This window comes from Anabrus simplex, chromosome X, assembly GCF_040414725.1.
Source record: "Anabrus simplex isolate iqAnaSimp1 chromosome X, ASM4041472v1, whole genome shotgun sequence".
In the NCBI taxonomy this organism is placed as follows: Eukaryota; Metazoa; Arthropoda; class Insecta; order Orthoptera; family Tettigoniidae; genus Anabrus; species Anabrus simplex.
This window is the reverse complement of record NC_090279.1, coordinates 207,998,596-208,070,684: the sequence shown is the minus strand read 5'-3', so window position 1 is coordinate 208,070,684 and position 72,089 is coordinate 207,998,596. Positions and strand designations below refer to the sequence as shown.

At 39.9% G+C, this 72,089-nt stretch overlaps 3 protein-coding genes across 3 annotated transcripts in view; all 3 read right to left on the bottom strand.

Annotated features, from left to right (window-relative positions):
• Nucleotides 1-22,506: 22,506 nt before the first annotated feature.
• LOC136886249 (uncharacterized) lies at nt 22,507-39,526 on the bottom strand. The gene is made up of 4 exons (XM_068230575.1): nt 39,420-39,526; nt 32,372-32,518; nt 26,409-26,564; nt 22,507-22,667 (listed from the first exon to the last, which is right to left on the bottom strand). Exons 1-4 carry the CDS (start codon nt 39,522-39,524, stop codon nt 22,515-22,517), a joined length of 561 nt encoding a protein of 186 aa, XP_068086676.1. The 5' UTR covers nt 39,525-39,526; the 3' UTR covers nt 22,507-22,514.
• A 7,567-nt stretch (nt 39,527-47,093) lies between these two features.
• On the bottom strand, nt 47,094-59,370 carry LOC136886785 (uncharacterized). The gene is made up of 3 exons (XM_067159591.2): nt 59,239-59,370; nt 55,371-55,517; nt 47,094-47,248 (listed from the first exon to the last, which is right to left on the bottom strand). The coding sequence occupies exons 1-3, from the start codon at nt 59,368-59,370 to the stop codon at nt 47,099-47,101; spliced, it is 429 nt and encodes a 142-aa protein (XP_067015692.2). The 3' UTR covers nt 47,094-47,098.
• A 3,668-nt stretch (nt 59,371-63,038) lies between these two features.
• Nucleotides 63,039-72,089, bottom strand: part of LOC137503377 (uncharacterized) — a 15,309-nt gene continuing 6,258 nt past the window's right edge. The window contains exons 3-4 of the mRNA XM_068230961.1: nt 65,540-65,695; nt 63,039-63,188 (exon numbers count right to left, since the gene is read on the bottom strand). Coding sequence (XP_068087062.1) covers nt 63,039-63,188; nt 65,540-65,695 — 306 coding nt within the window. The remainder of the gene's footprint in view (nt 63,189-65,539; nt 65,696-72,089) is intronic.

Below are 72,089 nucleotides of genomic sequence, written 5' to 3'. Positions count from 1 at the left end.
TCAGTCTCTTGGAGAAGGACTGCAGCTACCGCCGACGACGATGCGTCGGTTTGGACAATGAATTTCTTCGAGAAATCCGGCATAGCAAGTACAGGGGCATTACAAAGAGCTAATTTAAGATCTTCAAAAGCGGCTTGTTGAGAAGGTCCCCACTCGAATTTGATGCCTTTCCTACGAAGAAGGTTTAAGGGCGCCGCTCTATTAGCAAAGTTAGGAATGAACTTTCTGAAGAAATTCACCATACCAATGAACCTGGCGATACCTTTAATGTCCTTGGGAGGTTTAAAATCACGGATGGCCAGTGTTCTAGAATGATCGACTGCTACCCCATCAGGTGACACAATATGCCCTAGGAATGACATAGAGGGCTTAGCAAAGGCGACCTTGGACAACTTAACAGTTAACCCAGCCTTACGAAGGCGATCGAGAACTTCTCGCAGATGATCTAGATGTTCTTCAAAAGTTTCTGAAAATACGACGACATCGTCCAAGTAGTGATATAAGTACTCGAATTTGATGTCGGAGAAGACCCTATCTAGTAGCCTAGTGAGCACAGCTGCTCCGGTGGGGAGCCCGAAAGGCACGCGGTTGTATTCGTATAAATTCCAGTCCGTAGCAAACGCTGTAAGATGTTTAGACTCTTCGGCAAGGGGAATTTGATTATAGGCCTGATTCAAGTCCAAGATGGTGAAGAACTTGGCCTTACGAAACCATGAAAAACAAGAATGAAGGTCAGGAAGGGGCACAGATTGCAACACCACCTTCCGATTGAGAGCCCTGTAATCAATGACGGGCCTGAAGCCTCCTTGGTGTTTCGGGACTAGAAAAATAGGCGATGAATACGCCGACTTAGAGGGCCTAATAATACCATCCTTCAACATCTGATCGATAATTTCTTTCAGAGCCTTCATTTTAGGTGGAGATAGCCTATAAGGTGGAAAACGGACAGGAATCGAATCCGTGACCTCAATTTTGTATTCAATAAGGTCAGTAACACCAAGAGTATCAGAGAACACCTCGGGAAACGACTGACACAGTTTGTGAATACTATTAGCCTGCTCCTCAGGTAGATGTCTAAGGTCTAACAACATCTCATCCTGGGTAGGCGAAATAGAAGAACATGACACAGAATTACACTTTAATAGTGGTATTTTACAATTGGAAGCGAATTTGAATGTGCACGACCTAGACTGGAAATCGAGCACAAGACCAGTGTGAGAAATAAAGTCCGCTCCCAATATAATGGGGCTAGACAATTGCTTGGCCACAAACAATTTAACTTTCCATGTAAACTTAAAAACACGAATTTTGACCAGTAAGGAACCTAGAATTTCTAATGGAGATGAATTAGCCGAAACGTATTGAACAGGAGAAGAGACATAGTCAGGAAGTTTACAAACCGTTTTCAATTTAGAATACCATTCAGCCGAAATAATCGAACAAACACTGCCTGAATCTAAGAGAGCTGTTATAGGCTCGTTATTTAACTCAATCTTAAGAAAAGGAACAGGTGCGGGGGTATCCGCCGCAATCCTAAGACACTCTTTGGGACCTTCAAAAGATGAATTTGAAAATTGCACGTTCCCTGAATTTACAACCTGTTTACCCGGGGCTGAGTCTCGGGAAGATGGATTAGTCGACTCAGCCGAAGCCACTAGTCACTTTTTATTATTGGCATAGGTGGAATTTGCACCAGAAGCTGAGCAGGAGGGGGTGCTATTCGAGTTTGGGCAATTCTTGGCGATATGTGAGAAAGCCCCACATTTAAAACAGCCTTGTGCTGAACCAGCTCCATTATTTGCCCTACTAGACTTGATCAGTGGACACTTATTGCGCAGATGGTCAGGCGACCCACAAGCATAACATTTACGGGGTGTGACTGGTCGGCGAGGTGGAGGCCGAGTATTACTAAACGAAGGAGGGGGTTCTTTCGCGACACGCAAAGAATCGGCGTATCTAACTCCTTCCGCTGAGACGGCCAATGCTTCAAGTTCAGAAAAAGTTTGCGGGCACGCCGCGAAACACAAATATGACCTGTAGGGTGGTGAAATCCCTTCCACAATAGCTTGTACAATTTGATCCTCAGGGAAGTGAAGAGCAAACACCCTGGTATAAAACTTAATGTCTTGTATGAAATCAGCCAAGTTTTCATCCAAGCGCTGTACCCGATAATAGTACTTCTGAATAAGGGAGGACCTAGCCCTAGCAGGGATGAAGTTAGCTAGCAAATGGGCATGGAAATCCTCAATAGATGATTGCTCGGCAATGGCTCTTACGATTTTATCAGAAAGAATACCAATAGCATACGGATAGATAATCTGCAAAATTTGACATGGAGAAAGAGAAAACACAAGGGCATGATCCTGAAATTCAACTAGAAATCTTAAAAAAGAAATTACATCACTGGTGGTATTAACGGAAAACTTAGAGATCCCTCTGAGCAACATTGCCAATGGATGAGGCAAGCTGCTAAACCCGGGTGACATAGTAGGTAAAGGTTTCAATGGCAAAGAAGTTAATTCAGAGCGAATGTTACTCAACGATGCACGGCGTTCAGGCTCGTTGTCCAATGGGGCAGCGATAGTTTGAGCAGCAACGGTTATCCTATTAACTTCTCCCTTGGGAGGCGCTTCCTCACTACCTGCATTCACTATGGTGGGTTGATCAGATTTGGGAGGGACTTCCCCAGTCAACAATAAAGTGACCTTACTAGATAATTCGGAAATATTTTCCAGGAGCGTACTAGCTTCCTTCCTCTGAACGTCATTCAGTTTTAGAGACAACAGATCGTTAACCCTATTCGAAAAATGATATAGCCTGCCTTGCACACGCTTAATTTGATTAGGAGACGGATCATTTTCATCAAAAAAACTAACTACAGAAGCTAGCCCAGTAATATTCTCGACGATCGTGGAAAGAGAGTCATCAATTTCTTTCTCTCCCAAATTGGGGATGGAAATGGGCAAATCTAGGGACTCTCTAAGCTTCTTAGTGTCTACTGCAACCGTGCCTCCAGATTGTACATTTCTAATAGTCAATTCATATATCAACTCCTCCTTGCGCAAATAATTAAGATGGAGAACATCGCGAGGGCCTGGCATGATGACAAAACAATTTTGAAAAAGTCAAAAAATTCCAGCAACTGAGAAAATGGTTAGAGTTCGGATCAAAACAATGTGTAGCCGTCAAAAGGGGCTAAATTGAGACCCATTCAACCACGCTCTGCTACCACTTGTTACCGTGTTTTGGTGGTAGGTAGAGGTGAAAGAAGGTGCGGGCGTGAATGAGTCTCAAACTACGGAATCAAAGTTACTGTAAAATTTAACAAGGTTATATTTTCTTTTCAAAATTAAGTAATAACAAAGAACAGGTACTTAGTAGCCGAAACACAATTTGAAATGTACAATTACAGAGATTACAGAATTTGGGCTTCGAGCCCTGAGTTCACAATTCGTGAGCAACTAGCCCAACTTTCCGATATACAAATTTTAACCAAGGGGCAGAAGACCCCAATCAAACCCTGGAGCACTTGCTCCGAATTACACAGTAAAGCCTCCTCGAGGCATGCAAAAATTGAATTCCAAAAGCGCAATCCGCTCTCAAAGTGTAAGCCAATCACAGGCCACACCAAACTTCACCTTCACGCTGTCCTCTAAGGACATATACACAGGGGTAAAATACCCAACCTACTGAGGTCTATTAAATGAAAAAGAAGGTTAATTAAATGACCTCTAAAATAACAATTTGGGAGGAGGCAAACTTGCACTCCTAGTACACTTTGATTAAGACCTACTTGGCACTAGGCCGTTAACACAAGGGCTAATCCCATACTAAAGAGGTGACTTAAGAAGAGAACACTTGTTTTACGTTATCGAAGAATAGGTTGAGAAAACTAAGTTCACCTCACAACAATATGAGTGGGAGCTCGAGAGGGTTAGCACTCTCTATCCCAATATGAAGCTTTAAAAGAGAATATATAAAAGAGTAGTTACATTTAGGAAAAGGTTACATGGTAGAACGCTTAGAACCCGCCCCGAAAGTTAAACTGCTGAGCTAGCAAAGAAAGAAGTTATTAATCGGCCATTACCTTGTGTTGAACGGCTGGAGAAGAAAGAGGCGCTTCCCGCCCCCTGCTATGTACTTAACACACTGAAAGATGGAACAGAAGTGGCCCGGAGACCCAAAAATCAGCAGTTTATAACCTCTCGTGGAAGGTTCTAGGCGTTAGGGGAAAGAAAACACCCGCCCACGACGTTTTTATTGGATAGGACCCCGCAACAGATTCAAGTTGGGGGAAGATACCCCTGATTGGTCAGAAATTAATTAAAGAAATTCGGGATTGGTTACATTCATAACAAGGGGAAGAAAGGGGTAAATATTGCCAACTTAAACAATGACAGAAAGAAATTTAACAAAGAACAAACTCTTGAAATTACATTTTCTCCAACAAAATAGTTCTTTGACTCCGCACTAGGTTGCACTATTGTAGATCTTCAGTAGTGTCCTCTAGAAGAGAAAGTTCACATTTCTTACTTCAAGCGAAACAAAAACACATCAAAAATGACACAGTTCAAAAACTCAAATTTTTCCACATGGTGACATCTTTTGAGAAAGTAAAGAATTAACAGCGTAGATAAAGTTCAGCCCTCCTCCAGCAGAGGAGTTCCAACAGGCGCACATTTTAAATTAACGGAGTGGAGGTGTACCGCCCGGTACAATAATAATAATAATAATAATAATAATAATAATAATAATAATAATAATAATAATAATAATAATAATAATAATAATAATAATACACTCGCACACTCGTCGAACAGACTCTCTCAGACACCTCCTCCAAGGTAATATTCCGAGGAGAATCGTCTCGGAGTTTCAAGATCGCAACTGGTGTGAGACAAGATGATGGCCTCACGCCTATTCTGGTGCTCGACAAAATCATAAAGACCTGGGAACTTACACTGAGCAATCTCGGAATCATTGGATCCGGAACATGGAAGATCGAGATCAGGAGCCTGGCCTTCGCAGATGACATCGAGATCTTAACCAACAACTCTAAGGATGCTGCACCGAGCTTGATAGGTGCAGTCGCTTAAGTGCGGTTGGTATCCAGTGGCAGCCCTGGAGGTGGTTTTCCGTGATGTCCCATTTTCACATGACGCAAATGCTGGGGCTGTACGTTAATTAAGGTCGCGGCTGCTTCCTTCCCACTCCTAGCTCTTTCTTGTCCCATCGTCGCCGTAAGACCTATTTGTGTCGGTGCGACGTGAAGCAACTTGTGAAAAAGAAAAGCATGCTGCAGTTGCTGTTCAATCCCTGCACGAGAGAGCGGCGAAGACAGGACTATAAATATCATACGAAAAAGCCAGGTACTTCGAGAGTAAGCACTGCTGGAAAGCCCCTTTGACGACCATCTACGCGATGATTAGAAAAGTCAATCGATTCCGGTATCTTGGTGAATGGGTCCACCCCAATGGTAAAGACGGAACCTCCATCTTAGATGTGCAAAACTCAACGCAGCATACCAACTGTCGCAAAACCATTAGTACAAGAAGTGCATTTCAAAGAACGCCAAAATATGCCATTGCAAGTCTGTTGCCAGATCCGCTTCGGAGACTTTGCTGATAAATAGGAAAGGCACAACGCACAACATGGAGAGAGTCGAAAGACTTATTCTCCGGAAACTTCATGGTCCAAGGGTGCTCCCGGTTGGAACCTACCACCTGAAAGCGAACTCTGAACTGTACCAACAGTTTGAAACGGCTAACACTAGCATGCGAAATAGGCGGCTGAAGTTTTAGGGACACCTTGTGAGAACGGACAAGGCAGGCTTACGAAGATCTTCTCACTCATAAAATGCTACAAGAGTGGAATCATGTGACCCAATCAAGTGGAAAGAAAAAAGACTTCTCCTACACTAGGGCTTCTGATTCTGATTTCTCAGACCACCCCAAAATTTGTAAAATGGTAAACTCGTAGTCTCCTCTACCAAAGGTTGTTAAATCTCACAAACCTCTTTCAGAAGAAAGAAAGGAAGAACTAATAGCATGGCTCAAGAGGTATTCGGGACGAAAAGGAACATCCAAAAGAAGAATTATTCATAAGCTCCCTAGTGGGCTTAAGTCAATAATAACAATAATAATAATAATAATAATAATAATAATAATAATAATAATAATAATAATAATAATAATAATAATAATAAGAAGAAGAAGAAGAAGAAGAAGAAGAAGAAGAAGACGAGTAATATATCGTTTTAAATACAGGAAAACAGACGTAACGTCTCGGATGAGTGGTTCAATGAGGTCAAATTAGACGAAACCGAAAGAATTAAAGATACCAGAGAAATAACTTAAGATTACACACAGTAAATAAACAGAGCAGCGGATGGGAAGAGGAATGAAAACAGCCTTTCAGAGAACTAATATTGCGATTATGGGCTCCAGGAAAGAAATAGACTTCGTAAATGTATAATAATTCCGTAAAGTTGTCCCAATGAATCTTGAACGGTCATAATACTACTATCAATCAATCACTACTGATCTGCATTTAGGGCAGTCGCCCAGGTGGCAGATTCCCTATCTGTTGTTTTCCTAGCGTTTTCTTAAATGCTTGCAAAGAAATTGGAAATTTATTGAACATCACCCTTGGTAAGTTATTCCAATCCCTACCTCCCCTTCCTATAAACGAATATTTGCCCTAATTTGTCCACTTGAATTCCAACTTTATCTTCATATCTTGATCTTTCCTACTCTTAAAGACACCACTCAAACTTATTCGTCTACTGGTGTCCTCTCTCGCCATACCAATTAGTCGAGCAGCTCGTCTCCTTTCTCCCAAGTCTTCCCAGCCCAAACTTCGCAACATTTTTGTAACGCTACCCTTTTGTCGGAAATCACCCAGAACAAATAGAGCTGCTTTTCTTTGGATTCTTTCCAGTTCTTGGATCAAGTAATCCTGGCGAGGGTCCCATACACTGGAACCCTACTCAAGTTTGGGTATTACCAGAGACTTATATGCCCTCTCCTTTACATTGTTACTACAACCCCTAACTACCCTCATAACCACGTGCAGAGATCTGTACTACTAATAATATAATCGCTGCAGAGGCACACTAGCAACTATGGATGATATGTTGACCGAGATAAAGAAAGTTTCTCAGAAAGATTTTGGGTCCTAAATAACTGTCCGAGTCTTTTGTCTTCCAGCTGAGGTCAAACAAGGAACTGTGTGCGAGAGTCGCAAAAGCACCATCGTTATGAGAAATCGAATGTTAACGTTTTACGGTTATCTGAATGGAAGGAACACGAACAGATTGGCGCGCAAATTGCTCAATTTTCAGAAAAAATGGAAATTTCATCTACGCTGGCTGAGAGAGGTGTACAAAAACATGCGCGTAAATGATATAATACCAGAGGACATAATGGAGGGGAGCATCTTTAGGAAGATTGTTGAAGAGTTTAGGGATTATCCAGAGAAAGAACCTGCTAAACTGCAGAAGATCCCGGTGGAAGAATGGCCGAAAAGTAGCGAGAGATTTGATAAACCTTTGGGTACAATGTAAACCAAAATGTGTAAGCCTAAGAACGAGACGTATGTAGCTTGCGTAACCGTAGTCCACAGCCAGCTCAATCAATGTAAATAATTAAATACATAAACAATTAATAATAATAATAATGGAGATGTGTGTATTAGGAGGAATACAGAGTCCCAGAAGAATTCTATTTGCTATATGCTGCACCGATCCAGACAGATCATTTGACGACGATGGGACTGGAAAGGATGTGACAGTGACAGCCACAGCATTTGCATTCTATAAAAATGAGAAACCACTAAAAAATCTCCAGTATTTACGCCAATGAGATTCGAACCCATTTTATCTCGAATGCAAACCACGACCTACGTGATCCAAACCACGTACAGGACTTGAAGAAGCCGAGACCCTTTGAAATGGAGGCCTTAAGGTTGATCATCCAGGCTGGAGGATATTAGAACTGATTACGGTTTATGTACCAACGCCACGAAAACCTGAATCGCTTCAATATAAACAGTATTGGTAGACAAGCTGTGGTGAACTAGACTGCGACATGCACTACACCTCTGAGGTAACTCTCGCTGTCTTACAAGTGGAGACTTCAATGCGTGGTATGAAAAGGAAATATTCCAAATATCTCATCGCCTAAACCCAGTGTTCAGACCAACAGCCAGTCTTGCATATCCAACGACATATGTTCAAGTGACGTCAGGCAAGTTCAATAACATAGTTCTTGATTCGACTGAAAGGTCAGTCATGGATCACCCTAGAAAAATTCGACTTACTCTGTCACCTAGTGGAATGAAACAAAACGTAGAAAGTCCCAGGCAGGTAGACAACATGTGCCGCATTGTATATTCTTATTATTATTATTATTATTATTATTATTATTATTATTATTATTATTATTATTATTATTATTATTATTATTATTATATATAACGCTAACGTGTATGTATCACGAAACTCAAGATCTTAAACCAGAGGATTTTAAAAGGTACGATTTGTACCAAAATCTTCCAAACCTTGAAAAGTCAACGGGAATATATATATATAACTTTATGTAATTCATTTAATTACAAAGCCTCACCAAGTTTTGGATCGACATTGATGGATAGATTGTAACTAGGCGACAGTGGATTCCTCTGTATGAGGATAGTCCGGTAAGAAATGCTGTATATGGGAGGATGAGAACACGCCGCCATGTTTTATGAAGTACTTTTCTTGCTAGGAGGTTCATGACTGTGGTTGTATATAGGAGGATGGGAACTCGCCATCATATTTTATGAAGTATTTATCTTGGTAGGAGGTTCATGACCGTGGTTGTATATAGGAGGATGGGAACTCGCCATCATATTTTATGAAGTATTCATCTTGGTAGGAGGTTCATGACCGTGGCTGTATATAGGAGGATGGGAACATGCCGCCATGTTTTATGAAGTACTTTTCATGCTAGGAGGTTCATGACCGTGGCTGTATATAGGAGGATGGGAACTCGCCATCATATTTTATGAAGTATTTATCTTGGTAGGAGGTTCATGACCGTGGTTGTATATAGGAGGATGGGAACTCGCCATCATATTTTATGAAGTATTTATCTTGGTAGGAGGTTCATGACCGTGGCTGTATATAGGAGGATGGGAACTCGCCATCATATTTTATGAAGTATTTATCTTGGTAGGAGGTTCATGACCGTGGTTGTATATAGGAGGATGGGAACATGCCGCCATGTTTTATGAAGTATTTATCTTGGTAGGAGGTTCATGACCGTGGCTGTATATAGGAGGATGGGAACTCGCCATCATATTTTATGAAGTATTTATCTTGGTAGGAGGTTCATGACCGTGGTTGTATATAGGAGGATGGGAACATGCCGCCATATTTTATGAAGTATTTATCTTGGTAGGAGGTTCATGACCGTGGTTGTATATAGGAGGATGGGAACTCGCCATCATATTTTATGAAGTATTCATCTTGGTAGGAGGTTCATGACCGTGGCTGTATATAGGAGGATGGGAACATGCCGCCATGTTTTATGAAGTACTTTTCATGCTAGGAGGTTCATGACCGTGGCTGTATATAGGAGGATGGGAACTCGCCATCATATTTTATGAAGTATTTATCTTGGTAGGAGGTTCATGACCATGGCTGTATATAGGAGGATGGGAACATGCCGCCATGTTTTATGAAGTACTTTTCATGCTAGGAGGTTCATGACCGTGGCTGTATATAGGAGGATGGGAACTCGCCATCATATTTTATGAAGTATTTATCTTGGTAGGAGGTTCATGACCGTGGTTGTATATAGGAGGATGGGAACTCGCCATCATATTTTATGAAGTATTTATCTTGGTAGGAGGTTCATGACCGTGGCTGTATATAGGAGGATGGGAACTCGCCATCATATTTTATGAAGTATTTATCTTGGTAGGAGGTTCATGACCGTGGTTGTATATAGGAGGATGGGAACATGCCGCCATGTTTTATGAAGTATGTATCTTGGTAGGAGGTTCATGACCGTGGCTGTATATAGGAGGATGGGAACTCGCCATCATATTTTATGAAGTATTTATCTTGGTAGGAGGTTCATGACCGTGGTTGTATATAGGAGGATGGGAACAGGCCGCCATGTTTTATGAAGTACTTTTATTGCTAGGAGGTTCATGACCGTGGCTGTATATAGGAGGATGGGAACTCGCCATCATATTTTATGAAGTATTTATCTTGGTAGGAGGTTCATGACCGTGGTTGTATATAGGAGGATGGGAACAGGCCGCCATGTTTTATGAAGTACTTTTATTGCTAGGAGGTTCATGACCGTGGCTGTATATAGGAGGATGGGAACACGACGCCGTGTTTTATGAAGTACCTTTCTTGTTAGGAGGTTCAGGTAACTAGGCAACTCATTGCCGGGGAATCTGTTCATTTTCGCACCAGATAGGAAAACAAAGAATGCTATATATCCACTCGCATTGCAACGAACATCACATATCATGCAAATAATTCGGTATTTGTCTAAGCAAATAGAAATAGTTTGATCAAATTATAGACATAGGAATCTAAAAAATAGAACATATTTACAGTGTTACTTCTTTGTTTTATAAGTTAAACTACAAGTAATTGTGATGAGAAAAATATAAATAACAGAACAACCGAAAGTAATTAAGAAAAATGTTAATAAAACATTGCATCAAGTAGAATTAATTTAGGAAAACATCCTTTATTTATTGAGGCTTAGAAGCACACGCCGGATATCATATTATTATTATTATTATTATTATTATTATTATTATTATTATTATTATTATTATTATTATTATTATGCTGACGACTTGGTCTTATAGCAGATTGTGCCGAAAGCCTGCAGGCTAATATCTTGCAACATGAAAATAGATGTAATGAGCATGGTATAAAAATTAGCCTCTCGAAGAATAAATTGATATCAGTAGGTAAGAAATTCAACAGAATTGAATGTCAGATTGGTGATACAAAGCTAGAACAGGTCGAAAATTTCAAGAATTTAGGTTGTGTGTTCTCCCGGGATGGTAATATAGTAAGTGAGATTGAATCAACGTGTCGTAAAGCTAATGCGGTGAGCTCGCATTTACGATCAACAGTATTCTGTAAGAAGGAAGTCAGCTCCCAAACGAAAATGTCTTTACATCGGTCTGTTTTCAGACCAACTTTGCTTTACGGAAGCGACAGCGGGGTGGACTCAGAATATGTTATTCATAAGTCAGAAGTAACAGACATGAATGTAGCAAGAATGATTGCTGGTATAAAGAGGTGGGATCAATGGCAGGAGGGTACTCGGAATGACGAGATAAAGGCTAGTTTAGGAATGAAATCGATGGATGAAGCTGTACGCATAAACCGACTTCGGTAGTGGGGTCATATGAGGCAAATGGAGGAGGATAGGTTACCTAGGAGAATAATGGACTCTGCTATGGAGGGTAAAAGAAGTAGAGGTAGACCAAGGCGCCGATGTTATACTCAGTTTCTAACGATTTAAAGATAAGAGGTATAAAACTAAATGAGGCCACAACACTAGTTGTAAATCGAGGATTGTGGCGACGTATAGTAAATTGACAGAGGCTTGCAGACTGAACGCTGAAAGGCATAACAGTCTATTAATGTATTTATGTATGTTATGATATTATTATTATTATTATTATTATTATTATTATTATTATTATTATTATTATTATTATTATTATTATTATTATTATTATTATTATTATTATTATTATTATTAAAGCCTCCGTGGCTCAGGCGGCATCGCGTCGGCATCTCACCGCTGGGTTGCGTGGTTCAAATTCCGCTCACCCCATTTGAGATTTGTGCTGGACAAAGTGGTGGCTGGGCAGGTTTTTCTCCGGGTACTCCGGTTTTTCCTGTCAACATTCATTCAAGAAATACTCCCCAATATCATTATATTTCATCTGTTAGTTATGAATCATTGATCCAGAGGAGAGCCACAGACTTCGGCAGCCGGCACAATTCCCATCCTCGTCGCTAGATAGGGGCTCAATTTTTTACATTCCTGTCTCGGACGAATGACTAGAAACAGGCTGTGAATAATAATAATAATAATAATAATAATAATAATAATAATAATAATAATAATAATAATTATTATTATTATTATTATAATACTAATAATACTAATAATAATAATAATAATACCAATGGACTTGAACTTGTTAACTACCAAAATAATTTCGTCTTCTACAGTAAGATGAGGGGCTGCCTGGCCGAGGCGGTAAGGGCGTGCTCGGTTCGCCCGGAAGGACGTGGGTTTGAATCCCCATCAGGAAGTCGTAGAATTTACGAAACGAGATTTCCACTTCCGGAGGTGCATATGGCCGTGAGGTTCACTCAACCTACACCAAAAATGAGTACCAGGTTAATTCCTGGGGGCAAAGGTGGTCGGGCATAGAGCTAACTACTCTACCCCATCACGTGCCGAGGTTAACAATGGTGGAAGCCTTTACCTTCCACTCGTCCAAGGGCCTTGATGGCCTGTACGGAGGTGACTTTGCTTTTTTTTTTACAGTAAGATGGTTCTACCATCGATTTGTTTACTCTCTCTACCGGTACCGAATTGAAAATTAACTACTTGATAGAGTAATGTATATTTAGGTGTTTGTAGAACGTTTGCTGAGGATTGTATTTTTTAATGTACAGATTTTGTCAACACTTCAGCTGGTTCCTCCTCGATTGTAATATACCTTTAAGAGGCTTGTAAACACGTTTTCTAACCAATTAAAACCGGGTCGAGGCCTGCTTGAAGAACATCCATGGACACAAGGTATTGGCAGAACTTACCTAGACATGTGATAGCGCCTGCGGCTACTTTGAAGGGAAGTTTTCAACCGTTTTTCTTTTAATTTTGCAAACTGGTGGTTTCAATGTACGATTATCGGTGAAGTCTGAGGACTCTGTTTGTATTCCCAACTGGGAAATACGTAATGTAAGGGAACAAGGAGTGATGACCCTCTGTCGTTTCCCATTCAATCTCGCATTAGGTGACTAAAATTTTCGAGGTTTTTAGTAATTTCTGTAAGGAGTGCAGGCTTTTCGTCTCCTTGGCTTTTGTTTATGGCCGGTTATGTGCAAACCTTTCCTTTTTACTATTAAGGCCGTGTAGTATGGACAATCATGCCCCTGTTTATTCTGTAACTGTTTCTGAATTTTGGTTCCCTTTAGGAACAGTGCTTAATATTATTGTTATTATGGACCAACTGATGGGTTGCCTAGTGTAATTTTAAGATTATCAAAGGAAATTAATTGCCTTTCAGACTCAGACACCTGTGTACATACCTGCTAGGAGCAAATTTTGTTTTTGTACAATATTGTACCTCCCTAGCAATTATGCTCTTCTCTGTGTAACTTTAACTTTATTGCGAGTTTTTGTACCTGATTTGCGGACTTCTAAGTCCCCGATGTTGTTAGAGCTGAGGAGCTCGTTAATAACCTCTACTATTTTTTGTTGTTCATTCACATTTTCTATTTCTCAATTTAGAAAAAAGAAAGAAAGAAAGTAAATTTCCAATTTTGTTCTGTTAGATGCTGCTCTAAGTAATTCCTAGTCCAGCCACTCAACCCGGGTGCTTGCTATTCCTCTATGAGCATTAACAGTTATTATTATTATTATTATTATTATTATTATTATTATTATTATTATTTTCACCGCTGATATGCATTTAGGACAACAGCCCAAGTAGCAAATTACCCATCGACTGTCTATCTAGTCTTGAATTCCATCTTTATTGTATCGTCTTTATTACTTTACGAAACTCCATCCAAGTTTATTCGTCTACTAATGTCAATCCAAAGCTTTTTACTCTTGGTAAGAACTGTAGGATGTATAATACAGTCTTTCACTACGCATCTCTTGAAGGAATTGCCTAAATAGAAGGAGTCTGAAAAGAAATGCACCTACAACGCATGTACAAATTACGTAGTCCTGTGGGATGAACCTTATTTAAGTTTAGATTCTAAACTGCAATCACAACTCAGTTTTCCAACAGCTATTGTGTTTAAAATTTCTTGCTAATTCTAACTGGTGGGACTATACAAATATTTCATAATGGCTACTATACGTAATCGCATATTAAGAAACTTACGTCATGTATGCCAATATATCGTGCAGTTCATAATGTCATTGTTCTCATGCTAGAATTTCGAAATGACATTTCGCAATACAGGTTGTTGAAGAGGGAACTGCATCCTCTTTACATTTTTTTCCCTTGTAGTATTATGCAAAATGTTTAATGCACAATCTGGTAATATCTTTATTGAGATGCATGTAATTGCATGATATGTTGTTTGTGCCCGGCAAAGGGGAAAGGAGATAAGCAATATCTCTCTTTCCTAGCGTTTCCCCCATGAATTGCATCACTGTTCTGCTGCATTCTCGTTTTCGGCCTGGTTTAGGACGTTTTGAGGATCGAGGGCCACGATAGAGTCCATCCACCACTTCGGTTGTCTGAAGTCCTCCTGGGGCGGGCTGGAGGATCTTTTCTTTACATAAGAAAGTCATACAACCCGAGACAAACTTTCCTAGATTTCTCTACGACAGAGACAGCGTCAAATATTCATTTTCTACATGGTCCAAAAGGGTCAATTCCAGCAACTATCAAAACATCTCCATATGATTCGAAGATCTGTCCGTGATCCATCGCCAAAGTCGACGTTCTATTCCATAGAGAGCAAGTGGTTTTATTAACATTTTATCTTTCAGGTATTTGGACAACTTATGACGTGAAAAGTCTTTCAAGTGGTAACTGGAGGCAGGGTTCTCAAGCAAAACATGGATACAACTATTCAAAATACTATATCTCAAAACGTAATACTTGTATGGGCATAATATTCTCTGCTGGCCATAATTCTGGAAACTTTGTAGGAAATATGCTAATTTTCCTTCTCCGATCAGTCAATTAATTTTCAACTGTTTGAAATTGCACGAAAGACTTTCAAGCGTTAAATAATCAATTGCATAACTGAAATAACTCCACTTATTCAAACTTAGTGATTGCTCTGTTTAGCTTAGAAGGTGAACAGCCCTTACTTAGAGCCATTTCCAGACTATTTTAGCTGATAAAGTAGCATCAATTGAACCTGCAAGAAAGCTTAATCGAGAATGACAAAATGACATTACTCTGTAAAGTTTTCCAGTACCCTTCCTATGTATATTCCAGAAGATACTAAATTGCCAATCTTTAAAACTAAGCTTGTTAATTGGCTAAAAGTAAAACTGTCTAGCCTATAGAGTACTAATGTAGTATTTGGGTTCTATAACTATGATACTCTAATATTAGAATTCATTTTACAGTATAATTTTGTCCTAGAAACTCATGTTCTCAAATTTTGTCTCTGTTGCCAAATTTAATTAATTGTATTTATTATAGAACATTAACACAGGTACTGTGTGGCAACAATGTGAATTTTACAAAGGCACTAGTGGACGTAATGTTACAACTTGGAAAAAGTAAACTATTCGTATGCACGATACCAGTGAAATGTTTACGTCCAGAATTTGGAAATTGGGAAAGTAAACTTGTCACTTTAGTGGCTGTTATGTACAATTTACTATGTTAAATTAAATTTTTATTAATTTTTCACGCCGTCGTACTTAGCACCCATGTTTGAATCACGCATATTCGTATTTAATACGGAAAATATTTCATATCAGACAAATTAGGGCTCCCCATACTGCTCAAAACATTCAATTCAGGGATTTCGTCATTCATGCCGAATGTTGAACGGCTAAAGGGTCCTAAAAAATAAGTCTATCAAACTAAAAATACAAATTTGGAAAATCACTTCCGGACTAAATGCAGTTCCGGAAAAACCTACTAAAATCGCTTGCTTCTTTACTCGTTGACATTTTGATTTAAATCCTAGGCAAAGTAACTTATTTACATCATTCTTTCTGTAATGTGTTCCTTGGTTCAGCATCCTCAGGTGGTGTTTGATGTTTTCAAAAAGTATCTGTACCGAATGTAGTTATAAGAGCTTACGTGAAACTATGCATTGAATCACATTAGCGCTCGTAGTGGTGGAAAAGGACAAACTGCTAATTTAATCGAGCGGATAACGGTGATTAAGAAAAGGATTGTAATTTTTAGGAATAAATAATGAATATATTCTCATACTTTATTTTATTTACCTATATCGATTGATGCAATGTTTTGACCTATGAAGGTCTTAAATGGTAATTATTACTGCCATTGACATCACTAACATGAGAATAATTATAAGATAACTTTGTGCCAACGATGAACAATTTACCGCAGGTAATGCTACGTAACAGCTCATCATCAAGGACGTAAATTTCCACGAGAGAACAATGTTGTTTTATTAGCAACTCCACATGGGGCTAACATGTTAAATGTAATCGTAATGGAATCAAAGGTCAGCAGTACAACGAGCGCTCGGTGAATAGCTCAGTAAGTTCCAGTCTGATAACTTTCTGACATATATCAACGCAATTTATCAATCAAAAGGAAGTTACAAATTTGGGAAATAACACAGGGAGTATAGAAAGAAAAGCGGTAATACGTTTGAAATCGCATAAAAACCAATAAGTTATTCTGAAAATCAACCAATTCCTTTTTACCACCTTTTATTTTGAAGTAGAAAATAGCTAGGTTGGAGCAGTGAGCATTATATAAACGTGAACTTCTCTGAAAATCCAATTGGTAATGCTTTGAAATTTTCAGAGGTAGTAAATAAAGGGTAGGCAAATAGTTGTGTGAATAATTTGTATATTTATACAGATTTGCAATGGTTTTCTTTCCTTGTAGTATAAGAGTAGATATTTTCCCCTACTTCGTATTGGTTCTTAAAGTCATGATATATATTGTCCATAGGAAATAATCATTCCTAACTCCTTACACTAACATTAATGTTACAACCAGGGAAAAATATTCTTTTTCTAAATTAAATAATAACTTTCTCCTATCCTCACAGTGTTGTTGTTGTTTTTGTTAGAGTCATCAGTCCATAGACTGCTTTGAAGCAACCCTCGATTCCAACCTATCCTGTGCTAAACACTTAATTTCAACACTATTAACAAATCCTACATCTTCTCTAATCCGCTTGCCATATTCATACTTTAGTCCACCCCTACCGTTCCTACCACCTACACTTCCTGGAAAAGATTTTTTCTATCATTCCACTTCTTCTTCTCATCAAATTTAGCCGAATGGACCTCCTTTCACCGATTTAATTCCGTATCTTCTTGTGATTCGACCTACAAATCTTACCTTCATCATTCTTCTGTAACACCACATTTCAAAAGCTTCTATACACTTTCTTTCTGAACTAGTTATCGTCCATGTTTCCCTTCCATGCAATGCCACGCTCCAGAGAAGGCCTTCATAACAACTTTCTAATTCCTATATCGCTGTTCGAAGTGAGTAAATTTCTTTTCTTGTGTGCTAATCTGCATTTTTTCTCCTCGTTACTTCTACCCCCGTTAGTTATTTTACTACCAAAGTAAAAATATCCATCTACTTCCTTTAAGAGTTAATTTCCTACTGTAATATTTCCTTATTATCTGAGTTGCATTTTTCCATTACTTTCATTGTGGACTAATTTATTTTCATCTTTTTCACCTTCTTGAAGACTCTGATCGTACCATTCAGCCATCTTGCCAGATCTTCTGCAATCACAGATAAAATAACGATATCGCCGGAAAATCTCATAACTTACCTCAAAGGTGTGCGATGTTTGTTGAAGCCGATGGCTAATATTTTGAATAAACAACAAGTGAAATTCCCTTGAAAATAACGTGTTTATTACCACAAAAAACACCTGGTAATAAATACCTTTTCCAAATTCCTGTCTTATTTTATTCTGGTATAAGATTAGATATATTTCTCATTCCTGGTTCTGGCTAAAAGCAGTCATGATCATGACGTAGGAATTAACCATTTCTAACTCGGTCGTCTATGATTAAGTGTTGCACCCAAGGAAAAAATTTATTGTCCTAAATTATTTAAATAATCCCTTTCCTGTATTCTCGGAGTGTTAGCAAAATTAACTTGATTTCATCTCCTTGGAATGTTCCAGGTGTATGCATAAGTTATTTCCGGTTTCACTAAGAGATGGCGCCAGCGAACATTACGCAGCGTATGAATTTGACACATACGTCAGTTTGTTTGCCTGACATTAAGCTACCAACACACACAAGTTGATTCCGCCAGACACTAGCGTCTGTGTTGTATAGTTCAGTGATCATGTCGACGTTTGTGCCTGAAAAAGAACATTTGCAGTGCTTTGTGTCTGTTGGGACCAGAGTGGTATTGCGGTTTATGAACTCTTGAAGCCCGGTGAAAACATTAATGCACATTGCTACCGCCAACAAATGATTAATTTAAATGATGTATTTAATCAAAAGAAAAGGGATATGGAAAGTCTTCGTTTGCTGGTGGAAACATATGGTGAACACACTCCATCGATGAGAACATGTGAGACATGGTTTTGACGATTTAAACGTGGTGATTTCGATGTGAACGGCAGTGCTTTGTGTCTGTTGGGACCAGAGTGGTATTGCGGTTTATGAACTCTTGAAGCCCGGTGAAAACATTAATGCACATTGCTACCGCCAACAAATGATTAATTTAAATGATGTATTGATCGAAAGACGATCGGAATTGGCCAGAAGACGTGGCAAAGTGTTTTTATTACACGACAATGCGCCGTCTCACACACCAAAACCAGTGAAAGACACCTAGATATCGCTTGGATGGGACATCCTTCCGCACCCGCCGTACTGCCCCGACCTGGCGTCATCTGACTATCACCTCTTCGCATCAATGGGGCACGCGCTCGCAGAGCAGCACTTCAGCAGTTTCGAGGAAGTTTGACAACGGCTCGACGAATGGTTTGCCGCAAAAGACAAGCAGTTTTTTCTGGCGTGGTATTCATAACTTACCTGAAAGATGGGTGACGTTTGTAGAAGGCGATGGTCAATAATTTGAATTTAAAAAAAATTAAATTTCATCACCACAAAACCCGGCAAAAACTTATGCATACACCTGGTAATAGCCTTTCCAAATCCCCTCTCAATTTCTTCTCGTATAAATTAGACATTTTCCCCATACATGGTTCTGGCTAAAGAAAACCGTGATATAGATTGTGGACATAGGAATTAACTATTCTTAACTCGGTACTCTATTATTAAGTTTTGCACGCAAGGAAAATAATACTTGTTCTAAATGATTAAATCATCCCTTTCTTGTATTCTCTGATTGTTAGCAAAATTAAATATAATGGCTTGTGTACACATGAAGTAAAGTAATTTCTTGACTCGTAATAACATCTACCATAGAAAATTAACTATGCCGTATTACAATGTTACTATTATTAATAGGTTAGAATGCAAACTTACTAAAGCGAGTAACAAGTATAGTCTACCTTCACAACGGTTATGCTATGGGGTTTGCATAAACATTAGGGATACTGCCCATTAGAACCCCTATAATTTATGTTACTCTTGCTACATTATGGAAGAGTGGATGGCCGACAGTTCCTACTAGCCAAATTAGTTTGCAGTCTAACATGTTACTGCATAACAATCTAGGCGTTAAGTATTATATTATTATTTTACAATATTTGCTTTGCGGTTGCTCCGACACACACAGAGTTTATGGTGATGGTGGGAAAGGAAATGGCTAGGAGTGGGAAGGATTCGACTGTGGCTTTAATTAAGGTACAGCCCAGCATTTTCCCGGTGTGGAAATATGAAACCAGGGGAAACCGGCCGGGCTATCGAAACAAGGTTTCGAACCTACTATTTCCTGAATGCAAAATGACATCTAAGTGATCAAATCCGCTCATCCACTCACTCGGTTTTGTTATTATTCTTATTATTATTATTATTTTCTTGCGTTTATTCTAATTTCGTTTGATCCTGTAGGGTTTCCTTACCTTGCTGTGTCATCCGAGCACTTTGCACCACTTGTGCATTTCTTATCTCGGAAACTCCCCAAAGTCACGATGATTGTTCCAAAAAGTTCTCGTTGCTGCACGTTTTCTTACCATAAGCCTTTTATTCCAGGTTTTTCTTGACATTAACTTTCCGGGGACCATTGTCCTTTTCTTAGTAAAAATGGTTAAAAAACGTTTCGTCCATCGAGAGTCATCGTTAGGTGGCAGTAGAAGGGAGCTCCGCGTTTGTGCATTGTGTTCGCGATCCTCTTAGAATAATTTTCTTGTCTGGGATTTGTTATTAAGACAAGAATTTTATATTGTTCCTTATTGAAGTGAGTTCAATATTAAGTTAAAAGAAGGTATATAATGTTTCCACCTTTCAGTATTATTAAAATAAGAAATGTAAGTTTACATTCCTATTTAATTAAAATTGGTTGCGTCTTCGACCAGTATTCATGGTCATCATCAGCCAATTACAAATAAGTGTAAAACAATGCATAGAAAAGTTTAAATCATTCTGTTTGTTTACTGTCAGTAAAGCACTAAAATATTTAAGGAGCACTCTACGTTGAAATATAGGGAAAACACACAAATAAGATGCACAGGTAAAAAATGAAGTTTAGATGATGCTGTCAGATGCAGTTTATGGAGCACTGTGCATTGAGGGTTCGAAGTTATGTACACGTTTAAAGTCAAATGCGTATTTCTAGTTGTAGTTTATGAGGCACTGTATAATTTTAAGTATCAGTAATGCGTGTCCATGAAGAAGTCGTAGATCAAATACGTTATTAAGACATACATGTTGCAGAGCATTGTGTGTGAAGAAGAATCAAATATGCACTTAAATGTAGTACGGAGTAAGTACTTGAAGAGATCAGTTGCAGTTTATTTTAAAAGTATTGAAAGGTGGAACCATTATATACCTTCTTTTAACTTAATATTGGGTTATGTTATATAGACCCCGTTTTTGTAGATTTTTACTCTCATCGGTCGTGGTGGTCCGATTATGCGCAAACATATCAATTATCAAAAAGAACAGATTTGACAGAGAATGAACATAAACTGGTTGGACTGCATCTTTCATACGTGGTTGTAATATACAATACTGCTTCACAGAAACGTTTGGTGGCTTGCCTTCATAGTCGGGCGTCAGATTGAACTCGGAAGTGGTGAAGGGCGCGTTGCTTGGAGTTAACTCGGGAATGAGATGTAACAGGTTAAGGAAGGCACAAACCTACTGCCAATGAAAGTAAGTGTAACGAATGAGTTAAGTAAATGGAAGATGCCCAAAATATCTAAGCCAGTAGACAAGGAATTGGTGATGTTTCAGCGCCAGACTCGAGTACATCCAACACCATTTTAAGATCTATTCTTCACCTTTTCTCACAAGTCCAATTTTCAGCATTTTTATTAAGAAAAGTTGGAAACAATGAAAGAAGAGAATTAGTTTTTGTGCATGTTGTTGCGTTCTGTGCGTACGAGAATTATTCTCACAGCAAATATCTACCAAGGTTCTCAAATTCCTGCACTGACAGACTGATCGATTCACCTAGGAATTGAAGAAATTTGGCGTGACCTTCCATCTTAAGCGTTAGAGGGTCGGCCATACTGATAAATAATATGAAAACAATAATTTTATAACTAGCGGCGTTATCACTTTTTCATCTGCTGAATTTAGCCAATCTGATCGCTTCGCCGGCTAGTTGAAATGGGGTTTGCGGGACGTTATTGCCAAATCTGCACGTTGCTGAATACCAGCTTGAGAGACCTGCCGAGAAATGAGCGTCAAACACACCGTGGGTTTCATCCGGTGTCCCTATAGTGCGATCTTATCAGCTCGGAGGCCTGTGTTCAAGTCCTTCACCTGCCGAATGTTTGTTCTTCCATTGGTGCTCTGAAGCTCGCATTAAGCTACGTGCAAATTTAGAAACACCGGCTCGCAAACCCCATTGGTATTTGCCCCCGAAGCGATTTAATTTGCTAACTTCAGCAGCTTATAAAATGAAAATGGCGTGAGATATATATTTCTTCAAATTATTCATCAATATCACCAAGAATCTAACACTCATTTACCCGCCTCACGTTGTTCTTGACCACCCTGCACATACAACGGTGAAGAAGACAGAGACGAATCCTGCAGAACTCGAATGTTTGGGCATTTAATAGGTTAGAATGCAAACTCACACTTCTCCGGACAACATTTCCGTTATGAGATTTGCATAAGCATCAGGGGCCATGCCTGTTAGAACGCCTAGAGGATATGTTACTCTCGCTACATTTCGGATGAGCGATTTCGACAACACTTCTTACTCGCGAAATTAGTTTGCATTCTAACCTACTACTGTCTAAACATCCGGTCTCTACGAAGTCACAGCTAACCAAGAGAATGCTGCATCAATCCATGTTTTATAAAATTAATAAAATAATTCTTCAGGTGAGAAACAATTTGTATTCCTTTATTGGTGTGATATTCTACATTTTCGATAAAATTTGTTTTTCAAAATTGAATGTAACCTTCAAATTCTCGTCATGTGCCTCAGACAATGGGGTCTAAAACGGTGGAGAAGACAAATTTGGCGATTTGTTCGACTCCCACGGTGTACTCTGTAGTAGTCAGGTACTCTCCAAGCTGGATGTCCCTTGGGAAGGCTTCAGCTTCCATAACGTATTTGTCGAACGTATAATTTCCCTGAAAACAAAAGGATACGTCTCAGATAAGTCTATTTGAATTTTAACAATCATCATCATCATCATCATCATCATCATCATCACCACCATCATCATTACAACCCGAATATTTAAGCAGTAATGGGATTGAGTGGAAAAGTACCGAAGCGTGTAACAGTTATACGCTATCCCGCTAAACGGCTCTGCTATGAGAGTTGCATGAACATTAGGGGCAAGGCCTACTAGAACCCCTAGAAGTTATGTTAATCTCACTGCATTACGGAAGAGAGGGCTAGACGACACTTTCTACTAGGAGAAACAGTTTGCATTCTAAACTGTTACAGCATAAAAATCTGGATTCTAATCACGATCATCATCATTTATTGGTGGTCAGAAACAACGTGTGCCGAGTATGTGAGCATTACAGTGTTGGTCATACTAATAGGTAACTTGAAAACAATACGTCGGTATCTCGCTCTTGTTGCTAAATCTGCACCTGGCTTGGTTGGGATGGAGAACCATGCCGAGAAATGAGCATCAAACACTAACGCAGCGTGCGTTTCAGCCAGTGAAAACGTAGCGTGCTTGTTATTGGCCGAACCTGTTAGCAGGGAGGTCCTTGTTCAAGTTCCTCCCCTGGAGAAGTTTATTTCTTCTATTGGTGCTCTGAAGCCGGCCATAAGCCACGTGAGATTTAGGAAGACCGCCTGGCAAAGCCCATCTGTATTCGCCGGCGAAGCGATTTGATTGGCTAACTTGAGCAGCTGATAAATTGCGAGAGATATCGAAGCAATTTTTTTCAAATTACTTATCAGTATGCCCAACCTTCTAACGATCATATACCCGTTCCACGTTGTTTTGGACCACTCTTAATAGGCCATTTATTTCTACGGCAGGAGAAAATATTCAGCAAAGTTCAATCCTTACAATATGGTAGTTGATATCATTACATCTGTCAGAGATGTTCGCCCATTAGCTGGAGAATCGTCAATGTTGGTTGTTGGTTGTACTTATTCCAATGCCAGCAGTTATCTATCTTTCCACCTCGTCCTTGGACGTCCTTTTGTACGTCTTCCATTTGGCTGATGTGTACATTCGCGGTTGGAAGAATACCGTATGGTACAAAAACATGCCGTAGCCGGGGCAGTCTCTGTATTCTCATCATCCTCCCCTTATCTGTTTATTTAAACAGCTAGTGCAGTTTTTCCTCGTGCCTTTTCCCTAACTTCCCGTCTCTCTGTTTTAGATTAGATAGCAACAACGATTTAATTTCTATCGATAGACATATTTTCTTAAGTTTTATTACCCTTTGGTACAAATACCTGTTTTCAACAATCACATTGCGAACTGTGTGAAAGTCAGAGAATTTTGTCGCCCGTTCTCATTTGTTTGACCAATTCATGTAATGCCCAAGGAATATTTGCAATGGTTCTGAATAGAATAACACGAGGAAATGTCAGGCGAGTAAGGAGGACGGTGGAGCATTTCTCAGTTCAATCGACTTCACATCTTATTGGGAGGTCCTAAGCTCATGGTGGTGGAGGTATGATGATGATGTTGGTGTTCACTGTTAACAATCCATGTTAAATTGACGAACTTTGAGTACACTTTTTTCAGAAAGTACTAATCCTATGATGTTGAACTTCTATGCAGTTATCGATACATTCTTTGCCAGTAAACAGACATTTTTGTTTTAATGCCAAGTGAAAAGTATATTTTCTATATTTTTGATAGTACACTAAATTTTCCCCATATATAGCCACAAAAGTATTTGGTAAGTATCATGATTAAATTACAAACAAAGGAATAAAAATCAGTAACACTACAGCTAACATTGGAATAATTGTAAAAATATTACAGATCTACGTAAAGAACTTCCTTGATTTTAAGTTGTCAGTACTCTTAATACATGCCAGTCGCGCCATATTCTGGATTTTCACTGTTGTTCTCGTCATGTATGGCTTGCTTTCTAGACCTCTGCGGCTTTCTGGCCCTAATTGCCAGGTTTTCTGCATCAAAATCTGGTTGATGACCCTGCACCCTGTGGAGACATTGGATACCTTCCAGGTTGAATACCTAGCTGCTGCAGTCTCTAATTCCTTTATTGAATACCAACATTGCATCATTAACATCCAAAATCAGTGTTTTACATCACACAAATGCCTTTTATTGGAAGTTTCCTTTCCTTAAAAATTCTTGTTGGTCTGGACATGATAATGCGTTACCTACAAATCACACAACCACTAGGATAAATACAAACATTGACCAGCACACGTAATCGCTTAACACACAAAACGTCTCAACTTATGGATTGCGAAGAGACAACGTACAGCAAACATCTATACATTAAAAGAGTTTACTAACAACAGCGTTGGCAAATCCGTTATACTGGACCAACTTGATTCGTTTTTGTTTCATTCTCTCCTGAATTACGTGCTGGTGAATCACGTCTGACTACGAACTGTGGCGTACCATAACGCGGTTCTTATTGAATCATTGAAAAGAGCAGCCAGACAATATGAGTACGACAGACTAATATCAAGACGCGTTATCTGACCTATTTATAACGAATGCTGCGGAGTAGCTCTGGTCCTCTAGATTTCTTTAATATTCTTCTCTTTCTTTTCCATTTAAGGGGGTCATTAAAGTCATGTCCATATGGATGGTTTCTATAAGAGGAACTGCATCATTCGTTCAGAATAAAGTACACAATCCTAACAAGGAACGATGTTTTTTCTCTTAGTCATCTAAAAATTAATGGTCACTCCATTCAGGAAAAAATACAATCATCAACTTGAAAATCAATTTCTTTGGGTTTTATTTCCTTAACCTGAAACAATTACGTTTTGCGACTCAGTTGCCATATTCCTCCCTGTTATTTGCAACATTCATTTCCTCCATGCTGCGCTATTCTGGGCAATTTTTTAAAAATTCCTTGATGATTCAGATTTTGTTCTACCTTTGCTTCGGTTTCTTTGTGATGGTTTTTGGTAATTGTTAGAATTCAGTTTCATTACAGCTTAAATGGCCAATGATTTAAGTTTGGGAAATTCATTGTGCTGTTAAGTGTTCACAAATCGTCTGCTATGGAATTCTCCATATCATCTCCCCGGTCACATTTGAAGATTGTCTGCCCTTTCTCGTTTTTATTTACCACTGACCGGCATTTAGGGCTGCCACCCAGGTGACAATTGCCTATTTAACCTTTTCTTAAATGATTCGAAAGATATTCAAAATATACCGAACTACTCTCTAGAGAAGTATCCCAATCCATAACCATAAAAATTCCATGCGGCCATTTTTAGACATGTGTAGCTCTTGCAATACAGACCCTCCGACGTGGTTACGCGGCGTCTGCAGTGTATGGTGAATTGTGGTTCCTGGTGGAGGATAGTGCTGTCGACACTAGCCCGCATAACTGTCCAGCTATGACGTTTGCATACACATTAGGGACTCTGCCTCCCCGAATTAATGGATTTGAATGCAAACTTACTGAACCGAGTAACAAGTGTATTATAACCCGGACAACAGTCCATCTATAAGGTTTGGGTAAACATTACGGGCTTGGCCTCTTAGAACCCCTAACAATTATGATACTCTAGTTACAGAAGAGTGGCGGGGACGCCTGTTCTACTCAACAAATGAGTTTGCATTCTAACCTATTGCTTCATAAACATCCTGGATCTAGGTGTCACTGATATTTCTTCCTTCAGATTGATACCCGTCACTGATATATCTCTAGCAAGCAGTAACTGATACTTACCGGTTCTAGTGGACACTTGGTGGACATGCCTGAGTGTGCGGAAATGGAATCCATGGGCGCTTGCATCTCCTTCATAAAGGCATCGAACGGCTTCGGTAGAAGTCTGTAATTCTCAACCCACTGGTTGTTGTTCTTTATCATGGTAACCATACTTCCCTTCGAAATAAAAACTGACTATGTTAATAACAATATGAAATTACACGAGTGCTAAGAAAATATTGCTTCTTTTTATAAAATTTAAGAACTTTTATAGCTAAAATTATGACAATTGATTTACTTGAGAATACATAAATAATTTGTGGTTCGAACTGGGCTCAAAACTAAATGAGGATTATGGACACTCGTTCTCGCAAAATATGCAGCGTCGCTTTAACTTGCGGTTAAAGAATTAATATTATTCGTGCTTTTGCTGGAGGAGTTATGGGACGTTTATTAACGGACTGTTAACATTGGAAATTCCCTTGATATTCTGTATCGCGTCATGATTGACGTGAAAAACTACCCCTAGAAGGACATCCGGAAACAATTCGAGAAAATTTAGTTTGGAAACAGGATGGCACGCCTATTTACTACCGATATACGACTATTGACACGTTGGGCGCCATTTTTAAAAGAAATTTCTCTGTATGTCGAAACGTTTTATTTTCCCTCTGCAAGCGGACAACTTACTACACCGCATCCTAGCAGGAAATCCAATAACAGGTGTTAAATGTATTCTACATGATTTTTTATATAATTCTTAGTAGCGGATTACCACAAGGCCCTGTGCTGGCTGCAGTGCTGTTCAGTTTGTGTATTGCCGACATGATAGGCACCATCTAGGGGAAGTTTAGGATTGCAGATGGCTGGGTCTTAGCCACAAGACACAAGAATTTTGAGACAACCGGACCTACCTTAACATCAGATCTATCAGACCTCGGTACATATTTTCGAAGGTGGAGATTACAAGTGAATTATGTAAAGACAGAAACAGCATGCTTCTCTCTCTGTAGAAGATGAGCAAACAGACAAATTTGTGTTTACTTTGAAGGCCATCAACTTAAGCACAACACCCACCCCAAGTACCTTGGGATTACTTTAGATAGAAGGCTCTCCTACAAGAGGCATCTGGAAAATACTGCAGCAAAGCTAAGAACCAGAGACAATATTCACCATAAGTTATGTGGCACTACATGGAGTTCCACTGCTGACCCACTGCGCATCTCTGAAACTGGATTTATCTATTCAGTGGCAGAATATTTTTCTCCAGTATGGCTAAACAGCGCTCACACAAGAAACGTTGACACTCATCTAAACAGCACAATGCGAATTATCAGTGGAACAATAAGAACAACACCTACCTTCTGGTTACCAGTCTTGAGTCACATACCTCCTCCAGACCTTCGGTGGGATAACGGTCTTCTTCGAGACTACAAGAAAAGTGTAGACAATCCTCAGCTTCCGATACATAATGACATGGAGGATTAAAAAAACACCGACCAGTATTTAGGCATCCAACAACGATCACTGGTGGGGAATTAGCTATGGCAAAAATCAAACTTGTAAGTTCCTGGAAGCAAAGCTGGCAAGAAATCTGCCATCCAAGCTGTCAAACTGTACCCTGCATCACGCGGAAACCTACTGCATTTGAACAGCCTCGCACAATTTTGTCTGACTTAAATAGAATACAGACCAACCATGGAAGGTGCGCAGATGCTCTCCATATGGGTGATAAATTACAATCTCTAAAATGAATTAGTGGAGCTTACAGGCAGATCATCCGCCACATTACACAGGACTGCAAGACCTTGTCCTATAATGGGAACTTCACCGGCTTCCAGATGTCAAATGATAATGTCATAAAATATGTCGCCTGTTTAGATATCTCAGTGTAATGTTTATAAATTAAAGAAATTATTCTTAATTTTATACTGTTGGAGTATATCGTAATGGTTAGACTAGACGAATATGTAACAGAAGAAGTGGGTGTCGTAAAAGTTGTGTAACAGGGATGTTGCATGTCACCGATTTTGTTCAGTAGGCTTTATAAGCCGAAAAATTGTTACAGACGGACCTTGAAAAAGCAAGGGGTGTTGTAGTGGGTGGAAAACCAATGAAGACCGTAAAATGCGCAGATGATGTGGCGGTATTAGCGGAATCAGAAAAAAGGATTTGAAAGTCATGTTGGAAAATATCGAGAGGTTGGGTCAAGAGTTAAGAATGAATGAGAAGACTAAGGTGATGACATTAGGAAAGGTGAAGACTGCTGTTATTATAACATTAGAGAGAAATACATTGAAACAAGTAAAGTCATTCAGATATTTGTAAACTTTGTTAACATGGAACTGAAGCTGTACCGAGGAAATAAGAAGCTGAATATCTACGGGAAAAGAAGCGTTCGTAAAGGTGAGAGGGCTTTTGACATGTAAGGAAATCCCTACTGATTTAGGAAAAAGGTTCGCAAAGTGTTTTGTATGGAGTGTGGTGTCATATAGAGCTGAAACATGGAAATAAAGAAGGAAAGTGTTTGTAAAGTTTTGGAATATGGTTGTGGAGAAGAATAGAAAAAGTGAAGTGGGCAGATAAAATGAGAAATGATGAAGTTCAAAGGAACTTAGGAGAGAAGAATCATCTGATGAAAACGATAAGGAATAGGAAAATATACTGGTTGGGTCATATACTACTTAGAAATTGTCTTTAACAGACGGTGATGGAGGAAAAAAATTGGAAGAAAAGGAAAGAGGAAGAAGAATGTTTGGAATGTTAACAGATGTCAAACAAGGGAGAAGTTATGAACAGCTGAAATAAGATGCTCAGGACAGATTCATATAAGAAGACGAAGATGAATTCCAATTTGTAGCCATAGAATATGTAAATAATAAATAACCGAACTTAACGTAACATAAGCTAACAAAACTTAAGATATCCTACCTCAACGTAACATAACCTAGCCAACTTATCTCAAGCACTGGCAAATCAAGTAACGTACAGAATTTGAGAATGAAATAATTTACCGGTCCGAATGGGAAAGAAAAACTACAGAATGAAGAGACACTGGCAAGCATGAAAACACAAAATGACGGACATAATTTCCACATATTCATACAGTACCTGTGATGGGTCAATCTAACTCACGTTCTAGTGATTAAAACCGGATGGTATCACCTTATATATTGATAATACCGATCCTTTTAAAGAGGAAAGGGAATTAAAGTACAAGGAGAGGAAATCAACGCCCTGAGATTTGCCGATGATATTGTTATTTTATCTGACTCTGCAAAAGATCTGGAGAAATTGCTGAATGGTATGAACATAGCGTTAGAGCAGGGATACAAGATGAAAATAATTAAGTCCAAAACAAAAGTAATGTAGTGCGGTCGAACAAAGTAAGGCGTTGTAGGAAATATTGGATTAGGAAATGAAGTCTTGAAGGAAGTAAAGGGTCTTTTCTTAGCTGGTCCCGCAGCGCCACTCAGAGCACGGCACGGCTGGCGCAATGACACTCGGTCGTCAGCCGGTATAACGGGGCGCTTTTCCTTCCTAATACTCACGGCAATTCACACTTGTAGAAATCCATTAGTCTAAAAAACTATTAGTCTATAACCTACCTGACATTACATTTGATGTTCAAAATTTTGTCCCTCAGCTGTCAAACACGCCTGACACCTCGTAAATAAGTTTGTAGACACTCAGCGAATCGCAGCCCGTGTGATGTTCGAAATAACTTGTGTACTGTTTTCTTGTAGTTCTTCCCTTTTGTCAGGGTTGTTCACATACACTTTTCCCTTCGGCATCCCCCACAGGTAATAATCACAGTGATTTAAGTCAGGAGATCTAGGAGCATAATTAACAACACGATCTTCGAAAACTTCCCGTATTACCTCCATAGACCGATTAGCAGTGTGTGCCGTCGCATTATCTTGTATGAAGTAACCGTTACTATTTTCTTCTTCCTTCAGCTCTTGAAAGAATGGTCTGAGAATGAGGTCTATATATAGATCACCATTTATTCTTTCACCGAAACATATAGGCCCTATAATTCTACGAGCACTTACTGCGCACCAAACACGTACTTTTACATCATGAAGTGGACGGATATGCAGCTGGTGGGGATTTTCTGCACATCAGTAGCGACTGATTTTAGTATTTACATAGTCACATAAGTGTAGCTATGCTTCATCACTATAAAATAAATGTTCTGGGTCAACATACCCATCGTGAACTGACTGAAGGCACCAGTTTCAATACCGAACCCTAGCGAAACTGTCAGGTCCTTTTACATATTGGGGAGGGGTGGGTTTGTACGGTTTTGCTTTTAACAGTTTTGTTGCTTTGTGGGCAGAAGATAATGACACATTAGCTTGTACGGCGAGATGCGACAGGGATTTTGTTGGAGTTCTTTCCAAGAGAGTTCCTATTTCGTCAAGCTTTTCCTCTGTCAAAACGGTTCGCCTCTTGCGTGATTTCTTGTTAAGAATGGACTCAGTGGTGTGGAACTTCTTTAATAATTTATGTACCGTATTCCTGTGAGGAGGGAGAATGCCAGGAAATTTTCGAATGGATCGAAAGCGGCATTCTGCATAAGAGGAATGCTTCTCATAGCACAACACAATGAATACACGCTGTTCTACTGTATACATAACTCGTTGGTATTCTTACAAACACTACGCTATTTTAAAGCGAACTCATTGAACACGCTACCAATACCACATATGCTAAACTAAACTATTGCTGAGAAGCAATGGTCATCGCTACCGTACTGGATTAGATCATCTTAACCGGTCATGAAGCAATATATCTCTCGGCAAATGAGTCACCCGGCCGCGCTATCGCCTTCCGTGCGTGTTCCCCTGACACACGGAACAAGCCATAAAAAAGACCCTGTAGACGAGTATTGTCACTTGAGAAGTAAAATAACTAATGATGGTAGAAGTAAGGAGGACATAAAATGCAGTCTAGCAAAATCAAGGAAAGACTTTCTTGAGGAAAGAAATTTGTTCACCTTGAACATTGATGTCTTTGAAGACTTTTTCTGGAGCGTGGCATTGTATGGAAGTGAAACATGGACGATAACTAGCTCAGAAAGAAAGAGAATAGAAGCTTTTGAAATGTGGTGTTGCAGAAGACTGCTGAAGGTGAGATTGGTAGATTTTATTTTATTCGTGTCAGAAGCACTTACAATGATTGAAGTTAATATGGTCATAATGCATAATATGTACATGATACATGAACAATATAACATTGAACTGAAAGTTCGTTTACACCTTTGTCATCCGGAAGTTAGCAACTTTGGAGTACACGATGTTGGACACTGACTACATTGAAGCACTTCGCGACATGCACATAGCGGTGACTGCGTACGGAAACCATATTTCATTAAATTATTCTTGCATTTAGTAACACCTCACCGTAATCTGTTGAGCGATATCCATGTGGTCCATTTCTCTGTGTATCCAGCGGGAAGTTTCTCACTGTGTGTGAGTCATCCCTCAAGGCTATTAAACCTTGCACGCCAGAGATCAGTTCGGGAAAGCTGTTGTATCCCGATAAGAGCCTCTGTTGTTCTGAGGAAGCTGTGAGCTCAAGATGGGTAGATGAAGAGATACTGAATCGAATTTTTTGAGAGGAAATCCGTTTGGCCAAATTTGACCAGAAGGAGATATAGAATGTTAAGACACATCCTAAGACACCCAGGACTTGTACAGCTGGATTTTGAGGGAAGTGTAGGTTGTGAAAACGGTAGGGGAAGATTAAGGTACGAATATGACAAGCGGATTAGAGAAGATGTAGGATGTACAAGTTATGTAGAAATGAAAATGTTAGCACAGGATAGGGTCATATGGAGGACTGCATCAAAACAGTCTCTAGACTGCTAACTCAAACACAACACACCGATTCATTTGATCACAATAAAACTCAACGTCAACTGCATGCTAACTTGGTACTAACTGGCAGTGAAAATTATATTCGTAATTGTTTCTTACCTTTACTGTGCAGTCTACCTGCTTATCGACTTGTACGTAGCCACTTAATTTCCTTAGATTGTCCGATTTATCCTTCCTCACTTGAGTCTTGCTGCTACCGTAATTTTCATTGATGGTAATCTCAACGCTCTGTAGATATAACCTGTACTAAAAGAATAAACAGCAAAGTATAAATTTCCTGAAAGAACGTTGACTGTGCAAGGGTGAACTACATTGTCCTAATAGGTGTTTCTTTTCCGTTCTTTACGGACTAGACATCGTAACTGCAGCAGTAAAGCTATCAGTAGAGCCCGGATTTTTATGCATTAATAGGTTAGAATGCAAACTTCCTGAAGCGAGTAACGAGTATAGACTATCTTCACAACGACGATGCTATGGGGTTTGCATAAATATTAGGGGTACGGCCCATCAGAACCCATTTAATTTATGTTACTCTTGCTACATTATGGAAGAGCGGGTGGCCGACACTTCCTACTAACCAAATTAGTTTGCAATCTAACCTGTTACTTCATAAAAATCCGGGCCGTAGCTATCTGGGACAGAGCATTAACAATAATATTTAGACACAGCAATGTTATTGTAGATTAGTTTTAGAAGCTTAGGGCAGTGCACTCCTTTAAGTTCCTGTTTCTTTCCAGCTCGGTGATGTTATAGCACTACACAATCCTCGGCCCCACCGAGCTTTCATAAATGCCCCTTTCCATAACCCTTCATGTGATCGGTTCCTCACAACAGGTAGTTCGTGACCATGAAAACTCAACCATATTTCTAGTTTAGTCGTACTCGCTATTACCCGACGCGTCAAAAAACATATAATTCGAGAATATCTTCATTATTACTGCCCATATGGATAAAATGTAGCCAACCAATAAAAAGACTGGAAATACGATTTTATTTCATACTGTGACGTAGAGATTGGTGAACTTGTTCTTTTTTGTAGATCAGTTCCGATTGTTCCTGTTCCGGAAAATGACTATATTCCAAATAACAGTTCCAAAAATAATGTAAATTTCTCCGCTAAACAGAAGAGCATAAAATTTTGGATATGTTTTTTGGCTTAGAAGCCGATAGAGCGAGTATAGGCTCATTTGTTGTTCCTCACCTAGTAGCCTCTTACGACATGAAGGGGGTACAGGACCATCCTTTCATTCCACACAAGGAGTACTTATAAATCGAAATAAATAAATATCATCATGATCCATGTCCAGCAATATGGCAGCTGATACAGCACACAATATTCCAATGTCATGTCACAAGATAGACCCTGACCTATCAACATCTACGACCAACAAAATGGTCGCTGACTTTGCAAAAAATTTTATGTCCATAAATGTTCACAGGATATGTATTATGCTGCCAATCAGAGGTATTTGTATATATATTGTATTGGCGATACAAATAATAAAGTAATAATAAATAATAATAATAATAATAATAATAATAATAATAATAATAATAATAATAATAATAAAAGAAAAAGTGATTCGTGAATGGAGAAAAGAAACTAAAGGTATAAACATTGGCAGACTTCTTAAAGACAAAATTCACCTTGACTGCTTAGCTTTCGCAGATGACCTTGCGATCCTTTCGAACAACAGACAAGAAGCAATCCAATCCATAGAAAAATTGAATGAAATAGCCGCAAAAACCGGACTTCAAATTTCATTTGAAAAGACGCAGTTTATGGAAGGAACTAAATCAAGATTCGACAATCAACCATTAATCACCAATTGTGGAATAATTTCCCAAGTAGACAAATTCAAGTATCTAGGTGAAATTATTCAGCCAGCAGGGTTAAATCAGGAAGCTAACAAAGAAAGAACTGCTAAACTGCAAAGGGCTTACAAAATCACATGGAACAGATACAACAAAAGATGTATATCAAAAAATGCAAAATTACGACACTACAATACAGTCATCAAACCAGAGGCACTTTATGCATCTGAAACACTGATCATTGGCGGCAGGTCACAAATGAAAAGCATTGAGAAACAAGAGAGGAAAATTCTCAGAAAAATCCTAGGACCAAAGTTCGAAAATGGAATTTGGATGAAAAAGAAACCACACGAAATTTTTCAATTCACAGAAAAAATCACAGATACCATCAGAAAGAGACGACTAAAATTCTACGGACACCTACACAGAATGGATAACAACAGGCTGACAAAGAAAATTCTAAATCTAGCTCTAACCCTGAAAATCCGCAACAATTGGTTAGCAGAAATACATGAAGATCTACAAGAAATGGGTATCGAGGACGAAACCATTCAAGATATAATGAAATTTAGAAGCTTAGTAAACAAACATAAATTTGCAGAGAAACCAACAAGAAAAAATACAGGCTGGACAGAAACACGCAGAAAGGAACACAGTGAAAAAATGAAGAGATATTGGGAAGAAAAGAAGAAGAAACATTGTGCAAAATAAGTTCAAACGCGCTCCACAGCTGGGCACAACGAATCAAAAAAAAATAAGGCAATGTCCCCTATATTTATAGCACTGTGAAGTTTCAAGATGAGGATGTTCATAGAATTCACATCATTCAGTTATGTCAGATGGATAAACAGAGGCCGTGGTAATAATGGTAGTTTCGAAGAACCAAGACAGATTGTATTCTCGCCCAACTAACGAAATAGCGCAGTGGAAACCGTACATATGAGCATTGATTAACAGAGAGTGTCAAGTCAAGTTAGGAACATGATATGTCAAGATTAGGAAACAAGAGAAAAACATAATAAATTTTGAAGACAAATGTATTGAAACAAATCAGACTCTTTAGAAAATTTCTCAAGAGACCAGGAAACTATACAAATATGGTACTTTCCCAACCATTAATCTTAAAATTCGCAACATGATTGAAGATAAAGCCTACGAGAAAGAAAGTAAGAGAGAAAGAAGCATGAAAGGAAAGGAGGAGGCAGAAAAAAAGGAAAAATATACCTACCTATGGAGAAGTTAATAAGAGTAGCAAGAAATACAAAAACGTTACATAGTTACAAGCACAGGATACAATACAAAAGTCTTCCGAAGAGAAGTCCATAGAAAGATAAATTAACGTGAATAGGAACTGCATCTAGCCTCCGTGGCTCAGACGGCAGCGCGTCGGACTCTCACCGCTGGATACCGTGGTTCAAATCCCGGTCACTCCATGTGAGATTTGTGCTGGACAAGGCGGAGGCGGGACAGGTTTTTCTCCGGGTACTCCGGTTTTCCCTGTCATCTTTCATTCCAGCAACACTCTCCATTCTCATTTCATTGCATTTATCATTCATTAATAAATCACTTTGGGAGTGGCTATCCCATCGTACTAACAGCCTATATATGCTTCATTCATTACATCCCTGAACCGGTCAATGACTGGAAAACAGGTTGTAGGTTTGCATTTTCAGCAACTGCATCTATCACCAGTCAATCGCAGTATAAGCTCATGTTAAGCAAGATCATGAACCAGGCCGAAATCACGGTTATCCAAGGAAGCTATTCCAAGTCAATCTCATTCAAACTTACGCAATTACAAACATGAATCCGAAGCACAGTTTTCGCTTAGGCGTGCATAGGACTCGCGAAGCACTAGATATAGAACACGCACAGCTCGAGAGAGATTTGCATCTGAGTTCATGACTTGAAACAATTCATAAATTGAAAGAAGGTATAAACTTGGTTAGGAAATGCCACGCTCCCAATTTAAATTTCCAAAGGAAAAGTTGTTCCTTCTGAAGTTCCAAATTTAAAGGAAGGGATTGTAATGTTGGTCATATCTCATCTCGACGTTGGTTGTACTATCACAGGAAAGGCACTCATGTGCATAGCTCCATAATGACGGAAACGATGTTTGGCGTTTTACCCTCCACACAGGCTAAGGTCCATCTCAATTAACACGGAGAAAAGCCTGGTTTATATATGATTGAGTGTAGGGGAAACATTTAAGGAGAAACACATCGGGATTATTCCAGATGTTACGGGAGCAAACAAAACAGTATCGTGTGTCGTCATCATGAGTGCGATCCGGCAAGAAGGTAGTCAGTTGACAGCAGGTAGTGAAGATAAATAGAACTCAAGTTCGTACAGAGTATATGATTTTCAATAAATATTTGTATTTAAGTCCCAGTTGCAGAGTAAAATACGGCGTGTTATCGTAATGAAGCTGAGTCCATATCAGTAATAGAAAGATAAGGGTTATGTGCATGGCGAATTTCGTTGAAGTAGATGCCGGTGACGTGACGAGTCCGTTACACTATTAACAATTATTTAAAATACTTGCCGAGCTGAGTTGCTCAGACGGCTGAGGCGCTGGCCTTCTGACCCCAACATGGCAAGTTCGATCCTGGCTCAGTCCGGTGGTATTTGAAGGTGTTCAAATACGTCATCCTCGTGTCGGTAGATTTACTGGCACTTAAAAGACCTCCTGCGGGACTCAATTCCGCCACCTCGGCGTCTCCGAAAATCGTAAAAGAGTAGTTAGTGGGACGTAAAGCAATTATTATTATTATTATTATTATTATTATTATTATTATTATTATTATTATTATTATTATTAAGTACATTGAAGAGGCCATGAAAATTTTTAAAATCCAAAACACCTGGCATTAAAATCAATGGAACAACTGTACACTGTATTAGATTTACCGACGATATTGCACTTCTGGCTGACAATGAGAAGAACATGCAGATCATGTTCAACAAATTAACATCCATCTTAAAAGATTTCCAACTTAACATTAATGTAAATAAAACTAATGTTATGGTTGTAAGCAAATCTAAAATGAAGCCAGAGGCACAGCTCAGAATTGGAAATATTTTAATAAAACAGGTGCACAAGTTCTGCTACTTAGGATCAGTTATTACCGATGACAACAGATGCACTGGGAAATAAAAAGAAGAATTTCCCTGTGTAAGAAAGCCTTTGAGGAGAAGAAGCAGCTCTTAACTAATAAATCCTTAAATAATGAACAAAAGAAATTATTTATCAAAACGTTCATTTGGAGTGTGCTGCTATACGGCTGTGAAGGATGGACTCTCTTGAAGGAGGACGTGAAACGACTAGAGGCAGTGGAAATTTGGCTATGGAGGAAGATGACAAGAACTAGCTGGATTGAGAAGAAAACTAATGAAGCAGTGCTTAGAGAAATAAACACCCAGAGACATTTAATAACAACGATAAGAAGGAGAAAATCATCAGTTTTCGGTCACATTCTCCGGCATAATAACTTCATAAAGAACTTGTTCGAAGGCAAGGTGATGGGAAAGAAAGGCAGAGGGAAACCACGGAAGAAGATCATTGAAGAGGTAGTTGAGATGTTGGGATGCCAAGGTTATGGAGAGATGAAAAGGATCGCAGAGAGAAGAGATCAATGGTTGCAGCGACAAGGCGAAGCCTTTAGATGATGATGATGATTATTATTATTAAATACTTACAACTGTCTGATGTGTAAAGGTATTTATGTGAAAGGCAGATTTACTGATCCACAGATTCAGCTTCGCCTAGAAAGTCTCTTCAAGAAACTATTCGCTCTGAATTACTGCGACCCCACTTGTATTGCTGCTAGTACCCTCTGGATAAATATAGGTACCAGTTTACCTTCCTTAGGCTCAACTACACCAAAGAGCATCGATTTAGAAACAAAGCATGAAACTCGCAGTGATGAAACAATTTTGGAATAACCAACCACATATGAACACGAGGTTCATTGAAGTGTTCTAATTCCCGCACCTTCTAAACCCAGGACTTTTATTAACATTATTATTATGGCCTAGAGTTCTATCTGAAATTAACATGGACGGTTTTGCGCGGACAGAAACCGGTTCCGTGACCGGGCAACCGGAGTGCGTCATATAGATGAAGAACGACGTCATTTTGGTGGACGGAAAGAGATGATCTCGGAAAATTTTCATGAATTAGGCCTATAAAGAGAGGCTGTGGCGAATAAATTTAATGGGAAAATATTAAAATTAAAATTCTGAACACTAAGTCTGCGTCATCTTCCTCCTCACAGGTGCGTGGACTCTGTCTTCTATGTACAGGAGGTACAAACGGCGCCATGTTTTAAATAAGTTTCCGCTGTTTTTTGACTGGCGTTTCGTCTAGGTCACAGGAAAGCCCGTTACACGTCACCTTGAAATACCACCGGACTGAGAGAGGTTCGAACCTGCCAAATTAGGATCAGAAGGACAGCGCCTCAACCCAATCCGGGAGTAGGCGAGTATTACATCTCGATGTACGTTGAAACTACAGTGGTCTTTGGACCGTATGGGAGCAGCAAAATATATGTTTTTATTTTTTATATTTGCAAGTCGTTTTACGTCGCACCGACACAGATAGGTTTTATGCCGACGATGGGACAGGAAAGGGTTAGGAGTGGGAAGGAAGCAGCCGTGGCCTTAATCAAGGTATGAAAATGGGAAACCACGGAAAACCATTTTTAGGGATGCCGACAGTTGGGTTCGAACCCACTATCTCCCGAATACTGGATACTGGCTGCACTTAAGCGACTGCAGCTATCGAGGTCGGTATTATTATTACTATTATTATTATTATTATTATTATTATTATTATTTATATTTATATTTATTGATGATAGTGGTGATACATTGATTGTTGAAAAATTTTGCAATTAAGAAAAGGGAATGAATGTCGTGGTTTAATAATCCCCGAAATGTCACGTACCGAACATTTCGATATACATATCCTATAGTGCCTTGGTGATTATAGCCGCATCTCACAGAATTTACACCGAAGAAAAAATTGTGGAAAACTCTAATACGTAAGGTTCGCAATATGGAAATATAGTCTTCAGAAGGAAATATCAGTATGGTTAAAACTTCGACTTATACTGTTTCCGAACTCATTGTTTAAATATGCTGTATTTTCAAAATGGTCTCTATCTTGATATATTTTGATTATTCTAAAACAATTTCTTCTAGAGATTTTCAGTAACCCAGTTTCATTCGAAATAACTGCTGTCGGTATTAGAACTTTGTAGTCTAACGGTTAAGTCTTCTAAGCTATCAATTTCGTGTGGTTCATCAATAATGTGAATACATTACTTACTGGCCAAGTTCTTGTATCCACTGGTTGTTCTGGAACATCGACGGTCTTAAAAGAAGACGCCGCCGAAATGAAAACTGATAAAAGGAAGATATGGTACGTCTGCATGTCTGTTGATGACAGAGTGCTAGAAATATTCTCCAAAAGAAGGTTAAGTTTCAATTTTATTACAATTTCATTGTATGTGGGTGTTCACAAAAAATGTTGCTGTGATCACATTACTCGTCCATTACGATATAAAAGAGCGGAAACCTTTTATCTAATGGTCATGTGTGCAAGAACCGGATGTGCTCACAATACAACAGAGAACTATCATTGACGTGAGTAGTTAAAAGAAGTGCCTTCCTCGTAAACTGTGGGAACCTGATAACCTTGTTCTTCTTATTGTCACCGCTATTTTTGTCACGATAATACTTCTATCGTCATCGTCATCTTCTTATTATCACTGATATGTTTGTTTCGTCATCGTAAACTGCTTGTCATCGCTAACGTTATGTTTCGTCGTATTGACACTGTTACGTTCATTTTGTCACAGTTATATTTATTCCATTACCGTTACTTTCATGTTGAACTAGTTAATTTTCCTTTCATCAAAATTATTTCTTCTATCATCGTTACTTTGTGGTTGTCACTGTTGAGTTTATTTTGTCACAGTTATATTTCTTCCATCACTGTTACTTTAATGTTGTTACTGTTACCTCAAATGCCGGGCTGAGTGGCTCAGACGGTTGAAGCGCTGGCCTTCTGATCCCGACTTGGCCGGTTCGAACCTGGCTCAGTCCGGTGGTATTTGAAGGTGCTCTAATACGTCAGCCTCGTGTCGGTAGATTTAGTGGCACGTAAAGTCAATAACATTGCTATTTATTATTATTATTGTTACCGTATTTTGGTGGTAGGTAGAGGTGTAAGAAGGTGCGGGCGGTGAATAGGTCTCAAGCTACTAAAGTGAAATTAATTTTAAAATTTAACAAGGTTATATTTTCTTTTCAAAATTAGGTAACAACAAATAGAACAGGTACTTAGTAGCCGAAACACGATTGAAAAATACATTTACATAGGTACCCCGTGTGGGGCTTCAAAAGTCAGAAACATAATTCTTGAGCAAGGAGCCCAACCTTACAATGAACACCATACAACAAAGGGGCCGAAAACCCCCAAACATGCCAGAAGCTTCCAATTACACCCAAAAGCCTCCTTGAGGCAGAGACACAATTTTCAATAAAGGGCAACTTCCCCTTAAAATACAAGCCTATCATAGGCCACTCCAAACTCCACTTTTAAGCTGTCCTCAAAGGACATATACACAGGGGTAAAATACCCAACCTACTGAGGTCTGTTAAATGAAAAGCGGTTTAATTAAATGACCTCTAAAACAATTTGAGAGGAGGCGAACTTGCACTCCTAATACACTTTGATTTTAAGACCTACTTTGGCTCTTAGGCCACTGATGCAAGGGCTAATCCCATACTACAGAGGTGACTTAGGAAAGAACAATTTGTTTTACGTTATCGAAGAATAGGTTGAGAAAAATAAGTTCACCTCAAAACAATATGAGTGGGAGCTCGAGAGGGTTAAGCACTCTCTATCCCGATATGTCGTTTTAAAAGAGAATATATGAAAAGAGTAGTTACATTTTAGGAAAAGGTTACATGGTTGAACGCTTAGAACCCGCCCCGAAAGTTAAACTGCTGAGCTAGCAAAGAAAGAAGTTATTAATCGGCCATTACCTTGTTGTTGACCGCTGCCGAAGAAAGAGGCGCTTCCCGCCCCCTGCTATGTACTTAACACACTGAAAGATGGAACAGAAGTGGCCCGGAGACCCTAAAATCAGCAGTTTATATCCTCTCGCGGAAGGTTCTAGGCGTTAGGGGAATGAAAACACCCTCCCTCCACGTTTTTATTGGCTAGGACCCCGCAACAGATTCAAGTTGGGGGAAGATACCCCTGATTGGTCAGAAATTAATTAAAGAAATTCGGGATTGGTTACATTCATAACAAGGGGAAGAAAGGGGTAAATATTGCCAACTTAAACAATGACAGAAAGAAATTTAACAAATAACAAACTCTTGAAATTAAATTTTCTCCAAAAAAATAGTTCTTTGACTCCTCACTAGGTTGCACTATTGTTGATCTTCAGTAGTGTCCTCTAGAAGAGAAAGTTCACACTTCTTACTTCAAGTGAAACAAAACCACATCAAAAATGACACAGTTCAAAAACTCAAAACTTTCCACGTGGTGACATCTTCTGAGAAAGTAGAGAATTAATAGCGTAGATAAAGTTCAGAGTTCCTCCAGCAGAGGAGTTTCAACTGGCGCACATTTTAAATTAGCGGAGTGGAGGCGTACCGCCCGGTACAATTATTATTATTATTATTATTATTATTATTATTATTATTATTATTATTATTATTATTATTATTATTATTTATGTTAGCTGGCCCCGTGGTGTAGGAGTAGCGTACCTGCCTCTTACCCGGAGTACCCGAGTTCAATTCCCGGCCAGGTCAGTGATTTTTACCTAGACCTGAAGGCTGGTTCGAGGTACACTCAGCCTACGTGATTAGAATTGAGGAGCTATCTGACGGTGAGATGGCGGCCCCGGTCTAGAAAGCCAAGAATAACGGCCGAGAGGATTCGTCGTGCTGACCACTAGACTCCTCGTAATCTGCAGGCCTTCGGGCTGAGCAGCGGTCGCTTGGTAGGCTAAGGCCCTTCAAGGGCTGTAGTGCGATGGGGTTTGGTTTGGTTTTTTATTGTTTATGTTACTGAATTTTCACACGATTACATTTCTTCCATCATAGTTACTTTCATGTTGTCACAGATACGTTCCTTTAGTCAAAATTACACTTTTTCCAGTATCGTTGATTTCTTCCATCATAGTAATATTCATGTTGTCGCTGTTACGTTCCTTTTGTCACAGTTTTATTTCTTTTGTCACCGTTACTTTCTTGTTGTCACTGTTATTTTCCTTTCTTCAACATCAATTTCTTCCATCATCGTTACTTTCACATTGTCGCTGTTAATTTAATTTTGTCACGATTATATTTCTTCCATCTTCGTTACATTCATGTAGTCACTGTTACGTTCATTTTATCACGATTTCATTATATTTCCACTCAGCCTGCGTGATTACAATTGAGGAGCTATCTGAGGGTGAGATAGAGATCTCGGTGTAGAAAGACAAGAATAACGGTCGAGAGGATTCGTCGTGCTGACCACCCGTCACCTCGTAATCTACAGGCCTTCGGGATGAGCAGCGGACACTTGGTTCACTAAGGCTCATCAGGGCCTCATTTGACAAGTTTCGAGAAAGGACTAATCAAAGCTTTTGCAAATATTCTATGACCCTATAATTTCAATATTATGTTCTTAACACATCACACTATTTATCAATACATATTCGGGCACAATGTTTCAATGAAAAATAAATAATGCAAATGAAAACGGAACTTGCCCCGAAATGGAACGAGAGTAGGGAAAATGTTCCACAAAACACACTATTTATTGTATGCGTATTGTATATTTTTTGTCGCATCAACATGCAGTTGACTCCTCTTCATTCGGATTAGGGCGTCCAGTCTAAGTGACGCGCCCGATTTTTGCCCGAACGATGAGGAAAATGGACGTGGACTAGTGACGCGTGGTGGATGACGACTAAAGAAGCTACACCAAAAGACATCACCTTATCACTTACTATAGTGTAAGCCAAATGTCCCAAATTGAGTACTGGATGAGAAGACGAAGAGACCTTCCGATGATCAAGGATACGAAATTGATTCCATATGACAGCGTTACTCCTCAACACGAACTACTTGTACTAGATGCCACAGTCCATACAGATTACGTATCTGTGAGGCCGAGCACGAAGACTGAACGTATTACATGGTAGAGGCTAGTGGAACATCGAGCTACCGTCAGGGCAGCAATGAAACCATTCATAGAAGCTGGCTGGGACACACTCTCTGAATCCATCAAGACATGTATCAAATCCACCGTAGGTGTCACGAAACCAAACCGACGCCTTATTGACAAGCAGACCTGGTAGTGGAATGGTGATGTGCAGCGGGGGAGAAGAAACATGGCTCCAGACATACAGCACGGGGGATTTAGAAACGTACGGGGTACTTAAAGCCACTGAAAACGAGCTGTAGCAACAGCAAAAGTAGCACATACAAAGTCATCTCCGACCAGCTGGATAAGCCTGCCAGTACGAATAGACTCTACAACTTGCCCGTAATCGCGATTGTGTCACATCAGAGACAGAAATAGCCTCCTCCTACAAAAGAGACATGGCATAATACGTCCCTGGAAGGAGTTTTCTAGGATACAAGCAACAAGGAGTTTTCTCATCTATCTCTACCTGCAGCTGATCCCATTCACCGTCCAGTGCCCACTACCAAGAAGTGTCCACTGCCATCAACAAAAATGAAGCCTGGGAAAGCACCTGGTGCAGACGATATCACAGCCGAAGAATGGAATCTTCAGACATTTTCCATTAACTCTGATTCCTCTATATTACCATTGAATTTCTCATATTGCCATTTCTAAAGCTGCGGTCAAGAGCTGTGGTGAGATGGGTACACCTTGTTTTACACCTTACTCAATGGGAAAATCTTTGGTTGTTTCATTGACACCAACAAATATGTCAATATGTTATCATTAGAGCCCCGATGTTTGGGCAGTAATAGGTTAGAATGCAAGCCAACTTACCTGGTAGGAACTGTCGTCTACCCGCTCTTCCGTAGTGTAGTGAGAGTTACATAAATTGTAAGGGGAACCAATAGGCCGCAACCCTGATAATTATGCAAAGCCTATAGCAGAACTGTTGCCCGGGTAGAGTATACTTGTTATTTGCTTTGAAATATTTGCATTGCAATCTGTTATAGCCTAAATATTCGGGCTCTAGTTATCATATTCTCTATTTTCACTGCAGATTATATCTTAAAATCTCCTCTCCCTCCTCAACCATGAACATCATCAATATCATAATCAGCATCGTATTAATGTGTAAGGATAGGAAATAAGGAAGAATGTCATTAAAAGTAGAAGTGGAGCAAGACCCTTAACTTCGTCACTTTTAAAAGGAATAGAAATGAACAAACAAATAAATAATATTTTATGACAGAATTACTATTGCCATTATTTTGATTATATCCTGACGTGTCGTCCTACATAGTTGACCTGGAATTGATCTTGTTCTGTTAAAACAATTCGCACGTGGGAAGAGACATTTGATCATCTTTAACGGGTTTTGAGTTATTTTTAGATTAAAATTTTAGCTGACTCACTTTGAATATCCTATTCCTAGGAGCTTCAGAAGAAAAGGAATTAAACCATTTTCTTATCGACAACTCTTGGCAGTTATTCTGATTGTATTGAATATGTTTTTTCATGAGTGCATTATGCTATTTTCGAACACCTTTAACAATTGAGGCAATGAGTGAGGGAGTGGGGTATGTCGCAGTTAGATGGAACTGCGATATTTTGATCTTCTGTTTGCCATAAAAAATTATTTTGTTAACATATATTTTATTGTTTACCATCTCAATGTATACATTTCAAAATCATTAGGAAAATTAATTACATGATTCAGTTCCATCATTTAACCATCTACTTACGCCCTTTCCACCTGAATACAAACAAAATAACTTGGCATTACAATAGATGCGTCCGCTCTGAAATGTTAGCTCCTTTTTCCGTCTCGGTTTTTGTGAGAAAATTTTCTTTCATCCAGCTAATCACGATATCACATGGAAAAGAACATCATTCCATCTTTCCACCCGTATATCCAATTTTCTAACAGTCTAACTCAGTACTTATCCAAGAATCGCCTTCATTACCCGATTACATTAGATCTCTTCTCCTTTGACAAAAGGTATTTAAATCTTAAGTTAAATAAAATGTTGAACCTGTGGCATGGTAAAGAAAATATTTCAGTACATTCAGATGTATGGGTCTTCGCCGACATCGTCAGGTGAACTAAACTTATCCGGCATGAATGAATGTTATATAGCATTGTGATTCTGCTGTACATACGGTAGAAAGTACATCATATCCTTGTTATCAGCTTTATTATTTTTTCGTTCTCTATGATGGGAATGTTTCACAGAGTATGTGAAAGATACGTGCCTACTTCTTGAATTATCATTACTTCGTTTATTGCCGACTTATCAGGCGATAAAAAGCATTTGCTTCATGATACTGGTGGTCACCACTTTTAGAGAACACGTATTATATGTAGGTGTACCACAACTCTACTGACGAAAAATCAGGGATGCTCTTCGTGTTATCGTAAGAACGATGCTACAATCAGATTGGTGGAGAAATTTTTATTTTCGAGAAAATTATGTTTCATTGTTGGTTCCGGGTGCGCGATTCAAAACGACGAACTCGCCGTAATTGTTAAGCCAGAGTACAAACCGCTGCTCTGCTTCAGGGAAGAGAAGTGGAGGGAGGGGAAGTGGGGTGTATGCTGGAGACAGAGATAATGCTCCGCACAAGTTTCCTCGTTCGACTCGCATAGGATTGTCTTTGTATCTTACAAGCAAATCTACAGTTCATTTATTAAACAGCCCTAACATACTCTAATTAAGACACACTTGTCAGTCAAGGAATCTCCATGTATTCTCGGTACAAGTTTATCTTCTCTTTCTACTTGATTCGCATAGTGCAGAACAAACAGTACACTCCCTAGTGAGGCTGAGAAGTGACTATGCAAAACAAACGAGAACTTTCTGTATTCGCACAGAGCATTACCCCTGTCTCCCACTTCCCACTTCCCCTCCCTTCCCTTCCCTCCTCTGACGCACAGCCCGGATGTATCAAAGTAACCTCATGTTGTCGAAAAGAACAATTTTCTCCGAAATATTCTCAGAAAGCACAATATCAAGACCATTTTAAGCCTAATATCACCATAGGCAATTGTTTGCGATTTGTCAAAGATCGTATTGGTTTAAACTGCGCTGGAATATATATGATTCCTTGCTCCTGTGGATCGGTTTATGTTGGCCAAACATGTATGAAAGTAGCAACAAGGGTTAAAGAACATCGCAGGCACTTTGCCAGCCAGAGAAGTCTGCTGTGGCAGAACATGCTATACATAATGTCCATCAAATAATTTTAACAAAGGTGACGGCTATATACTGAGTAGATCATGGCTACCCTCCATAGTTAACTCGTCAACATATTTCTCCGTGACTCTGGAGGCCCTGGAATGAACTACATGTCTAAGAGGGTCTCTCCATCTCGAGTCTGTTTACTATGGAGAGACCGTAGCCAATTTGCTTTGCTGTTGCTCTGAAGACGATCCTGGTCGCAGGATTGAAACGCGTCAGCTGGTATTTATTTATTATTACACGACCTAATATATCCAAATAATTATCATAATGTCAAAACAACTTACCTGATAGGAAGTACCGTCTACTCGCTCTTCTGTAATGTAGCGAGAGTTGTATAAATCATAGCGGGTTCTAATAGCCCGGGACCCGGATATTTATGCAAACCTCATGACAGAACGGTTGTCTGGGTAAAGAATACTTGTTACTTGTTTTAGTATGTTCATAATATTTAGGGAAACTTTCTTACCTTCTTGACACCCTACGTATCAGTAATTTATATAACTAACCATTTATTAGTATTCTTCGTTAGGACATACAAAGTAATGAATTATAACTTCCTGACAGTCAGTGGTTCTCTATGACGCCTTTGAAATGTAATGACAGGATGGTCCTGTGGAACATGGTGAATATTAAATCCAGAATGTATTCTCCTGGTGGAAGTTGTGGTGGAAATACTGTGGGGTCCACAACAAATTTGTCGATGACGTAATACCCCTGAAACAAACGAAAGCAGATCTACTTTCCCATGTTTAGTTTATCAACAGCACTCTGTGCTCACAAGTCGATAAAATTCAGCTCAGGTATCGCCAGAAAGTCGCTAAAGTAGGTATAAATGTAGAGTGGAAGTGCTAAATGATCCATGAGACAATGTTATCTGTGTGATAGCGCCGCTTTTCCAAATAGATTTAATAAGCGCCAACATATGGCTGAATCTGTATGTACACAGGCTGGTGCCATGCTACTGGGTCTAAGTGCCAGTAGGTGATGCGACAGTACTTAGTTACACTGGCGCCACAGTAAGAGACGTGTTGCGTTTTGCCACTTACAATGGATGAAGTTGATAACTAAAGTTTAGCTTGAGGGATTTTCGACATGCTTGAACACAACGGACCCTGTATTCATTAAGAAGGGAATTCCTCAAGGCGGTATTATTGGACCTTTACGTTTTCCGTATTTACCGTGTTCCGTATTTACGCGAATAATCCCCGCATCCTAATTTTAAGAAGGCTCATTTAGGAAAAATGAAATGAGCTAAAATTCTTCCTGCCGAAAGGGTAACGTAGGCATAAACAAACATTCCACATTACTCCTCGAGTTCCACGCTGTCCTTAAGCAAATATGAACATGGCGAATATAGCTACTTCGCCGGAACATATTTGAGATAATATAAATGGATTATCACTGCTGTAAAATATATTTGCCGTGAATAATAGCAAGTAGGCCTTCTTCCGTGATAGGTAAGAATAGGCAATGGGCTTGATTTGCTGTAGATAGGAAGATTCTTTGTCTCTTGCAACACTGGAATCCTCTCCTAAATTACGTAAAAATTGGTTACATTCCTCGTCTAAAACACTTTGAACACGTGGTCTCTTTTTACTCGGATAGTAACACGACCCGTGGTGAATAATTATTGCAATGTAAACACTTTAAACAGACATACCTGCGAACGGGTTTGTTAATTTTGCGATACAGTAAAACCTCATTAATCCGAAGTCGTAGGGACGCTAAAATTGTGCCTTCAAATTACGTGATTTCGATTGAAATGTCAACTCTTGCCGCGTCACAAAATATTCCAAGACCCATTCATGCGTCCAATCACCTTGATTCACAGTTTAAACCTTTCAAATGCCGTGGGAAAAACTATTTCCGAAATGTATCCAACAAAGTTCATTTCCATTATTCAAATAAAGCACTGGGATAAATCACTGGCAAACATAACCTCACTGGCAAACATAACCTCACTGGCAAACATAACCTCACTGGCAAACATAACCTCACTGGCAAACATAACCTCACTGGCAAACATAACCTCACTGGCAAACATAACCTCACTGGCAAACATAACCTCACTGGCAAACATAATCTCACTAGCAAACATAACCTCACTGGCAAACATAACCTCACTGGCAAACATAACCTCACTGGCAAACATAACCTCACTGGCAAACATAACCTCACTAGCAAATATAACCTCACTGGCAAACATAACCTCACTGGCAAACATAACCTCACTGGCAAACATAACCTCACTGGCAAACATAACCTCACTGGCTCCCCTGTGCATGTGCCTTATTATTTGAATTGCTCTACTGTTAGCATTTTTAGAAATCTTGACGAAAAATTGCACGGAAACATCATGGCTTATCGAACATTCCTGTGACGAGGGGAGGAAGTCTTCCGCTTCCGTCTGCATTGCAACACACTACAGTGACCCAATCTCCTTTAAAACCATAAGTCCGTTTGATCTCGGCATTCATTCAGTTTCATCGGCATTGACAATATTTGACATAATTGTTCGTTGCGTACGAATGTTTCGCCAACTGTCGGCATCGCCAGTGTTCGCATCTGCTTCTCCGCACACTGTTTGCTACGTGATATTCTCACTTCTTTTAAACGCTGAATACAAACGGATTACAATTTCACTGAAACTTCGCAATTACGAAACACACTGTACACACACCGAAGCGAGTAAAAAGTGCGGAAAGCTACTCCTGCACCTTCCGGAAGACGAGTTCTATCGTGACACTGACAAAATTCGAATAAAAATTACTCTGGAAAATAATTTTTAAAAATGTAAAGGCAGTTTTGAACTAAAAGTCTTGATTGTTTTCCGTTTAAATGTGGCACATGGGTGTAATTTCCTTCTATCTTCGGTTACACAGACATAACTGTACATCCAGTATCGAAAACTACGTGACCGACGAGTGCGTTACCAACCTTGACGCAAATAAAACCCGCACCCCAATTTCGTGCCCCATTTTTTTAAATATGCGGTGATTATTCGCGTAAATACGGTAATTGATATGAGTAAAGTAGTGCAATCAGAGATAAGGCTTTTTTCAGATGATGTTTTTCGGCACAGAGTAATAAATAATTTACAACGATGTGAGGAACTGCAAAATGACCTGGATGATGTTGTGAGATGGACAGCAGGCAATGGCATGATGATAAACGGGGTTAAAAGTCAGGTTGTGAGTTTCGCAAATAGTAAAAGTCCCCTCAGTTTTAATTACTGCGTTTATGGTATGGAAGTTCCATTTGGGGGTCACCGTAAATACCTAGGTGTTAATATAAGGAGAGATCTTCACTGGGGTAATCACATGAAGGGGATTGTAAATAGAGGGCATAAACATCTGCACATGAATATGAGGGAGTTTAGGGGTTGTTGTAAGGGGGTAAAGGAGAGGGCATATAAGCCTCTGGTAAGACCCCAACTAGAGTATGGTTCCAGTGTATGGGACCCTCACCAGGATTACTTGATTCAAGAACTGGAAAAATCCAAAGAAAAGCTGTTCGATTTGTTCTGGGTGATTTCCGACAAAAGAGTAGCTTTACAAGAATGTTGGAAATTTGGGGTTGGGAAGACATGGGAGAAAGGAGACGAGCTGATCGACGGAGTGGTTTGTTCCGAGCTGTCAGTGGAGAAATGGCGTGGAATGATATTAGTAGACGAATAAGTTTGAGTGGTGTCTTTAAAAGTAGGAAAGATCACAATATGAATCTAAAGCTGTGTTTCAAGAGGACAAATTGGGGGCAAATATTCGTTTATAGGAAGGGGAGTTAGGGATTGGAATAACTAATCGAGGGAGATGTTCAATAAATTTCCAATTTCTTTGCAATCATTTAAGATATGGCTAGGAAAACAACAGATAGGGAATCTGCCACCTGGGTGACTGCCCTAAATGCTGACCAGTAGTGACTGATTGATTCATTGATAATACAAATTCATCATATCCAGCCACATTTATTATTTGTCACACAGAGACTTTGCTCTCATGGAAAAAGTTGCAAAGCATTCAATAACACAGACAGTAAATCACTGTACCTTAAGGAGGTGATATCTGTATCAAGATCTACCAGATAATACCTGAGATTAGAGACGATTGAAAAGATTTTATATTCCGAAAAAAGCTTCACTGAGGTTCATTGACTCGGCAAAGACAGGTATTCGTCCCTGCGAGTGAACAAATACAATCCTGGTTTTGTTTATTTTCTAGAAGAACACCATTAGCACAGTGGAATTCAAGACAGGAATTACTGTTAAAGGACGATGTGTAGGTTCATCTTGACAGCCTGCCTAAAGTGCCTGAAACATTTGACAATGCTTGAGTTCATCGAAGAAGATATACGAAATGCGACAATGATATTTCTAGTGTTTAAATTTTAGATCCCTCGGCACTTAGCTTAATTAGTAAGAAATAACTGCAGAGACTTCCATCGTTTCTATTTTTAAATTTATTTTTCTCATTTGTTTGTTGAATTGAAACAATAATACTTTCGATGATACCCGATCTATCGCGTTATACGAATGTGTAGGAAGAGATGCATGCATACGAAGGTGGATCGAATATCTAAGCAAGTTTCATTGTAAAATTTATCAAGCACCCTAGAGTATCATTATGTACTCGTTTGTATTCAAACACGTTACTACACAAAATAATCTATCCCTAGTTCCCAATACGCAGACCTTGTTAAACAGTTAACTATATCACTACCATACAACTCAGATAATTTAGAGTTTTAATCATTCATATTCGTGTATAATTCAAAAGTTTATCGCGGATTCTTCACGTTCCTAACTAACAAAACGTGCTAAATTCGAATCTTATATAGTTTAATTCAGAGGAAAATTAAAAATACCCTATTAGAATTCATAATCTACTATCCCCAGACAGCTTTGTTAGCAGGCGTCTCGTCAATATATACGAGAGATGGTGCATAAGTTATGGCAGGAATTCGGAATCTGCCAGACAAATGGTAGTATACAAATGGGAGTGGAGGGCATAAATTGCAGGGGAATGTATGGAGAATACCGAATAGGTTTATCGGTTAGGACATAAATCGAGGAAACTCTCAGCCATGAAATCCTTGTGCTACATAATTTTTTATCTCGGAGAGGACAATGAAAAAATGAAATGTCGTATGGCTTTTAGTACCGGGATATCCCAGGACGGGTTCGGCTCACCAGGTGCAGGTCTTTCTATTTGACTCCCGTAGGCGACCTGCGTGTCGTGATGAGGATGAAATGATCATGAAGACAACACATACACGCAGCCCCCGTGTCGTAGGAATTAACCAATTAACGTTAAAATCCCCGACCCGGCTGGGAATCGAACCCGGGCCCTCCGAGCCGAACGCCAGTACGCTGACCGTTCAGCCAACGAGTCGGACAAAGAGGACAATAACCTATACGGTAGATCCTCAAAGTAGTTCACTAGATTGTACACATCACATTGCCCATGATGTGATAGAGGTTGGATACCATTCGCCTCACCGTGTATGAATTTAGATCAAAATCGTACGGAATCAGGTTCGGTGAGTTTGGCAGCTGTTCCAAAAGATGCATAGTCAAATCCACCTGACTGAGTATGAAAGTCCCATCGCCCTGTGCCTGGTACCTGTCCAATACACCGTCATCTCGTACTGTGTCCATGTACTATGAGAGTCATGCTTTCAAGGACATACGCCCATTGTAAAGTAGCGCCATGCAAGTGCGAGGAAAAAATAGTTGCCCAATCCTTGTATTTTTCGCAAAGAGTATTCAGATCAGGAGATTAAGGGTGGTGAAAAGATATCATGTGGAGATTTTACTACTCACAAAATAATGATTATAGTCCGGATATTCAGACAGTAATAGGTTAGAATATAAACCAACTTACCTGGTAGGAATTGTCATCTACCCGCTCTTCCGTGAAGTAGCGAGAGTAACATAAATTGTAGGGATTGTAATAGGCCGGATCCTTAAAATTTATGCAAATCTCATTGCATAACTGTTGTCCGGGTAGAGTACACTTGCTATTTCCTTTAGTATGTCTGCATTATAACATATTACAGCCTTATCATCCCGGCTCTAGTAATGATACTTACAGGTTCTATTGGGCAATTCTGTGTTCTGTTGACGTACTTAAAGAACATCTCCGCGTATTTATTAATTTGAACTATGTACAGCTCGAAGGGAGTCGGAGGTGTTCGGAAGGATGGGACCCAGACTCCATTGTTCTTCATCTGGGCGACCATTGACACCTAGAGAGAATAACAAACAAATTATTACTAACTTTGCGATCAAGGTAAGTAACATCACCATGATTCGACTTGTATTTAATCATGTTATTTTACCACATGTTTTAAATGTTTTAAATGAGGCTATTACTATTTCTAATTTATCAATCAATGAGGTAACCGACACACTAACAGATGGGACGCACGTGAAGATAAAAAATTAGATCTACATAAACATATAGAGGAGATTACGGGTGCCATTCGCAGGAGCTGACAGGAGAGAAGCGCTGGAAATATGGGTCTGCTGTCGAGTCCTGCTCACATCTTAAACGAAATACCGGACCAACGCTTTAATTTCTGAGGAGATCAGAGTCAAGGACGGGCTCATGGAGAAGATCGGACGAGCAATCTTGAGATACTTTCTCCATATTTCATTGAAGAGGGAAGTCATGGAGAATATTGTGTTAGCAAAGACTTTTTCAGGAGGGACGCATCAGATGTGTCAATCGGAGGACACTATTTGGGAAGTTCTTAGTGTACGCTTCGCGCCTGGCTGAAGATCGATGACTTAGCATGGCAAAAATTCTCCATGTGATAGAGTTGTGCTAACATGGCCTGTCAAGGGGAAAACAAAAAACAAAAGAGATAGAGACATGAACCGACTTCCGACATTTGAAATTTGGACATAGGCCTATCGCAGAATGTTTCGTCCCATGGGTAATTCACTTGACAAGCGATGATGTACTACGTTGCGGTGAGAAATCAATTAAACTCTTAACCTTCATGAAAGACAGGAAAACAGCCACTTCCGTCACATTATCAGAAACTGCAAGTAGATCCTGATAGAATACAATAGAAGGTAAAGGGAAAGTAATACCAACCAGTGCAGATTCTACCACGGCGTATCGTGCAGCTTATCAGCTGTATCAGAATGTTATATATGGACACCAGCAGTCAGGTACTCAGTGCCATCGGTAACTCAGAGAGCTTCCGCGTGAAAGTAGGTATTACCACACATCTTCTTCATCACTTGAAACTGGCGAAGTACTGTTCCTTCGACCCTCCATTACGCCGACGTTGAACAACCCCTCTCCCGGTAGAGTCTCAGCTTGTACATAAGATTGACGGAATATCTGAAAGTGCATAGAAATGTTGGCACCATCCATCAGGACATAAATAATTGTAAAGACAGATGTGTCAGATATTTTGGATCTGGGCTTCGGATTGAATTTGGAATTAGCAGTAATAAATGCGACCTGCATCCGAAGGAGGAAAGTCCCTGGCGTACTTTGTGTCAAAGGAATGCTTCCTCAACTAAAACCCAATATATATCTGTCAATAATACGTCCAGCTACGCAATATGGAGCTGAATGCCAATTTCACGCTATGGAGATACGAATTTTCCACTGGCTCATGGTCATCTCCCTAACTCAACACACGTGGAAAGACACAGCTCCACTGCAAATGGGCATCGAGCGGGAACGTGGGAAAGGACCCTCTGATGATATGGCCATGTTCTATGGGCAGCAAATTGCACATCTCCTAACCTCGCCTTCCACTTTGACGTCAACGACATCCTGCATGAAAATTGGATGCGGTAGACATTGGATCGATGCAAAATGACGTCTATGTACGTGCAAAAAGGCGTTTGAGGAGTGGAAAGAAGGATACTGCAGGTGCGTGACAGCGCTAAGATGAAGAAACGTAGGACGTAAAGGAGAACCTGAGAAGAGAAGATTTTCCTGGGATTTGAAACTCCGAGATTGATCCGACGTCCACGATACAGTAATGTCAAAACATCCATGATGGTCTGCCTGCATCCTTCTGTGAAGAGACTACAAGAAGGAGAAGAATAGCAGGAGGGTACTCGCAATGAGGAGATGAAGAGATAAGTTAGGAATGAAGGCGATAAAGGAACTGAAGGTGAGAATATGAAGCAGCTTCGGTGCTAAGGTAAATGTAGATAGAATAGTGAATTGACGCCAGTCACAAGTATACCCGCCTTCACGACGGTTATGGTATGAGTTTTGCATAAACATTAGGGATACGGTCAATCAGAACCTTCTGGATTTTATGTTACTCTCGCTACATTACGTAAGAGTGGGCTACGCGACAAGATTTTAGTTTGCATTCTGAGATGATTACTCGCTAAATATCCGGAGTCTAGGTATAACAACCAGTAATGAAGGGGTATGAATTTAGAATGAAGTAAATTGAAGTTGGAGATGCTACATTTCTTGGACTTAACTATAGAAGGGATGATAACAAATTGACAAAACAGATATTAAAGTACATTTGGGATAAAAAATCAACAGCGAGCTTGGTACAAAAGATAAAATATTAGAAGGAAATAAAGTAGGAGAACAGGAAACGATAGAAAGAGAGATAAAAAAGGTTGTAAGATTGGAAATATTCCAAGGATTAATGCAAAGAAGCCCAGTCCAAAGTGGTCTGAAGAGAGAAAAGTAAAGCATAGTGCAATGATGAAGGAACACTGGAAAGTACGGAAGAACAAACAAGAAGGAAAGACGAATTGTAATTGGCATGTGGTCCCTAGCAGGCCTCATTGTCAAGAATAAAGCTTGAGATAGAATAAAACATCACATTGTCTTTATACCTGTGTGGTGCACGTTATTTCCTTCTTCACGTTGATGTAACCACTCATCTTCCTGATGTTGTCTGACTTGTCTCTCCTCACGGAAGATGACCCGTTGCCGTATTCAGGATTTAATGTGATCTTTCCATCGAGCAGATAAATTTCAAACTGTGAACAGTCCAACAACATTTTGATCATACTGAAGTACTTAGTGACATGTTATGAATAGAGATAGTCTAATGTTATAATTCAGAAAATAAAATACTAAGAAATTTTATGTTTTTATTATTATCGTACAGCATTTACGAGCATAATGTGCAAAATTATACAATGTACATGTAAGTTAAAGTGAATAAATAATTAAACTAGAATGTCCACTTTCGACATCCAGTCCACTGCACTTGGTGTCAGTTCATGCAGAGCTCGTAAACCGCCCTTAAATGCTAACAGTGGACAGCTCTCAAAACCATGAAACAGTGTCTGCTTCTCATCACTACACTCACACGCAGAACTTTCACATTATCCTCACTTTTTCATCATATATCGGGACCTGCCGTGGCCTGTTCTGAAACGGTTGAGTTTTGACCAGTCATGTCGAGGAAGATCGAAACATAGCACTTTCTTCATTGGATCCTTAATCAGAAAGGCGTTGGTGGGTGGACATTGTTCAAAGAAGACAAAGTTTGCAGACGATATATCTATAATTACTCAGAGTACGGATTTGGCACACTGTGAGGATGTACTTACCATGTGTGACTATTTTCATAAAAAGGAGACTCCAGCCAAATCCTAATAAAACGGAAGTAACAGCATTCCACTTGCATAACATGGAAGCTAATCGGAAGCTACATGTGGTTTTTAACGGAACAGAGTCTCCCACAAATTCTTCCCAAAATATCTGGGTGTCACACTGGTTCGATACTTGTCGTTCAAACAGCATTGTCTGAACCTGTTAAAGAAGCTGAGTACAAGAGTCAATCTGCTGCATAAACTAGCGGGCAGCAACTGGGGAGCAGATGCAAACACTCTTCGTACTACTTCACTTTCTCTATCATACTCGGCTGGTGAGCATTGTGCTCCTGTGTGGGAAAACAGCGTACTTTCGAGCAAGATTGACGTCAATGAAACCATGAGAGTTGTTACTGGTACAGTAAGGTCCACTCCTACTCAGTGGCTGCCTGTTTTAGCAAACATTGCTCTTACAGATGTGAGAAGAAAAGCAGCAGCGAAGGTACAGTTGCTCAAGAATACCTTAGCTCACAGGAACTAATTTTGGTTCAATGCCTTACGACATCCACCTGTGATGAGGTTAAAATCCCGGAATACACTCTGGACTGATCTACACTCTCATGACAAATTCAGTGTAACAGCAGAATGCAAATGCCTTTTCTGGCAGGATCTAGTGTTTACAATGCACTATGTCTTCTGGTATGGGCTAGAGCAATTTTGTTACTTTCATTGATCTGTCTCAGTCTTATCCTTGGCTTTGACAATATGAAAGTGAATGAGGTATGAACGATGCTAGTAATGCCGTTCCTTGTGCAGCCAGTCCCTGCTATGAATGGTGTGAAAACGTTGCTCATAGGGTCAGTCGGTGAATGCATTTCAGTGGGCTTGGCAGACTGATATGTAATAGCAAACTTCTAGCTCGGTGAGGAAAGCAACGTGAAACTACCTCACTCCTCATTTCCCTAGTACGCCTCTTCAGTGACGCCTAGGCCATCTATGACAGCTGGTGACAGAGCTGTTGATGATCCAACCAGTCTTAGGGCTGAAGACTGAACAACAATATCAAGCAAGTATTGGTTGAGAAGGTCTGGTTTCTTCATCCCACTTTCCTAGGAGTTCTTGCTTTGATATTTCATTATTGTGGTGAATGGGATAACGCAAATTACTGGATGGCATAGGAATATGGTATTATAGGAAAATAAATTTGCCATGGGATGGTCCAATGAAAAAGGCACAGAAAGGTAAATAATGATGTTTTCCCCAGGAAAAGAACTCACGATGTTCGACCTCATGGCAGCTGTTTACCTACATCATCCTGGCGAATGAAAAAATAATTTCGCTGAGTATACGTATTTTTCTTTAAAAAGTACAAACGTCGTGGCCAAGAGAGGTTCATTGTATGTTTCTTCTGAGGTAGATATAACAGTCTATATTTGATACCAATTTCAGGTGTTGAAATCTTCCCGTTTTCTCAGTACTGCTGTGAATGACAAACAGAATTGAGCATCTCATACATGGAGACAATAATAGTAGCAAATTACGCTACAATTGCAGCTGCGTTCACTGGGGTTACCATCTAGACTTGACCCTGTAGTACAAAAATGGAAGAGGTTTTCTTGTTGTTTGTTTAGTCCTCAGCCCGAAGGCTGGTTGCATCCTCAACAGCTCTGCCATCAGCTGTCATAGATGGCCTAGGCATAACTGAAGAGGCGTACTAGGGAAATGAGGAGTGAGGTAGTTTCCCGTTGCTTTCCTCACCGAGCCAGAAGTTGCTATTACATATCAGTCTGCCAAGCCCACTGAAATGCAAGCACCAACCAACCCTATGAGCAATATTTTCACGCCATTCATAGCAGGGACTGGCTGCAGAAGGAATGGCACTACTAGCATCATTCATACCTCAGTCAATTTCATTTTGTCAAAGCCAAGGATAAAGCTGAGACAGATCAATGAAAGTAACAAAATTGCTCTAGCCCATACCAGAAGACATAGTGCACTGTAAACACTAGGCCCGCCAGCAAAGGCATAGAGTCTATCTTATCCTACTATAATAAATAATAATGTTAATGCTTTACATCCCACAGACTACTACTTTTATGGTTTTCGGAAACGCCGAGGTGCCGGAATTTAGTCTCGCAGGAGTTATTTTACGTGCCAGTGAATCTACCGACACAAGGGTGAAGTATTGTAGTACATTCAAATACCACCGGACTGAGCCAGGATCGAACCTGTCAAATAGGGTTTGGAAGGTCAGCGCTTCAACCATCTGAGCCACTCAGCCCGGTTGCGAAAGAAGTGGCCGTGGCCTTAGTTAAGGAATAAACTGGTGTGAAAATGGGAGACCACGGAAAACCATCTTCATGGCTGCCAACTACCTCATGGATGCGAGCTCACGGCTACAGCCAATTCATTCTATTATTATTATTATTATTATTATTATTATTATTATTATTATTATTATTATTATTATTATTATTATTATCATTACTATTTACACTCCGCTTTTCGTCGAACTGACAAAGATAGTTTTTATGGCGATGATGGGATAAGAAAGGGCTAGGAATTGGAAGGAAGCGACCGTGTCCTTAATTTATTTACAGACCCAGTATTTGCCTGATGTGAAAACGGGAAACTAAAGAAAACCACATACAGGACTGCCGACACTGGGGTTCAAACTCACCATGGCACGATTGCAGCTCGCATCTATTGCCGACTCGTTCTGTTTATTATTATTATTATTATATTATTACCGATCACTATATCTGCAGTCGCTTAACATCGGCCAGTATCCAGTATTCGGGAGATAGAGGTTCGAATCGCACTGTCGGCATCCTTAAACATGGTTATCCATGGTTTCCCATTTTCTCACCAGGCAAATGTTGGATCCGTACCTTATTTAAGGCCAAGGCTGCTTGCTTTCCACTCCTAGCCCTTTCCTATCGCATCATCCCCATAAGATCTGTCTTCGTCGGTGCGACGTAAAGGAGGTTCCAAAAATATTATTATTATTATTATTATTATTATTATTATTATTATTATTATTATTATTATTATTATTATTATTATTATTATTATTATTATTGAAAAATACCTAGCAGACCTGTTTTGCTTTCAAGGAGACGGTGCTGACTCAGACATGCCTTGAAATTTCTGTACTTACTGGCCATTTTCCATCAGCACCAGGAAATGTCGGTGTAGAAATGGTGACAGAAACGCCAGGAAATCGTCCGAACTGCCCAGAAACATCCACGAGGATAGCTGCGAATAACAGAACACTACCGCAGACCTTCATGTTAAACCGTGAACTACGATCTATGACATTAGGTAACCATCCTTTATAAACGAAATAGGCCTATAAAGAATATAAGTAGCGAAACGCATTTTAAACCGGTCCCATTTCCCTGTATACAGAATAAATTATTACATTTTCATAGGGTATTTTTAATAAAGCCCATATCTGGCTGCACAGTAATTTATGTCCGCTTGCTGTTGCAAAAAACAACAGTTATCTTGGTAAGAAGGAAGCGGAAATGCCATTGTCGTTATTATTCTGGTGTCGATAAGGGGAAGGGGATATATTACTAGGTTGATGTCATGATTGAAACAATGATAACTGTTCAAGGTTATGTCTTCTGGGTTTTAAACAGCTCGCTCTGCGTATTAGTGATAATGTGTAGGCCTTCGAAGCCCTAGATTTGGCCAGGGCAAACGTGTATGCATTGTGTCGGACAGGTGTCGGACAGGTCAGCTTGTGGGATGGAGTACCATGTCTGCTGCGGGACGGTGAATGCCGCTTGTGGATGACGCTGAAGTTGTCATCCAATGATATGCCATACGTGCTCGATTTGGGGCAGGCAGGGGGATAGAGCAGCCCAGGGCAACATGTCGACACTCTGTAGAGTTACAACAGAGGCATAGTGGCGTTGGAAAACACCTCGGCGGATGCTGTTCATGAATGGCAGCACAACAGGTTGAATTACCAGACGGGCGTACACATTTGCATAAGGGAGCGTGGGATAACCATGAGAGTGCTCCTGCTGCCATAGGAAATTACTCTCCAGGTAAGAACTCCCGGTGTAGGTCCAGGGTGTCGACGCCGCAGACACTTGGAATGCTGGCGCTCATCTGGCATCCCTCTAACCAATACACGGCCATCACTGGCACCATGGCAGAAACGGCCTTCATCGGAAAACACAACGGACCTCCACTCCATCCTCCAATGAGCTCTCGCTTGTCACGACTGAAGTCGCAGACGACGGTGGTTTTAGGTAAGTGGAATGCACGCCACAGGGCGTGCGGCTCGGAGCTCTCTTTCAAGTAACCGATTTCGAACAGTTCGTTGCGTTACTGTGGTGCCAACTGCCGCTAGAATTGCTGCCCCAGCCGTACGCCGAATACGGTTGTCCTCCCTGCTGGTGATGCTAGGGGAACGTCCGAAGCTCAGTCTTCTTGCGAGCGTACCTTGTCGTGACCTCTGCTGCCAGCACGCATGCACAGTGGAGACATTCCTGCCAGGTCGTTCTGCAATAGCGCGGAAGGAAAATCCACCTTCATGTGGCCCTATTCTACGGTCTCGTTCAACCACAGCGAGCTGTTGATACTGGCCTCTTCGTCGTCGTAAAGGCATTCATGACCCACTCCGTCCAATCTCACAGGTAACTAACGTTCTGGCACATTACAGCCCGCATATAAAGCAAACCTGGTGTGCAAAATCACGACGCCGCTACTGGCGCCACGCTGATGCAATTTTCGGAAAAACTGAATCAACCTCATTTTTCAGATGTATAAACTCGCCTACAAACATTCATTAATCTAGTACAACCCCTTCTTGGTGTTTGGATAATTTTTCCTCCAGTGTATTTGTTTTCAGTTAGAGGAATTTGGGATTGGAATACACTGACTGACAGAGCAAATGCAACACCAAGAAAGAGTGGTCAGAACTTTATGCCAATTGCAGGGTAGACTGACGTCACTGAGGTATGCTCATGATGTGAAATGCGCCGCTGTGCTGCGCACGTAGAGAACGATAAATGGGACACGGCGTTGGCAAATGGCCCACTTCGTACCGTGATTTCTCAGCCGACAGTCATTGTAGAACGTGTTGTCGTGTGCCACAGGACACGTGTATAGCTAAGAATGCCAGGCCGCCGTCAACGGAGGCATTTCCAGCAGACAGACGACTTTACGAGGGGTATGGTGATCGGGCTGAGAAGGGCAGGTTGTTCGCTTCGTCAAATCGCAGTCGATACCCATAGGGATGTGTCCACGGTGCAGCGCCTGTGGCGAAGATGGTTGGCGCAGGGACATGTGGCACGTGCGAGGGGTCCAGGCGCAGTCCGAGTGACGTCAGCACGCGAGGATCGGCGCATCCGCCGCCAAGCGGTGGCAGCCCCGCACGCCACGTCAATCGCCATTATTCAGCATGTGCAAGACACCCTGGCTGTTCCAATATCGACCAGAACAATTTCCCGTCGATTGGTTGAAGGAGGCCTGCACTCCCGGCGTCCGCTCAGAAGACTACTATTGACTCCACAGCATAGACGTGCACGCCTGGCATGGTGCCGGGCTAGAGCGACTTGGATGAGGGAATGGCGGAACGTCGTGTTCTCCGATGAGTCACGCTTCTGTTCTGTCAGTGATAGTCACCGCAGACGAGTGTGGCGTCGGCGTGGAGAAAGGTCAAATCCGGCAGTAACTGTGGAGCGCCCTACCGCTAGACAACGCGGCATCATGGTTTGGGGCACTATTGCGTATGATTCCACGTCACCTCTAGTGCGTATTCAAGGCACGTTAAATGCCCACCGCTACGTGCAGCATGTGCTGCGGCCGGTGGCACTCCCGTACCTTCAGGGGCTGCCCAATGCTCTGTTTCAGCAGGATAATGCCCGCCCACACACTGCTCGCATCTCCCAACAGGCTCTACGAGGTGTACAGATGCTTCCGTGGCCAGCGTACTCTCCGGATCTCTCACCAATCGAACACGTGTGGGATCTCATTGGACGCCGTTTGCAAACTCTGCCCCAGCCTCGTACGGACGACTATCTGTGGCAAATGGTTGACAGAGAATGGAGAACCATCCCTCAGGACACCATCCGCACTCTTATTGACTCTGTACCTCGACGTGTTTCTGCGTGCATCGCCGCTCGCTGTGGTCCTACATCCTACTGAGTCGATGCCGTGCGCATTGTGTAACCTGCATATTGGTTTGAAATAAACATCAATTATTCTTCCGTGCCGACTCTGTTTTTCCCCAACTTTCATCCCTTTCGAACCACTCCTCCTTGGTGTTGCATTTGCTCTGTCAGTGAGTGTAATTTTCCAAGGGAGATATCTTATGAATTTTCAAATTCTTTTAAATCTTTTAAGGAAAATCTTGGTAAGTAACATATAGGAAATCTGACGCCTGTGTCACAATGCTAAATGCGTATCAGTTTTAGTTAATTTAGGTGAAGGGAACAAAAATGTGACAACCTACATTTGAATCTTGGTGATATAGGAGATTAATGAAAATATGTTGAAAAGAAATGAAAAGGTGTTTAGGAAGAGCAGGTGTGAGAAGATGTTTTATGACACGAATAAGAAGACTGTGGGATAATCTAATAGGTCATATACGTAGGCATGATGGGTTATTGAGGAAAATAACAGAGGGTTCTATATAGGGGAAACATTAGAGTACATGACGCAAATATTAAATGGCATGAGATGCGATTCCTACTACGAGCTGAGATGTAAAGGAGAGAAACATAAAAATGGAGGGCTGCTGGCAACCAGAGAATCTAAAAATTTTGGTAAACAATAAACTCTTCCATTCTTTCTCATTGAAGCAGAAATGGTAACATGGATGAATGGATTTGGCAAAATAGGAAGAAAGAATCGAAAAGCAGCGGGCATCTTAATAACATGGTTTATTGAATAGAATAAGATAATAACAACATGAGTGTGAATTATATTTCTATTTGATTAAGGCTTCTCTAAGGAGGCTTTAAACTCAATAACCAAGGCTTCCACACTTAAGACAGTGAAGTAATGTGTGAGTATATATTCTCCCAACGCCGTATCTTTGGGAAATTTTCTGGAATCTACGACGAAGTTCTCAAGCGCAAATGTGCCCTGAAACAGAAAACAGTGAACAGTAACAACGACATTTGAATGCATTAAACCTCTAACACTCATCCTCTTTACGGGATCTACTGAAAGGAGCTCAGACTATTTTCAACGATTTTGAAATCAAAATATTAATACCGTGTTTACGCGAATAATCCCCCCATAGTTTCTTTAAAATTTGAGGCACGAAATTGGGGTGCGGATTTTATTTGAATCAATGTTGGTATTTAATATTTTTCAAAATGAGCCTTGCTAAAGTTAGAGTGCGGGGATAATTTGGTGGCGGGTATTATTCGCGTATATATGGTATATCGTGAAAACAAATTTTACTACTTGAAATTTCTTTCTTACTGTAGCTCCTTTTACTAAAGCCATCCATTCATCCGGCACAAAAACACAAGAAACAGCCCTGTTCTTTTATCAATCAACATAAAATTCTCGACTTCAGTTTAACTTCACCCTTATAAGTTTCATATGACTCGCAACTATTTCTATTCTCCTTTTGTATTTCCCTTTCCCAGCACTTCTTTTACGTTTTCTGTAATTAACCACGTTAAAATCAACATTTCCATCGGTAATAATATCATCTGACCAAGCCATTTCCGTTTTGATAGTAAACAATCAGGATAGCCATCACAATCCCACAAACTATTATGCGAACCCCGTACAAAGAGAAAATGCATTTGTACCAAGAATACAGGCAGCTTTCCAGGTCGTTCCCGAAACACCACACGTCTTGAACTGTGCATCGAAGTAGGAGGGGGCATATTGAACATCTACTGTAATCTAACTATTGGGTGTATTGTTTCCTTCGTTCAGTATTTTATTCAATTTACAACGATGATAGTGGAGGAATACACAAAGGTAGGGCAGCAGCGTTGCCGTTTCGAGCATGTTAAGTAATAAAGCACGTTACTGCGACCAACAGACGAATGGAGAAACGATCTGGTGCATTCCTTGACTGACAAGTTTGTCTTAATTGCAGCATGTTCTTGTACTGTGTGTAATAAACGAACCTGTGGATCTTGCGTCTAAGAGACGAGGACAATCCTGTGCGAGTCGAATAAGGAACCTTGTGCATAAGCACCGTGCATTATCACTGTCTCCACCATACACCCCACTTCCCCTCCCTCCCCTTCTCTTCCCTGAAACTGACAACATACAACACTTGAATGTTCTAATTTTGGTCTCATACTCGGGAATGGACGTATTTACTTACCTCTTTAAGGATAGGTGGACGACATTGTGGGGGAAATTGACGTAGAAATACATATGATTTCAACTAGAATATCTCACTCCATTTCTGAAATATAACTTCTAAATCCTCAGAACAGGTATACTTGTACTTCTTCTTAACTGTTAGCACCCTAGAAGTTTGAAATATTACTAGAAAATAATGATATTCTACATTTTAATATGGTCCAATTTACCTTTTAGTATGCATCCCGAATTTCAGGTACATTTTCCTAGGTAACGGCTGTACTTCAGGAAGTAAAATTTCAGAATCTTGCTTAATAGGATTGGTGTGTAATAACTAGAGTCCGGATTATTAGGTGCTGATAGGTTAGAATGCAAAGTTACTTAAGCCAGGAACAAGTATACCCTACACTGTACAACGGTTATGCTATGAGATTTGCATAGATATTAGGGGTACGGCCTATAGAACTCCTTGAATTTATGGTACGTTATGGTACAACGGGTTGCATAACACTTCCTACAAACCGAATTACTTTGCATTCTAACCTATTACCACCTACAAGTCCGAGCTACAGTGATAACAGACTTCGGTTGGAACAAAAGTTACGCTTATTTTTATTTTCAGACACTTTAAATTTCTGATCGTGAAAATGAAAAAAAATTCAAAAATAAGGAAAACCTTTGTTGTTAGTCTCTCTTACAGATGACAGTACACATTAATAGAATGTTGTATTTCAGCTCTGTATATTTAATACTTCCTAAATAAAGTGTACCTGAATTTGGGATGAATACTACAACTTATATTACACTATATTATAAAATATTGAATTACTCTGTTTCGTAGTAAAATTAAAATCTTTCAGGATGCTAACAGTTAAGGAAAAGTACACATTTACCTGTTCTGAGAGTTTTTAATTTATATTTCAAAAATGAAGTAAAATATTCTAGTTCAAATCTTACCTATATTTATGTCACTTTCCTCTATTATGTCGTCTACCGCCCCTGAAATGACGTTATACTCCTAAGTGTAAAACCAAGTGTCCTATATCGGTCGGTTATCACCTTATGTAGATAAGGTGCTAGAGTTATGTCTCTATCAAATAATATTCCAAGATACTTCACTTAATGTACCTCTTCATAATAATAGTAATTTTACTTACCGGTCCGAATGGACATGAATATGTCGTGTTTATGTAATGAAAGAACATGTCGACATAGTCGCTAATAGACTTGATGTATACATCCAAAGGCTTGGGTCCATTATGGAATCCATTCACCCACACCCCAGCATTCTTCACTTTAGTGTTCATTGTCACCTAAAGAAAACGATGCAAATAAGTACACCGATTCATTCATTTATCATTAGCATTTAATTTCTGCTCGAACATCATTATCACCCTATAAAGGCAATGCCTTGTCGCTATAGTCATATCTAACGACCTTCTGCTACCCTCTTCATCTTGCTATATGAACAAATAAGTTTTATTAGAAGTCGTTTCGACCAGTTCTACCAACTGGAAGGCTTTCTTATTTCGTATGATAATATCGGCCTTCACGCAGGAAGGTAAATATACGTAAAATTTAATAAGCTAATTGTACCATGGTCGACTACAAATCTTAAATAATTTGATGTTTGGTCTGCAACTGTGGCCCACATTCTCAAATACCTTTCTATGTTTGTCAAATTTATCCTCTCGTCGTCAAATTGCAAACGAAACATTCTCCAGAACTTTACAATAATCATAATAATAATACTCACAAGCGATATAGCAACAGCTATGAAAAAGACTGAAGAACTCTAGATGATAACAAAGAAAAGAAGGCTGGGCTTTAAATTTATTTTGAGAAGACTGCGTTAATGACTAACATTGATGATGATGATGATGATAATGGTGATGATGATGTTTGCTGTATAAAGGGGACTAACATATAGGTAATCGGACCTATATTAAAGCGACCCCTCAGTTGTTGAATTTAGAAGATGAAAACATAAGGAGAGTTAAGAGATTTAACTATTTGGGAGAAATATTGCAAGGGAATGGGTTGGGAAACAAAGCCATTTTGGAGCCGGCAAGAAAAGTAGAAATAACATTGGAACTGACAAGGAATATGTACAACAAAAATGTTCTTGCATGCAGCGGAAACACTTGACATGATTGGAAAAGTTGGACCTGAAGGTATCAGGAAGAGAGAAAGAAAAATGCTAAGAAAAGTTTTGGGCACAAATGTAAAAAATGGATAGAGGAGACTCAAATCTAGCTAAGATTTTTTTTTTGCTAGTTGCTTTACGTCGTACCGACAGAGATGGGTCTTATGGCGGCGATAGCAGAGAATTTTATCAAGGTACAGGAGGAATGGGCGAAGTGATGAGGAAAATAATGGTACACTATCTTGGTAATGGTGGGAAATAACAGACTGACGAAGAGAATCTTTGAACACTTCAGGAAGAGAAAGACCGAGCTGAAATGGTTCGGGAAGTGATGTTGGATTTGAGTGGATTCCGGAAGATGATGTAATGGACAGAAATCGATTAATACAGTTCTTCAAAAGTTTCTGCGGCTTCCAGGAGTCTGGGAAAACACTAGTGAGAAAATAGGGATCCTACACAGAAAAGCAGAATAAGGAAATATGAGAAAGGATGAAAAGATACCGGTAGACAGTTAAGGCAGAGAATGGTAAAAATACTGCACAGATTGTGAAACTTAGAAGGAGAAATGACACTGACAGTGACATTAAAAGTAAATTTAATGGTTATATGGGGTGCAGGAGAAAGGAAATACTTCTTCGAGTGGGGACGAGATATAGAGTTTTCCGTATAAAACCTTACCGTTCACCCGCAGCTGAGCAAAGGCCGGCTAGATGCCTGGCTTCCCCCACACACATGGATCATCTGGCTGTCAGGCTCGCTTCCTATCATTTATTAAATATAAAACTTCAATAAGAAACATTACAGTGGTTTCAACGAGTAAAAATCTTCCTCAAAGCCACACAACGTTGCTATTTAAAGAGTCGCACATTCTTTAGGGGCATACTCTTTAAAACACCTAATGTAATTTTTTTCTACTAAACTTACTCGTAATTCAAAACCAGCTGGTCCACACCACGTGCGAATTATTGCGAGTAGTTTCTGTCATAAGTAACTGAAGGTTAAATCGACGCTCAACTTGTGCTCTTTACAGACGAAGCGTGGTTCCAATAACAGGACGTATCAACAACCACAATACACGCGTTTAGTGTCCCAGAAATCCACATTCAATAGAGAAACTTCTTCTTTATGATAGGAAAATCAGAGTTCGGTTTGCGATTAGAAGGGAGCGCATTCATAAGCATTAGTAACTTACATTTCAACGAGTAGAAAGCTTCCTCAAGGACAAACAACGCCCCTGTTTAAAGAGTTGCATATACGAAGGGCGTTATATATTTTTTTACACTTTTATTTTTTCCACCCAAATGAAGTACATTACACATCAGTTGTTACTTCCACCTTCTCAACATAACCTCCTTGTAACTGTTTGCACTTTTTCCATCGATGTGTCAGTCTCTCCACACCTTCCTGGAACCATTCTTTCGCAGTGCTGCGTACCCATGCCTTGAAAGCTGTGTTCAGTTCTGCAAAATCCTACAAACGGCGACCACGCAGAGATTTCTTCATGTTCGCCATTCGCTTGCCAACTGATGGCACTGTTGGACTGCTGCTGTAATTGCGATGAACACCCTGTAGCAAGCATTAAATTAAATTAAATTAAAATTATTTGGTGGTGGACTGCCCCTATGCTTCCATTGCATCGATTGTTGTTTCGTTTGTTGCCATGTCCCATCACCAGTCACAAGCCTAGCCATGAAGTCAGCTGGATCTTGCAAAAGTTCTCTGCAAACGTCCACACGCCTCTGATTTTGGTCTGCAGACAAGAGTTTAGGCACCCACCAGGTTGACACCTTTCCCAACTGTAAGTGGTCGTGCACGATCCGCTGCAGGGTGTTTCGGCTAATTCCCGTGGTTGCGTAAATGTGATGCATTTGTTTCCTAGGATGGCCTGCTCGACTCGGGCAATGTTGACTGGTGTTGACACTGTCACATTCCTTCCATAACTGGTTCCCTTGTCCACCGATGTGCGCCCTGTTTTCCAAACTTCCATCATGTTCTAAACTGTTTTCCGGGACGGCGACTGTTCTCCACAAACTGCCACAAAGCGCCGATGAATTTCTGCAGGGTTTCTGCCTTCTCTCCATAGGAACCAAGTCGTATACCGCTGTCCCTGACGGTTGCATTCCATGTCGTCTGCTCCTACGCTAACAGTGTTGTTATGAAATGGCTATGATGAGTGCATGCGTTGGCCCCTGTGCGTGTGCTGCTACCAAACGGTGGAACAAGACAGTGGTTACACGTCACCACCTTCAAAAGTGAAATGTGATCCATTTCCGACGGTACGAAAAATATAGTGTAAAACAATATAGTGCGTCTCTCGTACATTAGGGGCATGCTCTTTAAAACCCCTATTTATTCAAATGTTTCCTATTGAACTTAGTCTTTGAAATCTAACCTATGGCTGACAGGAATAATCGGTCCGATTACGAGCATATCCTGAGTTCACCCAGACTTCGCTTCCGTACAGCAAAAATGTCATTCCCACCCCATTTTGCAATCACCTTTTAGAAGAAGAACAATCGCACTCTTCAGTTCTACAAGATTCTGCAACTGCTCATACAGCGTAGCAGTCCATAGATACAACTGCGGAAGTTTTTAGAGATAGAGTGCTCGTATATGGCCCTCTCTCTCTCCAGATCTGATTATTTGTGACAACGTGAACCAACTAAATCCGTGCGCTTGAGAAAAATATACAAACTGCCATAAGCAACATTACAGTAGTCGAGCAAAATCATGTAAGACGATATGTGTTTACCGGTACAATGCCTGTTTTGCTGTAGAAGAACGCCATTTCCAGCATTTGGTATGATGTAAGCGTTTATTTTAGTTTCTTGTACGGTATGTGCAGATTTTAGAAGTGAAGACACAGAACAGGCTGGCAGTGACGAGGAGGGTTGCAGCATTTTATACGAAAAATCCTGTAGCAGTAGTCAAAATACCACAAAAATGTCAGGAAATACTAGCAGTTGTAATCTCCAAACCTTTCGACATGAACGTTTTATTACTACTACTACATTTTCATTATAGACTGCTATGCCCTCTAGCTTCAATTCTGCAAACCTGTGTGCATTTTTTAAAGACTCACACAATCCTTTTTTTAACTAGAACATTGGCTTCGTTTAGTTATATACCTCTGATTCTTAAATCGTTATAAACTGAGTTTAACCATCATCATCATTACTATCTTGGTCAGTATTGAGGATGAGCAGTGGGTGAACTACTCGGGGTAGAGGGGAGGAATGGTATCGAGGGAAGAGGATAATGTTATCTGGAGAGATATGGGGTTATCGATATTCGACCTTGACAAAGACATTTCAAAAGAAGAAGTTTTGGGAGTGATACGTAAAATCAGGGGTAGGTCAGCGTGAGGATGCAATGGTATCAACAATAGGTTTTGGAAAGAAGTAAGCAAAATTGGGACGATGATAGAGGCCATAGTGAAATCATTTAACAAGATTTTTGATGGGAGCAAATACCCTAACGAATGGGAAACAGGAATTCTGTCCAATATACAAGAAGAAAGGTAACAAGACAACCCTAATAATTATAGGGTATATCTCTGTTTGATTCCCTAACTAAAATTTATACAGGAGTTTTAGCTAATAGATTAAGTGATTGGGCGGATAAGAAAGCGGTTTTGTCAGATTATCAATAGGGCTTTAGAAAAAGAAAAAGAACGGTAGACAATATAATGACAGTGAAGACGATTTTAGAGAAATACATGAGTATGAGGAGAGTCAAAGTGTTTGTGGCAGCAATTGATTTTGAAACGGCTTTTGATAAGTTAAATAGAAGGGCGTTAGTAGAAAAATTGGGTAGGTGGGGGGTTTCGGAGAAGATGATAGGTGCAGTGGAGGTGATATATAGGGATGTCAGGTGCTGCGTTAAACTGGAGGGAAACAGGTTGAGGAAGCCCTTAGAGTCCAAGATGAGTTTAAAACAAGGATGAAAATTATCCCCGATATTGTTTATTTTATTTATCATTGATATTTTATATGGACACGGCGGGAATGTATGGGCGGCACCGGTGCTTAATGGGTTGGAGATACCGGAATTGAATTTTGCAGACGATGTGATTTTGCTTACATTAACCGCAGGTGGGATGCAGAAAAATTTAAATGCAGTGTTAGAATATGCAAAGGAAAGTGCCTTGAAAATTAACGGGAGCAAATCTAAAGTGTTAATAATGCAGAAATATAAATGTAAAAAAAGAAATTATTTGGATGGTACAGGGAGAGAGGTTGGAACAAGTAAATAAGTTAGAATGTCTGGGAGTGATTTTAAACAGAAAAGGGACATGGGAGGATCAAATCAAAAGAGCGAGGAGTAAGGGGAAGGCAGCCTTAGCCTCAGTCAAAATTTTAGTGGCCATATTTCAGGGAATTAGCTATAAAGCCTTGAGATTAGTCTTAAGAACGGTAGTTTTCGGTAGGATAATGTATGGGGCGGAAATATGGTGGCTAGAGGAAAATTTTTTTTTTTTTTTTTTTTTTGCTATTTGCTTTACGTCGCACCGACACAGATGTCTTACGGCGACGATGGGATGGGAAAGGCTTAGAAAGTGGAAGGAAGCGGCCGTGGCCTTAATTAAGGTACAGCCCCGGCATTTGCCTGGTGTGAAAATGGGAAACCACGGAAAACCATCTTCAGGGCTGCCGACAGTGGGGCGCGAACGCTAGAGGAAAAGAAAGTATACTTAAGACAAGGTGATGGCTTATCTCCACCCCTTTTCAACTGCATCTCGGAAAAAGCTGTCAGAATTTGGAACGAAAAACTGAAGCACCATAATATATTACCACTTATGCTGGGGAGAAGGAACAAAGGTGTTACAATAAATTGCCTAGCATTTGCAGATGATTTTTCCATATTCTCTGAAAGCCTGACTAATGCAGCAATACAAGTACATCTTCTGGAAGAGAGAGCCAACCTGGCAGGCTTAAGAATTTCGGCAAAGAAAACAAAATTCATGATGAATATAAAAAAATGCTCCAAAATTGCTAGAAACAGATCTTGGTTCAATCGAAAGGGTGAAGCAATTCAAATATTTGGCGGAAACAATCCAAGAAAACGGTTTGAAAAATCTTGTATGGAGGCAAAGGTACACAAAATGGAAAGAGCATATGTGAAACAAAAAATACATAAAACAAAAAAATATGTATTTACAAATCTTAAAATAAAGCACTAAAACACAGCTGTGGAAACAATACTTATATGCCAGCGAATGCTTAGTACTCAATTATAAACTTGAAAGATTGAAAGTACTAGAAAGAAGAATTATAAGAAAAATATTGGGCCTTTTATAAACGACAGAATTTTGGAAATTAAGAAGTAATAACGAAATTTATCAGAACATAGAAAACATATCTATAACAGTACAAAAGGGGTAACTGATATTTTTGGACATATTTGCAGAATGGGCGACAATAGACTAAACAAAAATATCCTCACGTATCTTTGGAAGAAAAAGTCAACAACCACCTGTATGCATGATCAAAAATGACTTGGAAAGACACAACATTAAAGAAGAAAAAGTAATGAAAAGATAAATTTTTAGGAAGAAAGTT

Coding starts and splice junctions, on each gene's coding strand:
- LOC136886785 (XM_067159591.2), bottom strand. CDS start 59,370: ATGAAGGTCTGCGGTAGTGTTCTGTTATTCGCAGCTATCCTCGTGGAT. Junction 55,518..59,238: donor GTGCTGATGGAAAATGGCCA/GTAAGTACAGAA, acceptor GACTGTTCACAG/TTTGAAATTTATCTGCTCGA. Junction 47,249..55,370: donor AAATAACGTGCACCACACAG/GTATAAAGACAA, acceptor CGTTTGTTTCAG/GGGTATTACGTCATCGACAA.
- LOC136886249 (XM_068230575.1), bottom strand. CDS start 39,524: ATGCAGACGTACCATATCTTCCTTTTATCAGTTTTCATTTCGGCGGCG. Junction 32,519..39,419: donor TGGATACAAGAACTTGGCCA/GTAAGTAATGTA, acceptor TTATTCTTTTAG/TACAGGTTATATCTACAGAG. Junction 26,565..32,371: donor AGGTAGACTGCACAGTAAAG/GTAAGAAACAAT, acceptor TTTATTTCGAAG/GGAAGTATGGTTACCATGAT.